The 71,867-nt window shown below is 46.6% G+C and overlaps 1 protein-coding gene across 1 annotated transcript; it reads right to left on the bottom strand.

Moving 5' to 3' along the window:
- Positions 1-6,922: 6,922 nt before the first annotated feature.
- On the bottom strand, positions 6,923-36,765 carry TMEM260 (transmembrane protein 260). Its single transcript, XM_018083017.1, has 14 exons — positions 36,635-36,765; positions 22,656-22,833; positions 20,126-20,239; positions 17,356-17,535; positions 15,083-15,123; positions 14,639-14,722; positions 14,148-14,265; positions 13,641-13,813; positions 12,160-12,331; positions 11,068-11,216; positions 9,590-9,766; positions 8,799-8,852; positions 8,285-8,375; positions 6,923-7,195 (listed from the first exon to the last, which is right to left on the bottom strand). Exons 1-14 carry the CDS (start codon positions 36,733-36,735, stop codon positions 6,923-6,925), a joined length of 1,905 nt encoding a protein of 634 aa, XP_017938506.1. The 5' UTR covers positions 36,736-36,765.
- Positions 36,766-71,867: the final 35,102 nt, after the last annotated feature.

The raw sequence follows: 71,867 nt of genomic DNA on the forward strand, positions 1-71,867 counted from the left end.
TTAGCATAATGCCACTTAAGCTGCATTTCTAGCTGCAAACATTAAGGAAATGGTAAAAAGCTAGATGCCGGTTGGGAGAGAGAAAAAAAAAGAGGGTATTTAGGGGTCCCCGGGGTTTCTCAAAACTAGTGGCTTTCAACACCATGGACAACGAGAAGAATTAAAATGTTATAAATGATGCAACTGAATTGAAAAGCACAATAAACCCCAATATTTTCAATGATATTCGAGGTCACCTATTTGCTGGGGACCTCCGTAGGACACTGCCTTCAGAAATCAAGGACAAAACACCTGTCCCATACTGCCCACATTTGTTGTGTTTTCTGTAATTATTTGAAGGTGACAGCTGCCCAAATGGTCCTAAATAAAACAGCCAGTGAAGAAGCTGAGTCCTCCCCATGTCATGTCATGGATTCCGATTTTCACGTGACAAAAAATGGGTCTCTGTAGGTCTCCTCTCTGGAGGAGAGTTGATGTGATATGTGATGGGGTGTATTGATCAAATATCAGCATAAGTTGTGCAAAATATACATTAGCACTTCGGAGCAGTGGGATACAACGTGCCAAAGGAGGCTCCGACCTCCCTCCTGGGCCCCCACAAGAGAGAAAAATCCTCTTTCATATCTAGTCAGAATTATTCATGGTTCTCTCTTCCCTTCCAGCAAAACCAAACTGCAGTCTTCAATCAAATGCAAGACTGGCATGGTCTAATTGAATTAGTTCAATTAAGTTTAAAGATCAAAATTATGATTGTGGATTTCTAAAAAAAAAAAATCCCATTTTCTCGATGCCAAGCCACAGCTTGTAATCGAGTGGTAAATTCTCACATTTTCTTTCCCAAATGCAGGCAGGAAATCATCACTTACAGAGAACTTTTCTTACTCCAGCAACGACAACCCTCAGGCACACCAAGTATCCAGGCTGACCTTCATCTTCCTCAAGGCCACTGTGGCTATTCCTCACTCACCATCAAACCCTGGATTTGCTGTAGTTTGACCATCAAGGATTTACTGATAAAATTCACTCATAACAAGTACGTTTGTATTGGGTTTGTTCAAATCTCCAGTTTGTTTAAAGCAGGCTGTGAAGGGCGGCTGGATAGATGGATGGAGGGATGGATGGATGGATGGATGGATGGATGGATGGATGGACAGAGGTTGTCAATCACAGCACCACCTCCAACCAGCTCTCCACCGGCACAAATTCCCCCAGCTCCACTCATCTGAATAAAGTTATTCCAATTTACACTCATTCCTTGTTTTCACCCTATTTCGAAAAAGCTTTTATTGAAATGTCAGCTTTGAATATAACAGGAAGTGTCAAGAGGCAGCAAGGGAGAAATAATAAATTTTAGGAAAAAGATTGGCAGCAATTTGGGCCGGCAAGTCCTTCTGGCCTGAAAGAGGCAGCAGATCCTCCCTGGGGAGGCTTCATAAGCAGCAGAGTTCTTCAGATGCCATTTTTTAAAGTGGCTGTACTGCTAAACCAAAGGACATGACAAAAAAAAAAAAGACCCCCAAACCCATCCAAACCCATGCTTTTCTCACGTTTTTTCCCCGAAGTTCAGCAAGCTGCTGCTGTGCCTGACCAGCAGCGATGTGTTACAACTCGAGACTGTCCAAGAGCACTTAAATGCTCCCAAAGAAGGGACAACATGGTGCCACCAGCACCCCTCCACCCTCGCTGTGTGGCCCTTGGTGGCCGTGGAGCCAGGCAGGGTGTCCCAGACACCTGGCAGAGGCAACACCACATGTGCTCGCTGTGGCTTTGTCAGGAAGATCCAAACCAAACAGCCTTTCCGAGGGTGCTGACAATGATGTCTCCATTCCCTACTGCACCGTGCAGGAGCTTTAGCTGCCTGTTTGCTCACGTCAAGCTCCCAGTCCCGGAAGCCCCTGGAAAGGTGGTGAGGGCTCTGGAATGGGTGGGCTTTGCCAGGGTACATAGATTGGCATCCCAGTGGCAGATGTTGTCCTTAATGTGGGCACCTTGTTTCATGAGTGCCCCGAATGCAGAGGTTGGGGAGCACATCAATGGGATTTTGTGCTCTAAAATCCCCAACTCGATGTCTTCCAGGTGGAGGTGGCCCGTGGCATTGTCACTTATCAAGTATAAGATGCTTTCATGACCTGGTAAAAGTTTTATTCTTTATTTAAAATACACAATGGAGGACATGGGGAGAGAGGGCAACAAGGACCTTCAAATTAATGCAGCATTTACCAAAAAACAATTCACATGAGATCATCCAAGTGCCTCCACACTGAAACACTTCTCATCCATAAATCCCATCACCAAAACCAGGAAGGACTCTAAGGCAGACAGAATTGTGCCTGGCACACGGAAACATCAGCATTGCTCTACTTGACCCTTGAGCAGTTGCAAACAGTCAAGAACGATGGTGACCCCTCCCAGACCATCTCCCAGACTCCTTTTGGGAAGCCTGTTCCATGAGCAGGTCTCAGTTAACACACACATAAGACACGTGGATTTCAACTGCGTTTGGGGGTGGATCATCCTGTGCCATGCTTGGCTCTGTGACTCTCTTTTAAAGTGCAAATACAAGTTGCCAACATCCTCATGAAGGACAAGCCCAATAATTCAGCAGTTTCCTCTTTTCTTTTTTTTTGGTTTTTTTTTTTGTTTGTTTTTTCTAATTTTTTTTTTAAACACCACATTGTATCCCAACGAGGTTTGGGGGTTTTGTTTTAAACGGCGAGGCGAAAATTTGCTGATCCTCCCCGTGGCGAAGTTACTTTCAAGTCAGCGAAAGTTCTTGGCCCGCGATGAAAAGTCTTTGCCAATTAGCGCTCAACAACTTCAATTCATCCCTCCTGGTTCAAGATGAGTAGGAACCTAATAAGGCTGCGATAAAAGGGCAAAAGGCACCGAGTACCCAAAGGGGATTAATGGGCTCTTCCATTTATTTGTCTCCCTAACAGCTGAACTGTTACAAGTATTGACGGTCTTCAAACGGCCCGGGCGCCGGGGTCTCCAATGGCCATCCCCAGCTCCCCGGCCCCGAGGGGCGAGGGCTTCCCCCTGGGCGATGCCAAAACCAACAAAGCCCCGGGGATCAGGTAATGAAACTTCAGCTTTGCACCCCCCCACCCTCCCTCCTTCTTCTTCTTCTTTGAGATTTATTTACTGGCAGCTGACAAGGGGCAAATTCAGCTGGAATTGTGTAGTCAAGGCCCTGTCAAGCCTTCAGAGGCACCCTTATGTCGAATCACCTTCCTGACTGGCATGTCGCTGAAAAGCCCTCGGCGCTGGTCCTTAACAGCTCCCGACAGCACAAAGGACACTCCAGACAGATGCCTACATGGCATCCTGCAGCATTTTAAAAGAGAATTAGTGGTTTTAATTATGGTCGTCGTATGAAAGGAAACCATGCAAGCTCGGCAGGAGACCTTTGATCAAACCCTTTTGCCAGCACAATGCCGCGGAACTGTGACTATTCCTAGCAAGGGGCCTTTTCTCGCTGAATGACTCACCAGTGATCTTTGAATGCAGACAAGTTCCTCGCCCTCCCTCTTCATTAGCGAGCATTTCTATACAGGCCCTATATAGTGTTCGGAGTCTTGGAGCTATACAATGGGGGGGAAAAAAGAATCCCTACAGATTCTGGCCTCTACTTAGGAAGTGCTGAAGGACTCTGAGTGACTTTATTCATTAAAACAGGTTGCTATTAATTAACTGTCATAATAAAATAAAGAACTATTATTTGCATTTCTTAGTGCGCTCCCTTTAGTAATATGTATAAAAGATGCTTGTAACAAAAATGAATTTATAAGGGAGAAAAAACCCTTCAGAAGTCTTTTTTTTCCCCTCTCCCCCCACCCCTTTATTTTTTATTTTTTTTTTTAAGGTCTAGGCAGCAGGAGACTGACTAATTATTAGGACCGGTTTTGCAAGAGAACAAATAGAGGTAAAACACAAATATGAAAGTAATTAGGAAAATGCAAAATCCTGTTTACTTGGCAACCGATTCATGCAACTGAGACTAACGAAGAGCAAATCAGCTTTGCTTGTTTGATAAACTTCAGGGTGCCACCTAAGAGGAGCTGATAAAAATTAAACTCTGCCAGCATCCCTCTGCCTTTTAGCCAACAGGCTCAGCAACATCCACGCAACGGCTTCGTCTGCAAGCACCAGCAAATCTCATTTGAACAGGTTCAGGGGGGAGGAATTTCGGAAGTTCCATCACTGTTAAACATTTTCCCCTTTGTGGGATGTCTCTGAGCTGAACACCCAGCACAGACACCTCCATCACGTGTGCACAGGATTCACAGGGACACAGCACAGGTCAACACCACGGTTGTGCTTTGCTCCCTAAAAAGGCATCCCCTTTCCACTGCTCTTCACACCTGGGAAGGCTTTTGCCACTGGGAAAGTTCTTGTTGTAGTTTCCACCCCTGTTTATTGCAGTATAGGATGATACACTAGTCAGTGCAGGCTGCAGGCTGGGATACAGCCCCTCTTTTCTCCAGAGCAGATAGTGGAATCCACAAAAGCTTCCAATTATTTCAAGACTGTGCGGCTAAGGAGGGGCATCTAATCAAGATAAAGAAAACCCTCGGCTCAGTATATTTGCTTGAATGGATTTTCAATAATGCAGGTAACAAAAGCATTCAAAAATTGGATTCCTAATGCTTTTCTGCCAGGCTGAAGGACTGGTTTGGAGAAGGGAGAAGAAAGCCAGCCCTGAGAAAGCTGCACAGAGGAATGTATGATATTCCCCTGCTCTGTACAAACACTTCTGCAGGGATTGAGAAGAAGGAAGAGATTTAAGTGAGGCACGGCCGACCTGAAATGTAGTAAATTACAACACAAAGAGTTAAAATGACACCCCTGAACTGCTCCTCTTCTTTCTCACCCCTCTGCTTTGTGGCTTTGCAACCCAGCAGCTGCAGTTTTCCTCCTTTTCACTGCTCATTTCTCATCTGCTGTTTGTACAGGAATGGTTTATAGTAGTGACAGGGGGAATAGCTATGGAAGTCACACTACAAAAAATAAATCAGACTGAGAGGGTGAAAAATAAAGGACGTTGTTGTGCAACTGGAGTTAAGAGATTCTTAGATATCAGCTTGATTTTTACACAGGAAGCATCCAATGAAGAGTTGGGAAAATCAGCACTTGGAGAGAAAAAGAGAAGTAGTCCACTTTTAAAAAGATCTGTTAGGAAGAGGGGCCACATGTCCCTACACACACCTCAAAACTACAGACCAACAGAGCATCCACCTGCAACACCCCTCACTCCTGCCCACATCCCAGTCTGCTCCTCCAAGCCTCAGGGAAGCTTCCAGAGGTGCCATCTGATAACATGAACTTTACAGACTTACTTCTTTCTCCTCTGAAAATTTTACTAGTCCAAATGAAACCTGGCCTGGCAGCAATTTCTCTCCTGCAAAACACTGGGCTGAGACCTCTCAGAACCACAGAACAAAGCATGACAATTCAGATGAATTTCTCAGTGACACCACCAGACTTTTGGGTCTGCCTTAAGCATTTGAAATACAGATTAACTGAAAACATTTTGAAAAACATGCTATTTTATATATTTTTTTTTTTTAAACAAGTAGCTGAACTCTTGTTAACCAAGCCGCTTGGTTTTTGGGGTAGACTGATAAGCAGGATGGATTCGCACCTGTTCTTTTGGTTAAAGCCCCTGATATCTCTAAAACTGCAGCTCTGGAATCCCCAGTACCCATGAGGATGTGGCAGAGTAGATGAGCATTATGGGCTCACACAGAAATAGAGGCCACAGGACAGATGCCATGAACCACAGGGAGAGCAGTGTCCCATGGGAGCTGCTCTTGTGTTCCCTTGTGAGGCCTCAGGACCACAGACCCTCCACCCCAGGTGGAGGCAGTGCAGGAGGTGCCAAACTGCTGCCTGCAGAGTCACAGTGCTCTGCAAGAGAAAGTACACAAGTTGCTTGCTCGCTGTTGGAAAACTAGAGCAATAAGGTCTATCCCAAAAAACGTGATGTAATGAAAAAAACATCCCTGCAAAGCAAGGGGTACCTAAAAGGGGGTACCAGTACCTAAAGGGGCTCCAAGAGAGCTGGAGAGGGACTGTTTACACAGGCATGGAGTGACAGGACAAGGGGGTTTGGCGTCAAACTGACAGAGGGCAGGGTTAGGTGGGATATTGGGAAGAAATTCTTGGCTGTGAGGGTGGTGAGGCCCTGGCACAGGTTGCCCAGAGAAGCTGTGGTTGCCCCATCCCTAGAAGTGTTCCAGGCCAGGTTGGACAGGGCTTGGAGCAACCTTGCATAGTGGAAGGCATCCCTGGCCATGGCAGGGGGGTGGAACAAAATAGTATTTAAGTTCCCTTCCAACCCAAAATATTCTCTGATTCTTTGATTATGATTCTGAAGCGCCCATGAGCACAGACACAGACAGGGCACAGAGCACATTCAAAATAGGCTCCTGTGAGGGCACCATCCCATATCCTTGTCCTGAGGGAAACCCACCTAACCACGCTGTCTCGTGACCATAAAAACACATAGACACAGAACAGCAAATGAAAAATGGCTGTAGAAAACCTCTTGGCTCAGTAACAGAGGAAACAATTAAATGCTAAATACATTTTTACATCTATAAAGGATGCTGCACATATTAAAAAAAAGATAAATGTTCATAGTACAACAGAATCACAGGTTCCTTTAAGAAGAAAAATTTTCTTTTTTGAAACCCAGTATTTTTTTTTAGTGATGAATCTCCCTCCCTGAACCCCCAAAGTTCATTTGGCAACAGCAATCAAAGACCAAACATCAGCATGTTCCTGCACACTTGATTTCCTCTCTGCTGCCAGTTCTGTCACCTTTTAAAACCATTCTCACGTTGTCAAGGACTAACTCAGATGTTAAGCCTTGACTTCAAACTTCCAGCCCTCCAGCAGGCGGGTGGGGGACCGGGCGCTACCCAGCTCCCCGCCTCAGGTCTGCTTTCCTTTTCCTCAGCCCCTGCAGCTCTTTCTCCAGGTGCTTCACAGCCTGCAGGATGTCCTGGCGCTGGGGATCATCCTCTGCTTTCTCGGTGTACAGCAGGAAATGTTTCACAGTTTCAGAGAGCAACGTTTCGGGATCCACGTCCCCCCGACGGAGACGCAACATCCTCTCGCAGGCGATGGCGTAGTTTTTGTGCCAGTTCACCGGGTGATTGGGATGAGAGTTGACAATTTCTTTGTATGACTGTTACAGGAACAAAAAAAAAAAAAAAAAAAAAAAAAAAAAAAGAAGGGGGGGAGGCAAATTAATTGAACTAAGGGGACCAACAGCTCTTAACAGTGTTTCAAAACTGCCCGTGAAGGAACAGATGCTATTTAGAATCGTCCAAGTCCAGAGTCGGAGTATTTCTGTAATTCACTCTGTGTTTGCCTTTCAACAGCATGAATCAGAAACCCAAGGGGGGCTGAAACGTTTCCCTTCCGACAGCAGCTGTTTGTTTAGAAACATTACAGATGATGGTGATAACCCCACGGCACATTATGTGCTTCCCCCAGAGAGGTGTTACACCAAGCTGGGGAAAAAAAAGAGGTTTAACCGCCGCGCCTGGAAGACATTTATCCAATATTTCAGGAGATCAGGATGTCTTCCACAGGACTTAAGGAGTCTGTTGACTTGAGAGGGAATATTCATAATCTTAACAGCAGGCACGTGCCTGAGAACTTTGCAGAACAGCAAAAAAATCACAGCAAAACGGGTAAGAATTAAGGAAACTATTTGTTGACTCTCTGCTGGGGTGTGAAATGCTGCTCCTCTCTGCTGACACACACTGATCACTTCGTGCATCTGTTGGCATCTCAGGCAGTCCAGTATTTCCAGAGATACCTACACCAGCTTATGGGTGTTATTCTTTGGTGTGAAATGCAGCAGAATTAATTTGCACTGAGAAGACTGTCGGATTTTATACTTGCTGGCTCAGACGCACGACTGTGTAATGACAGAGGGGACAAGTGCATAGGGGGAACTTCAGGACAAGCAATCTCTTGGCATGGGTTTGGAGCCCAGCACAGACAACATAATTATAGCAAAAGCAGGGTGTTGACTGGTTAGCTTTTGGCATCCTCTGTGACCGAGGGGGCAAGTAGGAATGGATAAAATCCCCGAGCAAATCTCTTTGAATCGGCTGTGCTCCCAGTTTGGATAAACAAGGGGAATGCAGATTACAGGGCCTGTATGGAAACACGTTTCTGTGGAGTCAAGAAACGAAAAAGAAAAGGGAAAAAAATAAATGATGGAGGCTGCAGGGAGCGTTCCTAACCCAAACAGATGACTTACGTTGTATGCAAATGTGTAAAGTTGTGATTTCATTTCTGCAGTCACACTGGCACTCTCCGCAAGGTCGAATATAAAGAAAGCTGTTTTCATCCTGGGAAAACAAGAAAAACTTCCATGTAGTAACTGCTTAATGCAACCAGCTCACATCACGTGGTTATACACATTTTCAGCACAGCTATCCACGTATGGGACAGAACCAGCACCTCCATTTGAGTCATCAGTGACACAAATTTCTATCCATGATGTATTTTCTCACCCCAAGCCCCAACTGCTTTCTGCTCCTTTGAAACACTTTGAGCAGAACCTTCAGGGGAACAAATTGAGCACTCTCCTGAAGGCTTTGCTGGAGTCCTTGCACGCTTCACCTCATCCTGCCAGCCTTTTCCTTCCAAAGCTTGGCACACGTGGATCCAATAAGGCCATGCCCCATCAAGCTGCCCGCTTTGGTGTGTGTTTCCACACCAGTGAGCTGGCATTGCCCACTGGCTGTTGGAAGGGAGCAATGGAGAATTACCTGGCTTGCCACATCTCCTCGTTGGCAACAGCTTCCCAGGAAGAGGGACTGAAACTAAATGGGAATGAGAATAAAATTCAGCCGTCAGATCCATGTCACTTTGCTTCACCCACCACAGCCCTTCTAACCCAGGCAGCTACAGACCTCCCAAGCAGAAGAAAACCCATCATGAAGCCTATGGCTCTGACAGCAGGGAGTTCAGTTGACCCTCTGTCATTCATAAACCTTATTCCACTCTCTCCACAAAAGGAGCCTCTGGCATATCAGGTGCTTCACAGCATCCCAGTTCTCGAAGTGATTTTTTTTTTTTACCATGGCAGATCAGTCTATGACATTTAAACCTTTGGATGTCTCAAGTCAATGATTTTAGCTCCTGTTCAAGTTTTAAGGCCAGAACTGAAGCTGATACTTGACTAGAAATGTCCTCGCTATATTTCACACTAATAAAAGTCATAGATCATAGAATGGTTTGGGTTGGGAGGGACCTTAAAGATCATCCAGTTCCAACCCCCTGCCATGGGCAGGGACACCTTCCACTATCCCAGGTTGCTCCAAGCCCCATCCAAGCCCCTGGCCTTGGCCACTTCCAGGAATGAGGCAGCCACAGCTTCTCTGGGCAACCTGTGCCAGGGCCTCACCACCCTCACAGGGAAGAATTTCTTCCTTATATCTACTAAAACACAAACCATCATGATCCTGGCTCATGTTAATTCCTGCAACGCTGCAGAGGATGTGACAGTGCTGCTGGCAGAAGAATGATGAGAGGAAGGAGCAAGATCTCTGTCTCGTACCTGCCATAGTCTTCAGTCCAGTTATAGAGATTCCTGGTGAGACGAATCCACTCTCCTGGGTCAAACACAACACTGGAAGGAACCAACTTCTCACACGTCCCCCAGGGCCAGAGTGAATGGCTCCTTCTCCAGGTCGAGTCACCTTCATGAAGACCTATGCAGACAAACACCTCCTTACTGCCAAAAAAACCCAAGAGAGAGCAATTGTGAAGCTGTGCCAGACCTTGGGCCACCCCATGTCCCTGAGCAAACCACACACACAGTGTTTCTTAAGTTAACAACTAAAATATCCGAAATTGTTGTTGAATTTGAGTATGAAAAATTTCCATCCAGTGAAATCCTCTTTGGGAATGTTTCTGTTCCAGTAGTCAAGACCTCAAAGAGAGACTAAGGCAATGTACAAACCTACCCTTGACACACATGGGGAAACTTTCCTGTCACAAGAAGTGGTGGTTAACCTCTTGTAAGAAACAAAAAAGCTTTTGAAAGATGTCACAGGGTGAGTTTGCTTCCCATGATCTCTGTTAGTGATATAATTTTGTGCATGAAATCAAATCTTGAGGTTAAATTTTTGGTTGAGGTGTGGTAGGAAGAAGAAAAGACACTGTTAAACAAATTCTCTTTTGTGTTTTTTACTGAAGCAGGGTCATACTGGAGATTGAGGGTTGGCTTTTACATGTGGATCTAAGTTGTGCAGCACAACTCTTCCTGTGGCACCGACACCTGTCCAGACCATCTCACATCAGAAAGTGCACATTTTGGACCAGTTTGCAAAACAGCTCTTCTGCTGCAAGCGAATACCCCATCTGGCATTGCCCATCTTGTGCAGCCAGCACAGGTGGCACATCCTCTCCCCTCTCCTGGACCTCACGAACATGCCAGAAGCCGTAGGAGAAGCCCATTTCTTCCTGACAGCACCTGGCTCTGCTCTTCTGCCTCCCCACCCTCGCCAGGCTCACCCCGGCTACTCTAAATGCAGATGCTATTCTTATTCATGTGAGTATCTAATCCTTTCTCCACTCTTACCAAGCTATTTTTATATGATGATTATTCCTGGAATACATTCATTCTATGCTAATCAGTTGGCCACAATGTTCACAAAGGAGAAGCAGCAGCAATTTGCTCTCCAGCCATCGTCGTTTTGAGTGCAGGGGAACTGTTCCTTTTTCTGTGATGAATTGTATCAACAACAACAAAAGAAATGATCAGTAAACACTCTGATCATCACCTTCTTATTTTTCCCTCCTAAAAACCAAACCAGGCTCAAAACAACAGGCAACATTATATCCGGATGGAGTTACTCCTGCACAGATATTTGCTTTAATTGCAAGAATAATCTCGCCACCAGGGAAGAAGTCAGTGGAGAAAATTGGTCTTTTGGATGCAGTACCAAGCTGTTCCATAAACAATTTGTAGGGGGGGAAAAAAAAAAGGTCGAAGATTTTAGGAAAGCTGTTACATATGAAAGAAATGCTTACTGTTTATTTACTTTGAGGAAACGATGGAGATTAAAAGCAAGTGTCCCGTCGGGTAATACTCCTTCCACAGGATTCCACCGGTGCCCAGGAAAATAAACACCAGGTAAATGCTTTGCCAGCTTGGGTAAATACCATTCATAAGTCATCATCTGTCAATAAAAAAATATTGCCATACTTAAAACAAGAATTCAAAGTTTTCATCCCTTTTACATCCAGAAGAAATGGGTTTTGAGGGAGTAATGACTGTTTGCCAGCAGTGGTTGTGACCACACCACCACACTGGGTCACCAGTTTGGTTTCTGATCAGAGGCACGTGGTCCTCACTCTAACACAAAACAGCTGGTAAGAGACACAACAGGGATTTGGTTTGGTTAAACACGAGGTTTTGGGTTTGGGGTTTGCCAGCAAGTCACAAACTCCTGTTGCAAAGCCAAGCGCGAGCATGACGCGGTGGCAGAAATGTAGGTGTTCTGTTCTGTAAGAGGTTTTTGTTTTTTTTTTATTTTTCCATTGCTCAGTGAAAAAGGAAAGAGTGCAAACATCACCCAGGGACACACAGCACCTCAATCTTAGTGTAAAAAACGGGGACAGAAGTCTGCAAAAGCACCAAGGTAACAGAGGGGATGCAGGGGATGCATGGTAAAGCCCTCAGGAGAAACCCAAAAGCTGCATCATCCATGGGGTAACTGCTGCCCTGCTGCCCTCCAGGCTGATCCCAGAAGTCTTCTTCTGCCCCAACATCTGCATTTTGCGGCAATTGCAGAAAACAGCTGGGACAAACTTCCTCAGCAAGGCAAACACCAGCCCTGTGGCACATCTGGATATCTGCAGTGATGAAGGAATTTGGCTTTCCCATCTCTCTAGCCACTATTGCCTCAGTGGGGGCTTTTTGGGCTTGAATGGGCCTTGCACACCATGCTCCATCCTAGGGCTACCCACAACCCTTTAAAAAAATATCAGTTTTATTTATTTCCACATCATGAGTTTTATCTGAACAATGAGACCCTCTCAAGGAGACAAAGGAACAATCGAACTTTTGCTTCCTGTTTCAATCTGCCTGATGACTCTTTAAGCAGCACTTTCTGAACCTACCTCCTGGTCCACTAAGGTGATATCTGGCCTCATCCCTTCGCAGTAATGAAGGTAACGAAGAGCATTCCCAGGTAAGTCTCCTCTCAGCAGGATCACTGCACCCATGGGCATAGAGGACAGCAGATTCCTTGCAAACTTGTCAACAACATAGTTGTTGCTCTGATCACAAGCACTAAAGAGAACAGATAAAAAACAGTATCTCGAAACCAGGTATTTGCATGGCTTTGCACATCTTCAGAACAATTTTATGCAAGAGGCAACCACAGAAATCCACCCTAGTCAGATCTTGTTGGAAGCATCACAGAATCACAGAATGGGAAGGGAGGGAAGGGACCTCAAAGCTCATCTTGTTCCACCACCCCTGCCATGGGCAGGGACACCTTCCACCAGACCAGGTCACTCTAAGCCCTGCCCAGCCTGGCCTTGAACACTTCCAGGGATGGAGCATCATCAACAACTTAATCATTCCAACTCAATCATCTCCATTTCCAGAGAAACTGAGATATAGAAATGAAACATTTAGACAACAGTCCCCCAGAAACCAGAACCACAGACATGAGCCACTACAGTTTAGCCAAAATACACACTCACTGCACACCTTCACCTTAAGTCTGATTCTTTTTATTGGGCTAAACCAAAAGTCTTACTTGTTGGTGCTGGAAGTGCCAGTACAACGATGGTTCTGTAAAGTACCTGAAATCTTCCTCATCCTATAATGTTTTAATTAAGCATTAAAAGTGCTTTTAATTAAGCATTGAAAAGCCAAGTTTTTGTAGCATCAGGCAGAAGCAGATTTACATCACCTGAGATTATATCCTTTTTGTTACACATCTGTGTGTGCACACAGTGGACTCAAGAAGAGGACACTCCATGACTTGGCTCAGGACATGAGCTATGACTGGCCCACCTACGGACAAGCCTTTGGAAAAGATGTGTGCAAAGGAAGAATTCCTGAGGATGAAGTCTATGCTTCATTGGTCAACCTCCACCTGAGCACCCCTACTAGGACACTGATTCCTATCCAAGTGACTGCAGGTGCTTGTGGGATAAGGAAGCCCCACACTTCAAAAGGGAAAAAAAAAATAGAAAAAAACACAGGGCACAAGGAAACCTGAAGGAAAGCAAGAGAAGTTCAGGTCAAATGAATTCTGCCAACCTGCTTAGGAAATAAAGCACAGATTTACAAGCAGGTTTTTTTAGAAGTTTAAGTATCTACAGAGTTTTCTTCCTTCAACCTACATGACACCCTTATTTACAGCCTGGAGTTGGTGCTTGGTGACCCTGAGGGAGAACAAACAAGGGAGTCCTGCAGGTTGTGACCATGCAATCTTAGGTGGGATGTAAGAAGTGCCTTTTCCACTTCCTGACACGGATAGAAACCCCAGGAGCAGGAGTGGGGGGTTCACAGGAGCACCCCAACTGCACAGCACCCCACAGCCCTGCGGGGCTGCACCAAGACACGTGCCCAGGGGACTTCTTACCTGTAATTTGTCCAAACTTGAGAAGCAACAAGAGCAAGGGCAGAGAGCCACTCCAGCCAGGGCAGCACCCGGCTGCCCTCCAGCACAGTGTTCCTGAGGGAGGTGAGGGTTGCCAAGCCCAGCCCTGCCAGCACAGCCACCACAGCACTGCTCTGCAGCCAGAACCTCTCCACCTGGGACACAACACCACAGAATCCCAGAATTGGGATTGGAAGGCACCTTAAAGTTCATCTCATTCCACCCCCCTGTCATGGGCAGGGACACCTTCCACTAGCCCAGGTTGCTCCAAGCCCCATCCAACCTGGCCTTGGACATTTCCAGGGATGGGGCAGCCACAGCTTCTCACAGGCCCTATTTCTGTGTCCCCAGAAACAGAATAAGTAGATATATTTTTGTACCTTATGCAGCTTCAAAACAACTATCTGCCCCCTGGTTAGGTGGTTTTAAGGTTTTTAATGTTTCTGCCAAAAATTAACATGCCAGACCAGTTTTTAGAGTGCAACTCACCACGCCTAGAAACAGAGGCTTTGTAACATCCAAGTTTGCTCTCCAAGCGAAGAAAAGGGAATAAAGACAAAGCATTCCAGTGAAGAGCCAGATCACAGCTGATTTCTGCTGCCTTGTCCTATAAAAAAAGTAATGTATCACTCCTGAGGCACGATGAAAAACAAAACAGAAGCTACATGTGCTTGAAAACCACCAACTCTTTGCACACCTAAATGCATTTAATACAAGGAGCTGATGAGCCTTTCTTTACCTTTGCCATTTATAAAACTTCTGTTTTCAAAGCACAAAAACAACGAAGATTTCAGGATATTTAAGCTTGCCACCCACAAAGCCACAGGGTTAACCAGGAGTGTAGGGATATTTTGCTCTCACAAACAGATGACCACAGCCAACTGCTGCAATTTTTGCCCCAGCAAGGAGAAGGTAAAACAAGCTGCCCACGAAGCCAGTGAGAAAGTGAATATCAAAGCAAATATTCTCCTCCTACTTACAGCAGTGCTGTGCTCACACAGGCCACAAGTGCCAGGGCAAGGACGGGAAGGGAGAGCTCCGACTTCATCTGCGCCAGCTGGAAACTGTGGAGAAATTAGTGCATGGATGTGCCACCCCCTAATCACCCCTTGCACTCAGGTAAAGTGTCAGGAGAAACTGGGAATAAGCACAACATAACATATTCCCAGTCTTCTGTGATTAAGTTTACCAGAAACCAGGGAACAAGGCTGGTTTACGTGGCAGGATTTTGAAGGAAAAATCACTGGGGAGGGGGATCCAGCATTTCAATGGGAAAACAAACAGGCATGCATGCTGTCCCTGTGACACACACCAGGTCTAGCTCTGGATCAAGACTAGGAAAAGGACAGGAGCCACTTTGGCCAAAATACCAGCAGCAGCAACAGGTTCCTCTCCACTAAAAGGCATATCAAGATGTTACTCACAGCAGCATCTCTCTCATACTGGATCCTGTCTCGGACTTGGCCTGTATTGAAAAGAAAGAAGCACATGAGAAACCTACACACTGACTGACTATCACTGGGACAAGGAAAGTCTTTCAATTTTCTCTTTGCAAAAAGGCAGCAAGCTCTACTCAAACCTTCATTGCAAGATATTCTCCCACATTCCTGTTTTATGTGACGGGTTTACTTCCTGGATAAGCATTTTTTCAAAGTGCTGACAACAGATTACCCTGGTGATTTGAGCCTGATCTCTGCTATATCATAGAATCATAGAATCATTTAAGTTAGAAAAGTCCTCTGAGATCATCAACCATTAACCCAGCACTGCCAGGTCCACCACTAACCCATGTCCCCAACTGCTACATCCACACGGCTTTTAAATCCCTCTAGGGATGGTGATTCCACCACTACCTTGGGCATCCTGTCCCAATGCCTGACACCCTTTCTGTGAAGAAATTTTTCCTCATATCCAATCTAAACCTCTCCTGGCACAACTTGAGGCCACGTCCTGTATCTGCACAGTGCAATTATTTTCTGGGACATCTCCCCACAGCCTGAGAGAAGCTGCAGGCCTCAATTCCTCCTTGCTTAGCAGACTTGCCCCCATCTCCTCTGCCCTGACAGAGCTGTACGAGATCTATATGAGATACATGGGAATTTTTATTGCAGGGACCTGCAATCTATGGCACAAGTCTGGGAAAGAAGACATGCTCGGTGGAGGTGAGGAATTAACCTTCACAGCTGCTTGTTGGAAAAGCGGTGGCTACCAGAAAAAAGATAAGGTAAACAGATTCAGGAGGACTGGAAGGAATACTTAATCTCAATAAAAATGGAATAGTTAATTGCATTCAGGTTTTAATTAAAAAATAAGTGTTAGAGGATGGAGAGCCAGCTCACAGCTCTTGAAGCTCCACTTTGCTGGCGGCTGACAGCTTCTGGTCCCAGACACATCCCTCGCAAGGAGATGACATTTCTGATCCTTGGCTTACAGGTGGAACCTTCTCCTGAGCATTTTCTGAGGTGATTTAAGACCCTGTCTGCCCTTAAAACAGAGCTACGGGATGCAAGGGCTGGCTGTCCATCCAGGCAGTGCTCTGGAATTAGCCCAGCTGGCACCGGGACCAAACGCTTGGATTTTGCTGTATTTATTGCTCCTGCTTCAGACAAGTTCAAATGTGATTTGTGGTGTAGGATTACACGCAGTCCATCCCTAAGCCTCCTGAACATCAACTTGAATTCATCATATTTGATGGAGAGAGGAGTTAGGGGATTTGCATGCCTTGGTATTGCTCTGCCCAATGGAGTCTTATCCTCGGGAGGCGGCTGGGAATAGGGCAACAGGGGAAATCTCAGAAGTCCTTCAGAGGGTGGATCTTATCTCTGTAGGAGTTTTGGAAAGATTTAGTGGCAGCAGCAGGAATTATCGTGTCTTTTGACACACATCCTACAGCCACACAGCTGTAATAGGACAGTGATGGTGCTCGCTGCATCACGTTGGCTGCATGCAGGGGTTTAAACTTCTGAGGATGTGGGGCTTCAAGGAGTGACATAACAAGTAGACCACACCTTTTTATCTTTTTCTTCCCAGTGGTGTCACTTCCCAGCCCTCTGCACCCAAATCTCTGAAGCAGGAGGACAGAAACTGGGGCGATGGGCAAGTGCTTTCCTTGGGTGGCCACAGCCAAACATCCTAGTCAGGGTTGGAGGAGGCAGATGCAAACCTTACACTCTGCAAGCAACCATGCAATGCTTCCCTTCCTTGGCAAGAGCACAGACCTCAGTAACTCAAATCAGAGGTTCCTGAAACCCCCTCAAACCAACCATTCATTTAAATTCAGTATTAGCAAGTTAAGAGGAACAATTTTGAAACGAAAGCTGCTTGTGACCTCTTTAAATGTCCGAGTTAAAAATAGAGAAATAAGAAAATATTTGTCTTAAAACAAGAAAACCATCAAATTGATGTCACCATCTCCCTCTAGCACAGTTTGCTCTTTGGGCTCTACATACACAAGACACCAGACAGCTCCCAGGAAATAATATGGCTCACCCCATGAAGGCAAACAGAATTATCTTTCTGCTTTCCCAGCCACGTGATCCATTTCCCAGAAAACCTGAGAGGTCAGAAGGTCGAAATCAGAAACAAACCCTTAAAAAATGAAACATTTTCAATTTCTTTCCCCGCGAGCCCTTAATCGTCACAGAGAACAGTTGCGTAAGTCAGAAAGAAAGTAATTTAGAAAACGACCCTTATTTACCAGATTGAATGTCCCATATTCTTCCCTGAGAAAGTGGGTCAAAAATCCTTGAAGAGTCGTCTGGTCTCCCCATGTCCAACGGGCTCGACTGAGGTAGGACGAAGCCGGCAGATAGAGATAAGGCAGCAAACCAGCCAAGAAGCATAAACCCAACTTCAGCAAATGGCCTGGGGACAATTCCTGCACCAAAATATGTCATATTGCATAACAATGTTTATTTTAGTTTAATCACGCTGGAACTTCAAGAACAGATAAAGAAAAAACATCAAATATATTTACACAGGGCTGATCTCTCAATTTATAGTAAGTCCCTACAAAATGCTATGTTAAACCTTACGATTTTGTGGATTACTAGGAAACTGCATCAAACTGATCTCCTTTGCATGGCAGGGTGAAATTTAAGTGAAGCAAATAATATTAGCTAGGACTCATGAGTATCATACTCATTGCATCTTTCACATTTAAATCATGGCATGACATGCATAGATGGCTGAAGCACTGCAAGGCTGAGATAACCCACTTTGCAGCGATTAAGAGTTGGCTGGTATTCCATCTGGCAAAAAAAAAACCCCACATAAATGCTGCTCTAGTACAACTACACACATCACCACCATCATCAGGAGTCAGTTTTGCCATTTACTTTATCGTGATTACAGTGGCTAAATTGGATAGGCCAACTTTTGGGGTGGGATTTTCAAGACTGCCTAAGGGGTCAGGAAGACAAGACTTTCAAAGGGACTTCTGTGCCTAACTCCTTTAAGTGCTTTGGAAAATCCCACCCTAGAATATTGCACGCTGGCTTTATCTTTTAGCCACTGCCCTGTCAATCAAAGCACTTCCTCGGCATTTGGGGTTACAGGGAAGAGGCACCAATTCAGAGGGATGATCTACAGGCAGAAAAAGGAGCTTGATAAGGGTGATGGCCAGATTCTTCAGAAGAAAGATGGCTCATTTTTACTTAAAAAAGGCACTTTTTCCATCAATTATCCTTCTTATTAGGTGGTTTTCTGCAGCAGGCACTACTGGGCTGTCTAAAGCATTTTCCAGGATTATTATATTGGCACAGTATTGTCCTTGTTGGAAATCACAGAGGCCTCTCTGGACCTCCCTGGTTAAAAAAAAAACACTAAAAATTCTGTTTGAAGAACACAAATATATTGCAGAAGTGAGTCTTCATCGTGTTAAGGGAATTATGTAGCCAGAAAGAGGTTTGTTGGAGATGCTGAACAGATTTTGGATCAGGCTACCCTGAGTTGCACTGCACCTCTTGCAGCTCAAATGCTTCACCCTGTGCTATTACTGAGAACCACACAGGATTTTTCTGGTTAAGGGTGCCCAACTGTCACCTTCAGAGGGACAAAAGAGAGAGGAGGAAGTAGGTGGAGGCTTCCCAGAGCCACTTCCAAAATGGTCAGAGCACCTGCATGGCTGAGACGTGCCGCTGTTTCACGGGCAAAGTAGAGTTCCTACAACACATCTGCATCCAGCCTGGTGCACTGACTCACAGAAAACCAGCTACAGCAGAAAAGAGCAGGGCAGGGTCCCTGAATGGCACCCAGGAGCCTCATCCAAATGGATGCATATCACCTCCAAACACCAGGAATGCAAAAATGTGTTTTCAGCTTATTACACAACAATCAAATTTAATAAAAAGAGGTGTAAAATAAGGGACATCTTGAGAAGGGGATAGATTTGAGGGGATCAAAAGCTTGCTGTTGCAATGAAGGTCAGCCTTTCTTTGGTCCTCTCCAGCTCTTCACCTGAGAGTTGATCTCTTCTAGGACTCTCAAGTCCTGAACACATCAGAGCTGGAGGCCACCAAGCCTGGGACATCCCAAGGGAAGACAAACCTCCATGCCTTTCATGCCATGCTGCTTGTTCTGGCTGCACCATCAACTATCAACAGCAGTCAGAAGATGCTCTACCATGAGTGGACAGGGCTTTTGTTTGTTATCACCAGGGAGCCAACATACAGAAACTCATCTCCAGGTGAGCTCATGGCAGGAGCAAGCCAGTGTCACCGGCCAGGAGAAGCAGCACACACAGACTGCATATGGCTGTGACTCTCCCCAACAGATATTTATCTGCTCTCCTATTTGGTAGGTCATTGAACTTGCTCTTATTTCCTACAGGCTGAGCAGTTTTTAGCTCCCAGTATTATTTTAGCTTACAGGGTATTTGGAAACAGCTGGGGCAGAGTGTTCCTGTGCCAGGAGACACAAGTGGGTCACGGACTGCTGGCACAAGTAAAGCTCCTAAATTGTGATCACAGAATCACAGTCATTGATAATTTGGGTTGGAAGGGACCTTAAAGATCATCTAGTTCCAACCCCTCTGCACCTTCCACTATCTCAAGTTGCTCCAAGCCCCATCCCACCTGGCCTTGAACACCTCCAGGGATGGGGCAGCCACAGCTTCTCTGGGCAGCCTTCGCCAGTGCCCCACCACTCTCACAGCCAACAATTTCTTCCTAATATCTAAATCTAAACTTGCCCTCCTTCAGTTTAAAGCCATTTCCCCTTGTCCTGTCACTCCATGCCCTTGTCGAAAGTCCCTCTCCAGCCTTTTTGGAGGCCCCCCCTTAAACCAGGCCCCATTTAGATCAGCGGCTCTGGTGTCAGACAGATGAACTGTAACTTCAGTGGTTTATGACCAACAAGTTCAGACAGACCATTGACTCTCCCTGTTTGTAGATCAACACAGAGGTGGCAAGAGTGCTTGGAAAGAATTACCCACTGATTCAGAAAAACAGGGTCAGCAAAACACGTACCGACTTTCTGAAGAGCCGGGCGAGAACCCAAGGCACGATACAAGCGATGTAAAGCACTATGGTGTGCTGATTGCACAGACTGAGCCCACAGCAAAAGGCACCAAGCTTAGAGATCTGAGAGGGGAGAAAAAAACATCCACAATCACTGCTTATGGTTTGCAAAAACACGCAGAGATCAAAAAAGCTTCAGCGCAGCCCACAGCACCCTTAGAAGAGAAAGGCAAATACATCAGCGAGCACTGGTCAATTATAACATGGATAACAGGTTATTTTTGGCTATTTACGGAGAGATTTCATTTGTTTAACAGAAAATATTCTTTAAGAAGTGTCCAGTTTAACTGCTGTGTGTCCATGCACACAGAGATCCCACATAGCATCATCCCATCCTAACGATGAGTCCAATCCAATCCCCAAACCCCAGATGCACAGGGGAGGTTGCACAGGGTGCAGTTAACTCCAAATGGTGCAATTTTTTTCAGAAGTCATACCCTGAAATAATACCTCTATATACAGAGACCTCATTTTTCATAACAGGAATGATTTTTAACTCTTCTTCAGGCACAGAGGGATGAAGTCAGGGCTACACAAACTTTGGGAATTAAGGCTGATATCCCTCATTCATCTAAAAGATCAATTTCAAGCATCTTCAAAAGAGTTTTATGATAAAACAGGTAACACATCCAGACTACAGAGCACAGTGCAGGGGATTTTTGATATTCATTTAGGAAGGCTACAAGGACAACTCCATACAGAATCCTTGGGTCAATGCCACCTACACCACTGCTCCTCCTCTGAATTTGCCTCCTCCTCCACCATCACTGCCCAGTTGGTCCATGTTACATCCTGAAGCCATGCCAAGGGCAGCTCCTCAGTGGGCAAAAAGCCACCAAAGTCCCACGGACAGGAGCAGACAACCCATCCTCACCTTCCCAGCCAGCCCCAAGGAGGACAGCACTTCCACAGAACCACAGAATATCCTGAGTTGGAAGGAATCCATTAGGATCATCGAGTCCCAACTCCTGGACCTGCACAGGACATCCTCAAAAATCCCACAATGTGCCTGAGAGCACTGTCCAAATACTTCTTGAACTCTGTCAGGGTTGGTGCTGTGAACACTTCCCTGGGGAGCCTGTTCCAGTGCCTGACCACCCTCTGGATGAAGAACCTTTTCCTAATATCCAACTTAAATGTCCCCTGCTTATTTCAGCCACTGGTGAGGGTGGTGTGTGAGATGCAAACACTTGCCTTGGTGTAGTGATGGGATCACCCTGTAATTATAAATCAGTTGCTCAGCATTCCGCATTGGATGCTCCCTTGTCACGGAAACACCTGCCATAACTTCAGAAAAACCTTTTCAGAGCTGCCTGGCAGGTCTCTGAACCACCTCAGTGATTTTATAAGTATACTGATGAACCCCAAGCACACCCCTGGAGATGTTTGTATGCCCATCTGATTTATGAAAAGCACCACGAGCTTGCTGTTGGCAGCCTGGCTTCTTTGAGGTGTGGGATGCCAGACACCCAAAAAACCACTGAAACAAGTTCCTTAACTGCTTCTGAAAATCTCATTTGAAAATCACGTTGGAAATTGGGCACAGGAAACATGGGAGCAGGTTGGAAAATGCCCAACTCCATGTCCGTGGAGTTCAGGTTGTGGGGATCTTGGGGCATTGCTCATTAGAAAATAAAAAAAAAATAAAAAATTCCAGTGGTGAAACAAGGTCTCTGTAACCATTGATAAAACATGTTATTTGAGAACTCACGAAGCTGAGTAAACTACCACTGCAGGCTCCTGAAATTCTAGCCTAGCCTGACAAAAATCCTTTTATTCACACAATTTACAGGAGTCACAGCAGGCAAGTCTGTCGGAGGAAAAGAGATCAGATGTTCAGGCAAACCAAAGTAGAAAGAACAAGACTGCTGAGCAAAAATATCATTTGGCTGCCTAGTCTGTTTAGAAAGTAGAGAATAAAGCATGAAATTTAAAGTCTCTGTGTTTAACAATGGCATTATTTTAGGGGTACATTTAATTTCAAAAGAAATACTGACTGAAAATTTGGTTGTTTCTGTTTTTGAGTAGAAACTTGGGTTTCTGATTAGATGAAGTTTTCTGTAAAATACATCTATTTACCCCAAAGAAAAATATCAGTTCTTAAAACAAAACCTTGAGCACCCACAGCCTAGTTTGTGTCTTTGATGCAGGAAGAACTAAAACATTTATATGAAAATGATTTTGCTTCTCATATTTCCACGCCGTGGTATTAAACAAACCAGCCCCAAATGCATCCAACAGGTCCCATCTCAATCTTTAAACAAAATGTACAGGTTTCTTTCAATGTCTGGCATTCTTGAACATCCAGGTAGGTCAGGAATGGACATCTCCCAGCACAGGTGCTGAACCAGGTCCCAAAATTTGGCCTTTTTACTTAAACAAAACTAAACCAGCAATAAACAAATAGGAAATTAAACAGACAGGTGACAATTAAATAACAGAAGATAAAGAACTATTCGCTTTGCTTGAGATGTTTTACCTTTGATCTCTCTTTTGCAGTGGATGCCTCCTCAAAATGAGCAGTGAGAGCCATCAGCAGCCCCACAAACAGATTGTTTAAGCTGAAAACCTCCGCCGTGATGGACCACTGCCATGTTAGACGAGAAAATGAAAACACCCCCGCAGCAAGGATTCCTCCAGCATATGAGCCAGAAAGCCTGCAAACACAGATAACATGAAATCTTCTTTTCCAACAAAAAAAAAAAAAAGCCTACTTTATTGTCCTTCTTTTTTTTTTAAGTTGTTTTTTGTTTTGTTTTTTTAAAACATACTGTAGCAGTAGCGACGGTTGCCACCCCGCCAAAACATTATATGGTTAATATCTTCCTAATAATTTCTCTGCCAAAGGATTGCGGTCAGGAAGAGCCAGCCCGTTTGCCAGCCACCCCAACACCAAAGAATTTGCTCCTTGCAAAAGCCACGAAAACTTCCAGAGTGGAATTTGGCCCAGAGTCCCTGACGAGTGATGGCCCGGCGGGTCGGGAGTCACGCCGCTAACGGGATACTCTCCACCGGAGGAGATGCCAGCAAGGGTGCAGCCCTAAATAAAGACTGGATTAGAGTTATTCATGATGGACAGCATGAGCAGAGCTTTCCTGGGGAGGGGGGGAAGGTGTTCAGTGGGTTTGGTGAGGATTGTGGCACCCGTGCTGCCAGAAGGGAGAGGTGTCCACCAGGGTCGGGAGCATGGAAAATGGGTGTTGGCTCCAGTAAGTCTGAGGGAGTGGGTGAAGCACCCACAGTTGGGATGGCTGTGAGCCCAAAAGCCAGTCATCTCTGCGACTCCCAGATGGGATTATGGCACACATTCCCCACAGAGCTGTTCGGCCAACTCAGTTTGAGGCTGCAGCCGGCATGCAGGGAGCCCACAAGATGGAATTCAGCCCAGGAAACCTATTAGGCCCATTCCGCAACAGTGGCTCTTCCCACCCAGTCCCACTGGGAGCAGCTCCAACTCTGCCTGTCTGAAAGGTCTCCCCTCCGCGAAGTCACCCTGAAAAGATGCCACATAGGGCACAACCAGCTCAATTAAGCCTTATCCAAATCCAGAAATAGCTGTGGACAAAGCTTCTCTCCAGAAATTCACCATCCCTCTGTAAGACTAAGCCAGTCTCTGCCACAAATTGGGCATTTTCCGGTTCCATCCCAGAGACGCACAATTCCATTCATTTCTAACATTTCCAGCAGGTTTAAAACAAAACTTATAAGCTACCAAACTTCTTTAATCAAGCTACCTGTGTAATTTGGTCCTAAATAGTGGCCATATCCTCTAGGACAGCCAATGTCCCCAGGTGACTTGTTCTACCCAGCGTTGATGGGAGGGGAGATGTCCACAGGAGACTTACCCTGACATAGCTCTGACACAAAAGGCAACCAAAGGACACAAAACCTACAGCCCCTAAGAGCAGAAGTGCCCTGCTGGCAGAGTACTCTTTAGCAAGGGCTCCTCTCCTTGGGTAAGTTTTTCTTCCACCTTCCTGAAATGAGCTCAGTTCAGACAACCTATTTCAGTAGATGTCAAAGAAGGACAGTCTGAATAGGAATTTTTAATCCATTAAAAATGAGAAGCAGGGTTCGTGAGACCAGGTGTCTTGTCCTCCTCCTGCCATCGACACTGGACATCCTGGGTAGCCTGGGACAAGCCACTCTGCTGCTTCTGATGAAGTATCTGCAGTTATCTGCAAAATAGAACTAATGATTTTTATTTCCTTTGCAAAGCACTTTGAGATCTGCAGCTGCAGGAGGCAGCTGGAGGGTGAGAAGTAAGGAGTTAACAGTGGGGAAAAAGAAAGCAACTCAGGTGTTCAAGGCCAGAGCAGGACAAGCTAAAGGTGGTAGAGAGTTCAACACCAAGACTGTGGGAAGAAGTCTCAAAAAATCAATGGAAGTGGAAAAAAAAAACAGCCTGAAAACTCCCAACTGACAGCAAGTAGGACTGTTTCAGATCAAATGTCAAATCAAGGGCAAATATTCAAGGTCAGGTTGGACAGGCCTTGGAGCAACCTGGTTTAGTGGAAGGTGTCCCTGTCCATGGCAGGGGGTTGGAACGAGATCATCTTTAAAGTCCCTTCCAACCCAAACCATTCTGTGATTCTATGACTCTAAACCTGTGTCTGCAAAGTACAGATTTAAACATTAAACTTTTGAAGAAAGGTGACTTGGAACCTCTTCAGTAGCAAATCGGGTATCTGCTGTTGTGCTCACCAACACATGTCACTGTGGTGGACTCTTCCAACGTCTAAACTTCCCCGTTGTTCAACACAGGTCCAAATATTTGGTATGAAATTCTCCAAGGCAAGACCCGTCACTCACTGCACTAATATACTGTTTCAAAATCACACAACTGCAAACAGAAAAGGCATTCAGGGGCATGAACACGGCTGTGTTAGTTTTGCTACCAAACCACCCCAGCAGCCCCAAGTCCACCTCCTCTAAGGGAGAAGTGAGACAAACACAACCTGTCTGGCAGAGTTTTCAGCCTCGAGAGCTCTGGCTGTGCTCTCCTCCTCCCTGTCACCAGAAAGATGTGGCACCCAAACAGAAAAGGGAAAGATGCAATGGAGTTTGCAGGAATTGAGTCAGGAGTGGCTTCTGTTCCTAAAGAAAAACACCAGGAAAGGGCAACCTGGCCATGTATAATTAAAACCCGAGAGATTCCCAATACACAAACCCACTACATAACATCCCTACGTTTGCACTAAACTTTTGAAACAATTCAAACTTTCAGTTATAAAGAAACAACTTTGCAAATCCCTTTGAAATTCTTGCAGGGAAAAAAAGGTAAAAAAAAAGGTAAAACAACCTTCCCAAAAATCTTAGGATGAAAAGCACCATTTTAGGCAAACGGTCCAACCATTCACCAATTTTCCTTGTCTTTCCCAGAAAATACTTAAGCATATCATGAGAGTTTCAAATGAGATGAAAGAAATCCCATCCTCTTGATAAAAAGTCTCAAACCTGCAAGTCGAGTTTTATGAAATAAGGCTTAAGCAAAAGCTACTCAACCCAAGCTTAAAGACTTATCCCAGCTATGTGGGACAGAGGACACCTCTGCTCACCGAGCACTGGAGGGTCAGGATCCAAAACTAGGCAGAGTTCACAGACCTGTTTGTCAACAGAGCTGGTGCTGCCTTTAGTTTCATAGAATAATAGAAAGAATCATGGAATGGTTTGGGTTGAAAGGGACATAAAAGATCATCCAGTTCCAATCCCCTGCCATGGGCAGGGACACCTTCCACTAGACCAGGTTGCTTCAAGTCCCATCCAAACTGGCCTTGAACCCTTACAGGGATGGGGCAGGCACAGCTTCTCTGGGCAACCTGTGTCAGGGCCTCACCACCCTCATAGCCAACAATTTCTTCCCAATATCCCACCTAAACTTGCCCTCTGGCAGTAGGAAGCCATTCCCTTTGTCCTGTCTGTCCAAAGTCCCTCTCCAGCTCTCCTGGAGCCCCTTTAAGTACTGGAAGCTGCACTAAGGTCTCCCTGGAGCCTTCTCTTCTCCAGGCTGAACAAGTTTCCTATGAAACTCATGGGAAAGCCAGGCTGTTAACCTCACTTTGTGATAGTCCATTGCATGCACGGAGCACTAAGCTCCTGTAAGAACACTGGATGTTAAAAAAAACAAATGGAAATGTGTTGCATTCCTGAAGAACATCAAGATAACAGCTTTGGGAAGTGGAAGCTGGAGACCAAGAGGTTTTCTGCAGGTTCTGTCAGCAGAAAAGCAAATTATGCATTTGTGAGTTTGCTGATTCAGAAAAAAATCTCTCACAAGTGGAAGCAACCAGAGCAGGTATCTCCCAAGGTGGATGAAGACCACATGGCAGAAAAAAATGCCATGTCCATCAGGTCCACCCAAGGCAACAGCTCACAGTACCAAGTGACACCAGAAGGACAAGTAGAAATGAATCCCATGCAACTGTCAGCATGATGGTGGGGCCAAATTAAATCAACCCTGCCTCGAGAATGGGGTAACATGGTCATACAGCTCATGTTGCTCGACCTCCATGCACCACTGCCTCTGCCATCTGGCAGCCTCTTGGATGTCTCCAGCATGAAGTGACACTGTGATGACCTCAAATGCACACACTGCCCAAGGAGGTGACAAAAAATCTCAGGCATGGACAACACAGGTCAGCCACCTACACCACTGTGAAACAAAGAACAGCTTCAAGGTGGGAAAGACACTGATGGGTGTATAGTGAAGGAGGGCAGAGTGAGATGCAAAAACTCGTTGGAAAAGGCATAAAAATGTGAGTAAAATAGAGATGGGAAGAACTGAAAGTGCAAAGGGATGGGGCAGAGTTCTGGAACTGAGGTCAAGAAGCTTCAAGCCAAGAATTTTTTTCCTCATCCCTGGCAGTGTTCCAGATCAGGTTGGATGGGGCTTGGAGCAACCTGGCCTAGTGGAAGGTGTCCCTGTCCATGGCAGGGGGGTTGGAACAAGATGATCTTTAAGGTTCCTTCTAACTCAAGCCATTCTGTGACTCTGTGATTCTACAAAAAGGATGAAAAGCTTTGCAAAGCAGGACAGTGCAATCTACAACCGCAGATGCTGGTGGTGACATGTTGCACATGGAAGCAGGACATTCGGGAGCCAGAAGATGGTGGCTGCTTCAATTACAGGCACAGGCAGCACTTCTGTGGTTAAGACACAGTATGTTGTAGAAGATTAACACAAGAGGTAAAGGAGACTTCCCATAACTCCAGCAAGACTTCAACAACCCAACTACCAGTGTCGAGATGGAGAGGGAACAAGACCAGCACACCATTTGTTGTGTGGAAGGCAGGAAGGGGTTTTCTCATGGCACGTGGTCACATTCTTACCGAAATCAAACACCACAACTCACAATGACAATGCAAATATTTCTTGCAGTGAAGCCTTGCTGGACAAGAAGGAATCACAGAGCCTTCAGGCTCTGCCACCCAGCCTGGAGACCCACACTCTTCCATCTACATTGGCTGGAGGCTTGCAGGTGCACCGTGGTCAGAAGAAGGAAATAGTTGGGTTTTTTCCTGAAAATACCTTTTATTTGCTTAACACTGTCTGTCCTTTTGATAGCACATCAGGGTTCTGGAGCAGAGAGCAGCAGAGACTTATCCTCACTCAACTTCTACTCATGCTTTTGTCTTTGAACACATTTTTCAAACTGAGTTGAGGTGCCACAAAAAACATGGCGAAGGCCCAAGATCCTCGACTGGCCTCATGTAAAAGGAACATCTAGGAGGGCTTTATCCCACTGATTCTAGGGAGCAGAGAGGGTAACTATCTGCTCCCCCAAAGCCAGCTTGTTTCCCCCAGTCTTTGGAGCCAGTTTGAGAAAGAACAGATGACTGGAACAAGAGGATGAAGGGGTTGCCAACAACAAAGCCATGGCAGTGGAAATAACCATCCAGTGTTCACTTGTCAGCACATTGTAGGCATAAGGCTGCCTGGCAGCTACTCCTTCAAGAAGAGAGACTTTATAAGAAGGAGCAAAAATGGGCAAAACCCCACTGTAAGGCTCAGTGCAGTGGAGGGGGGATCCTAGGCTTGGGCTTGGCAAGGACCATCTCCTGGAGAAGAAGGCTGAGTCACCTGCGAGAAAGCATTCAGAGTAACACTACCTTGCTGTTGGAACAGCCCCAGCACACACAAGTCAGGTCATGAAAGAAGAAAAGATCTGAAGTCAAGTCAGAAGTGGGAAAGTCTTCAAAGCTTCTCCCAGGGGTACTACAGCTACCACCTCCTGCCCCATTTCAAGGATTGAAACACCTTCCAGGTCTCTTTATCATATGTGGAGGAAAAGTCAAGGGAACAGCTTGTATTTCTGATTTTGCAAAATAACTAGTTTGGAGCAAGACCTGCTCAAAGCACGTGGAGCACTTTATCAAGACAGGACAGGTCGGAAGAAGGTCCCTTCCTATCAGTCGACCAACTTCTGAACGTGGGTAGAAATTCCCATCAGCTGAAAACGCACTCAGAAGGGACAGAAACAGTCAGCAAAGGAGAGGGCACATGGTCCTTTGTGAGAAATATTTTCCCATGGCACCCCTAAACATAAAAGGAAAAGACTAAAACCAAAAAATAATTGTTTTGTTTTCCTTTTCAGGCACGCAACTGAAAGAATGTGTGGTTGGGTCTCAGCTCCAAGGACGCAGGAAGCCCAGATTTGCCTTAATCAGGACTATTTTACCTGCAGGTTTTTATTAAAGAGTTTGCAGGAACATTTAGGGAAAATGAAATTCAAAATTTTAATGTGGGTTTTTTTTTTTACCATTATAGTTTTTAGCTTCTCATTTGTTGCCAACCACTAAAAAGTCAGTTTGTGATTTAAAATTTAGCCTTTCCTCTAAGTTCGGTAAAACTTTCTGTTAGCCAAGAGCACAGGTTACATCTACGTGGATTTAACAAAAAACTCCAGCAGTGTTTTTACTTTTTATTTAGAAAATAATGGCAGACATTTTATATTTCATAATTTGCAAAAAACGTATTAGATGAGTGGTATAAAGCCATACATGGATGGGGGAATTGGAATTTAATTAAAATGTTTTCCTCCAATGCAATCTTCGGTGCACTGGATTCATTAAGAAAAGTAAGATAATTGGAATGGTTTGTATTTGAAGCTGATGTATTTAACACTGCAAACACCTATCTGTACCTAGTGAAATAAGCTGATTATTTCTGCCTTCTGTTCCCTCCAAAACTTTACAGGCAGCAGATCTCAGCCTTCCATCTTTTTTTTTTTTTTCTTAGGCAGTGGAATAAGAAAAAACTCTCCTTATATTTTAAAATCCACACTAATTAACTAATTAATGGGGTTTTTTTATAATTTCAGTCTCTCCCTGCATCTGCAGATGATGACCCTGATGTCAGTGGTTCCCTGTACACGTCCACAGGCTCCAGGTACATCATCAGCAACTTCTGCCTCTGCAATGCTGTGACTTCACTTTGCAGTAGCAAAGACATATCCCTTGAATGTATTTTTATTTCAAGTGCATTAAAGATTTAACATTTTGAATCTAATAAGTTCCACTTGTTAATAAATTAATTTAAAAACCAATTTTATTTTAACGTAGGTTAAAAAGAATGGGACGTAGAAGACTCAACAACCAAGCTTCCCACGGACAAATTTTAAATGTATATTTTCATTGGTGCTGAAATAGAAGAATTACTTAAAAATAAAACGCAAACAAAAATCCAAACATGAGTTTAGGACCGAAATAATAATAATAATTATCCCAAAAAACCCAATCCCTCTGGGTTTTCCTGCCTCTTAGTCACAAACACTCAACGACAAAAGGCAGTTTCTCTTGCTCTCAGCACTGAAGAGCCAGTGCAGGTACTACAGGGAATAGCAAACCAGATTTTATTCTTCCTCAAGGACCTGCAGCTGAATAGCCACTTAAGCCCTGCCTGCAGCCTCCGCTCCCAGCGCTGGAGGAGGAGGAGGAAGGAGAGCAGGGCTTGGCTTATCTGTCCTGGTCGAGTCTTCATGGTCACGAGGAGAGAAGAGAAACCAAGTAAAGAGGCAAAAAAAAACCATAAAAAAAACCCCAAACAAACAAAAAAAAATAAACAGGTACTTTGGCTATAACTGACTGATGTCCTTCGTGCCAAATGGGACTTCAGCACCCAACTTCAGCATCCCCACAGATTCCTGGGATTTATGGGGTGGGGATGAGCAGGCAGCACCCAGCCAGGGACTGCCACCACTTCCTGACTTTTCTTTCTTTTAGTTATTTCACCCAAACACCACAAGCTGAAGAGATGGTTAAGTAGTGCTGAGCTGGTGAGGATTTTGGCAAAGGGGAGCTGGTCCTTGCACCCTCTTGTGTATGTCCTCCTGGACTGGAGGTGTCCAGTAAGGACACCACCTCTGTAGGATAACACTGTATCTGCTGGTACCCTTAGCAAATATGGTACTGTGAATGTCACCAGCACATGCAAGAGGCATCTTGCACCCCAGCCCTCGTGCCCTGGGGCCACGTCACCTTGGATCCTCTCACTGGGAGGATCAAACTGGCCCTGCAGTGAGGTGCCCTGGATGGCAGTGAGGACCTTGGTGGGTCCACAGTGGGTCCGGACACCAGGGATGGGAAGAGCTCCCTGTGAGAACTCGTCAGGGGAGCAAGGAACGAGACATCCCAAACCTCAAACCTTGCACGCCCCTGGATGCCCACCACCATGCTGGAGCAGAGCCTGCCTCTAGCAACGCCTTCCCAAGAAAGTTTGGTAATTAAATTCGATGCCTCCATGCCAAGCTATTCCAGAGCAGTTCAGCGAGTGGAACAGCTCATGACAGACCGATAAAATGCACACACGGCTGCGCCGCTTTAATAAACATCCCCCTGCACTCACACTTGAGTTGTAAAAACTGTGCTTCCAGCCATCACAAATGAGAACTTCTCTCCTGGTGTCTTTGCAAGCGGAAAGGGTATATTAGTTCAACCCATTATTTGACTCACAATCCTTAGAAAATAGGTACACCTTTATCCCGGGTGCCTGTAATAACCAGCAGCCAAAAAACCCCAACCCGCAGTAGGAACCGGCTCGAGCTATTTAAATGTTTTATAAGTTTTTTTCCCTTTTTTTTGGTAATTGCAGAAACTTTTCCTAATCTGACATTTTGTTAAAACCCCTTATTAGAAATTATGCAGCCGCAGAAGAAGAGGGAAAAAAAAAAAAAAAAAAAGAAGAGAGAGAGAGAGAGAGAGAGAGGGGGGAAAAAAAATAGAATAAAATATAAAATAAAATAAAAATGAGCTGGCTTCACAATTACCAAGTCAGCCCATGCAGCCCTTCGCTATTGTACGAGTGGCATAAACCCCCCGGCGGCCTATCAGCTCCCTGGCAGGCAGGGGGCTGCGCTATTCAAAGCGAGAGATACAAGCTGCAGGGCAAAAACCTGGCAGCTCCCATCTGACCCCCCAATCCCCGGCTGGTGACAGCTCCAAGCTCCATGGCAAATTAGCCCTTCTCACATTACAATTGCAGGAGACAGATTCCATTAGCGGTATCTGAAATTGAGTGGAGAGCTGCTCCGTTATCAGACTTGACTCATAAGCGCCGCTATTAATCAGAGCTATGATAGCATTTATATATTTCAAGCTATCTGCCGCCGCTGTGATATTCTGCTACAAAGGGTTGATGGGACTTAGGGAAGGGAACAATGGAGCTTTCTGGGAAAAGCAGAGTAAATCAAGAAAGTCTGTGACTTCCGCACATTCTGAAGGGATTGCGGTTTACATAAATTTTCTCCCAATTGGAGATTGAGCTCTTCCTCATCTTACACATGGGATTTAGTTGTCACTCAATGGTAACAGCTGTGAAAAGGTGAAGCGGCCCACCGCTCAGAATATTGCCTCCGCTTTTAAAGCAATTAACCCATGAACAGGAGGATACCTGGTGATATCAAAGGGATTAAGCCAGGCAGTGCATTATTAACATTTCCTTGAACTAATTCTAACTCTGACTAGCTGTCAGAAAAGACTCTTCAGTCTTTAAAAAAAAAAAAAAAAAAAAAGAGTTTTTTTTTTTGCCCTGCTTTTTCCTCCCCCCCTCCCCTCACTTCAAAACGAAGCAGAGTTACTGCAGCCTCGTGTGCCTACTTTAGAGCCAAATGCAAATGAACAGATTTGGTAATGTCTTCAAACAGACTAAACTCAGCGCCGGTTTATTATGGCGACAAGTGGGAAAGAAAATAAAAATATACATAAGATCAATTAGCCAGAGGCCAGGGGAGATATTTTAAAAGCTAATTAGTACACGAGTACCTTCCTTTCTTCTCTCCCTCCTAAAAGTTTGTAACTACTTATTATTAAGCACATCTGTTTTCCAAATGCCCAAGATCCTCCTGCTGTGCTACAACAGCGGTAATCTATGATAATCTGTAATCTGGAAAAATCCAAATATGCCCTGCAAAGAGATTCCTCCTTCCTCAAAGCCCAATTTTTTAATTTCCCACTCCAGCTGAGCGGGCACTGGCTCCTCTCTCAAGCCTCCATCTTCCCCTAACCATGGCAACAAAAAAAGGGGTCAAACTGTTCAGGGATGACTTCTGCTCTGGTAAACCCATGAACCCCAGGGATATGGAGTATTTCTTCACTCAGCATAGGCAGAAGACAACTTTTCCCAGCACCAGTTAGTTTTAAGGGAGCATCAGCCATGAGGTTCCTCTGGGATGGCCATGAAGGTCACCCATCCTCCTGGTCCTTCCTAGGGACCTTCCCACGAGAGCTCCAGGACACACAGCCCAGGAGCCAGAAAGCTCAGTGCCATCAGGATGGTCAAGTGCCATTTCCAAAGCGTTAAGATGATAACAAAATGATAAAATAATTTTGATTATTTCACTATGCAACACAACTAACGCTGCTTTTTGTTGGCAGTGAGAGAAGAGCTGGCTCTGGTTTTTAAATACATCCAGAGCGTGTTGTTTGGAAGGTTTAGGGGGCAGAGAATATATATATATACACACATATATATATAAAAAAAATAAATATAAAAAAATATATGTATAATGTATTAGTCCAAAAGTTAATACAATACCCAGAACAGCATAATGAAGAAACGTGACTGGCTTAATTTAATGCGACATTTTCCCCCTTTTCCAAACCCCGTGTCCAACTCGGACAGAATAAAGCTGGCAAAAACTTACTAGAAGCACCTGTGCAATGACACCACCTACTCTGCTACTGCCCCTGCAATAAAACAGCTTTGTATATTTAAATACCTCAAAACAGCCAAACTATGAAAGGTGTACACTGGAAAAGAAAAAGCACTTAGAGGAAAGCATCCTATTTCTCTTTGCAAGAGAATGCAAAGAATGCATCCCCTGTGCAGAAAATGACACTCTGGCAATCATATTATAAGAAGATAATTGGTTTACTTTGTAAACTTGCTATGCTTTGCCTCCCACAGTAAAAAAAAAATAAATAGTTGTTTAAAGAAACAATCCTACAGCCGCGCTCGCTGCGTCCTAAAAACATAAAGCAGCTCCCCCCTCCTTCAAAGCAAAGATGAATTATTTGCCTCACTTACAAGCAGTCCGAGAAAACTCTTTGTAAATGCCATTTTACGATAATTACAGGCGGTTTATTACGACTGTGAAGTGGGGGGGGGGAAAGAAAAATCCGTATTGGAGAACTAACTCAAAGGAGCGAACGGCTCGCTCCGAAATAGTCTGGATTACTGACAAAGGGGCTTTTTGCATCAACGTGGTTCGACATAATTTTGCTTTAAGAGGAACAATCCAGGCTTAAAAAAATGTAATTAAATGAGTAACATAATATACTATAATATAATGAAATTAATAAGCAAACATGCGGAGCATCCCGCCAGCCATCACCTGGCAGAGGAGGAATCTGTTTAAGGAAAAAATTCGATCCTAATCCCGCACGTGCCGTAACATCCCAAACGCCACCCGGCCACGGAGGGAACCACGACTCTCTCCTTAAGCAGCAAAATTATCCCGACCCGCCGAGGAATAAACTCGGGAAACGACTCGAACAAAAAGAATCGATGGGGAAATAAAACAAAAAAAAAAAAAAGGGGAGAGATTTACTGTCCGGGGACGCTGGAAAAACCCGGCGAGGGTAAACAGCAACCCTGCCCGGCTGGTGGGGAGAAAAGAAAGGTTTTAGAGGTTAAGTTCAGGTCAGACGACAAATGAAATTGTAACAACCCAACTGACATTGTATAATGTCTTCTTCACTCGATCAATAGGGCAGCGTCGGCCCCATTTCCATAGAGATGGCTTCCTCCCCGCTGAAGGGTGGCTATTGTTTGAGGAGGGAGATTTGCCACTTGAACCGTGTTGCTCCCGAAGGATGTGTACTTCATCAATTATTTGTGCTCCTAACATCTACATATTTTCATATTAACGTCCACGTTTTGTGCAGCACGAGGAGCAGGTGCTGATTTTTCCCACCGGTGCCTCGTAGGGGTCACCCCGTCAGCTGATTTTATTTAGAGGCAAAAATGAGGGGGGATTTGATAGACCCATTTGGATTCGTGAGGATGAACAAGCCCAGTTAAAAACACACCACATCACCTTCAGATAGTTATGGCTTCATGCAGTGAACACTTGCTAGTTGTTTTTTTTTTCTTTTTAAAGTAGATAAAAAGGCAACAAAAGTAATTTTATTTTTTTTTTTGGCCAAGCGAATGTTGTAAAAAATAAAGCAGCTTTAAGTTGCTTAAAAGGAAAAATGTAATGCTGTAATTTGGAAATAAAATTGACCTTACAATTATTTTCAAAAAAACAATCAATCCTTGCCAGGTTGAATAATTCATCCTGTCACTATCTATAAATAATTTCTAGAAGTCCTAATAGTTTTTATCATCTCTTGGTTCCAGGTTTCCCATTCCTTCGTGCAAATTTTAAATTTGACAGAAGCGCCGTCTTCCAAATCCAATTAAACAACAACAACAGCAAAAAAAAATTAAACCTTTAGAAGTGCAAAAGTAATTCCCAAAATAATTCCCAAATTTAGCCTGTCATTGGTCTCCCGTACCCTCATTTCTGCAAAGCGACGATCGCATCATTTCACGTGCAACAAACTGGGCAGGAAAGGAACTGTCTCGCTGCAGTTCAAACTAAAAACTGGGGCAGAGCTTCACAGTAACTGCAATAATGGGAATAACCATCATTAAAAAAGAAATCAGAAACCAAATATTAAAAACCCTCAGCAACTCCTCGCAGGAGTTTTTAACACAATCGGGTTGTGCTCCGACGCTGCGCCGGGCACTGTGCACGGGAGGGCAGCGCCACTTCCAGCTCCCCAAATACGCTGCAAAATACAGGATATTAAATTAAATAATGCTGACTTAATTACATGTATTACCCACCAGTAAAAGCAATCACTTTAAATGCCTACGGAAATATTTAGGAATTACTTAAGCAACTCCGGTAGGTGCACTTTGGAGCTGATGCTGCGTGAAAGGTGAGGCACAAAAAGCAACTCCTCTGCAGCAGATTTTGGGGATTTTGGACCCCGTGGACCAAAGTTTAAGCGAGCTCAGGGCTCTCAGGCTGTGCAGGATCTGGCCCCTCACCCCCCATTTATTCCTGCTTTTATTTCTGGGTTGCTCTCGCTCTCTGGGAAGGTTTCCCTGAGGGGCGACGCAGCTCTGGGGACGGGTGGGAGAAAAGGGCTTTTGTCAAAATAATCTGGGTGAGGAAGCGCCCCCGTCTCATCCCGGAGCGCCCCGATATCACTTGCAGCCTCCAAACGTGCCCTATTTTCCCTGCAAAAGAACATCAGAAATTGTTTATACGGGTTGTGATAATCCTCTCAAATATGGGTCAGGCTGAGGTTAAGAGCAGCCAGAACTTGCACATCAAAGACGAGCGGGGTTAACAAACCCACCTCCCCCCCAGCCCCGACCACGTGCGCATCCCGATTGTTCCCTTTCCTCCCAAGGTTAGAGGTCCGGGGAGAAGGGATGGACTCGGGCATCTCCCGAGCCTGCAGCCAGCAGGGAAAGGCAGGGATGCTCTCCCTGGTGCTTGGGTACCACCGGCAGGCAACTGCCCATCCGCCTCCGCCGGGAGCTGCAATTAAACCAAGTTCACGGTTTCCCGATAGGTGAAGCTCATCCTGTTAATTTAAACAGACCATCTGCATCTTTCGAGAACGACAAACTTCATTAGTTCTGGTTAGTTAAACCGAGCGGTGATTTGTGATAATGAGCCTGAACAACCTGTCACGTCTGTGGAAGGGAAAGGGCGCACTTTTTATTATTGCTATTATTATTATTTAACAGAAAAGAAAGGGGGAAAAAAATAAAGGGGGGACCTTTTGTGTGAGAAAGAAGGTCAAATTCAGATTAAATCGCTGTTAGGTTAATCAGAGGAACTAATTAGGGACGGGGGGGGTGGGGGGAAACACTAGTCCGAAGGCCAGAGGGGAACAGAGGGAGCCTTCGGAAACGTCCCGAGCCGACAAACAACAAAACCCCCCGGATGACTTTACCTGAAAACCGTGTAAAAAAGCAAAGAGGCGGCAGCTGCTCCCAAGAAGCCGCAGAGGAGGTTGACTCGGGAGGCGGGGGAGCCGCCGGGCAGGAGCCCCATCGCCACTTTGGCCAGCAGGGTGAACAGGGGGTAGCCGGGAGGGTGGGCGACCTACGGACAGACCGACACCGGGGGGGGGTTGGAAAAGGGCTGGAATTCGACCAGATCAAAAGCAGAGCAGCACGGGATCCAGGGGGATCTCCCCCCGGGGATCCAGGGGGGTCTCCGAGCGGCACCTCTCCCCCGACCCACCCTTTGGGTACCAGTTTCAAGTCCGCAAATATTTTTTTTCTTTCCCTCGGTGGATTTGGCTCCACGCCTCGCCCATAATAACGAGGCGGCGAGAAAAAGGAGGTGCCACGTTTCATTAGCGTGCCTTAAAGGGCTCCTTGTTTGGGTTCACAGTATATTAGGGTCATTCAAAAGGCTGTTGTTTTTTTTTTGGAGGCGTTTTTTTTTGTTGTGTTTGTTTTTTGGTTTTTGTTTTGTTTTGTTTTTTGTTTTTTGTTGTTTTTTTTTTTTAAAAAGCAGCTCCTCAACTATTTTATTGGTTAGCAAGTTGAAAGACCACACTGCTATCGGATTACCACCGCGCTGACAGTCCTAAGGTCTTGCCTAAAGGGATCATGCACCATAATAAAGTTTATTAAATAATAAAACTTATTAAAATTGTTAACCCGATTTATTTTATTCTCCCCAGCTTATACAAAATTTGGGTTGATAATAAGCCAGCTACTGTATATACAGTAAAGCCTTTGCTTTATAATTTAGTTTAATTGGATTTAAAACTTGAAGTAAATTGTCGCGTGCTGTACTTATAAGTTAGTAAAAACTGTGGTTTGAAAATAAATTAATCTACTTTACTCCATGCTTAATTAAACTTCCTTAATTCCTAAAACTGTTAATGAGAGCATTGATTAAACAATAAAACTAATACTTACTCCAAGCTCATATGCGGCTGTGATCAGCTCCCCTGTGAAAAAATAATGTAAAACCAATAATTACTATTAGGAAATGACACTCCTCCAAAGTTTTCAAAATCCAAATGCTTGCATTGGGGTTTTGCATTAATTTGACTGGATAAAACTGTAAATCTGTGGAGATTTAACAGCATGAAATTTTCTAAGAATATTTTCTCCCTCTGATGTCATTGCACAAAATATCTTTTGTGTGTTTTCGCGAGACTTTTATGAACAGATAAGTGAAAATATAGGTAGGCTCGGGCAAAGAATGGCCTGAGACACTCAAAATGCAGACATTTGTGTGTGTGTGTGTGTGTGTGTGTATTTTTAATTTAAAACCAACTGACTCAATAACTTTCAAGCACTACAGTTTACAACGCTCAAGCTGCATTGTCTCTTTGACAACCCAGTCGTTTCTCATTAAAAAAAACCAGCAAAACAAACAGCTTTATAGTTTTAAAGAGGGAAAATACAATCACCAATCGTGCAAATCTACATCCCCATATTTGGGAATGCTGCTCTCCCCTGATGCTAAAGCAATTCTGCTTTGCAAGTAACTCTTTTACCTGTCAGTGGATGCTGCATCCCATTAGAAACCCCATTCAGATTTTGCATTTCATTTGTATTTTACACCAGGACAAATAACTGCCACAAAAAGACCCACGTTAGCATAATAATTAATAATAACTGGCATTTTTAGAGTGCTTGATACAGAGAACACTCTCTTTGCAGAGAACACTCCCTAATGATGTATAATAAACACATTCAATAGGCACAACACATCCAGGGATGAACCAAGGGAGGACAAAATTTAAAAATTACCGCTGGTTTTCCTCCTTTCCCTCAAATTTCATAATCCAATTTTGCAGAGCCTGGTTTTACTGGTCCTGCTAATTTTGCAAGTGCCAAGGTCGCAGCAGCTTTGTCCCATCGTTAGATGGGAAAGACACAAAGCAAGGGCACTGATGGCTTTAAATCCTAAATTAAGAATATTTTAAATTTCTGCACAATTATGTCTTTAACACGCAATGCAAAGGGGGACATTTCTACAAATGGCACCTTTAAATGCTGACAATTCAGTAAATGGTGCATTTTAAAAGGAAGATGCTGTTGGCATTACTGCTGTTGGTTGGGACACTGTTCCCAAGCCAGGCATGGCTTCACCTTCATTGAAGTCCTCCTGGGATACAGCAATAGGTCCATCTAAAAGGACTAAAGATTAAGATTAAATCCATGCACATCACTGTGATATTGGTTCATATCACAGGCAAGAATAACCCCAAAGCAATACAGCCACAAACCAACCACAAAGCTGAAAAAAAATAATATAAATAAAATATTAGTGGCTGCCACTGCCAAGCTTTGAAAGACAACAGCACAACTTTGCCTTGTAAGAATTAAGGAAATAAAAGTAATAAGACCTGCAAAAAAATGCTCCTGGGCTGTAGGCCTGTTGGATTCCACTGGGAAAACCAGAAGGAAAACTGACTACTTTGGATCAGGTTAATTCTCCATCTCCCACCCACATACCTGGGCATCACTTACAGCCTCCATGGACTAGAGGAGTAAAGAATACTAATATTAAAAAACAAAACACACAAAGGGAGAGTGCAGCACCCACAAACTTGATTTCAATGTATTTCTCGTGAGAGAGAACGACCTCAGGCATCTTCAGAGGCCAGCTCGAACTGAAGGGTTTATTCCCTCCAACTCCACGGGGCCAGGAGTTGGACTCCATGATCCTTGTGGGTTCCTTCCAACTCAGGATACTCTATGATTCCTGATGTAAATACACTTCTGACTGTCCAGACTGATTCCCTAATAAAGGTGTTCGGGCAACAGGCCTAATGCTGCCTGAAAACTGATTTATCCCCAGCAAGGTTGGAGCTGATGTTTGAAACACCACAGGGAATGTTTGGGGTTCTTTTCCTTTTAACTTTATTTGAACCCTTTTTAAGCTGTTTTAACATCTGTGCATGTTTCTGAACTATAATTCATTCCCTCATTTCTCTATTGTAACAGTAAGTAACACGAGAGAGCTGCCAGTGGAAATACCGATTGCCTTTGACACTTTTGGATTACTGCAAACTTTGGGAACAATTAAAAAATACACAGATAGCTTAAAAAATAAAAGAAAATACCAGGCTCCCTGCCTGAAAGCAGATCCAGCAAATCCTTAAGCTGGTCTTTACTCACACAAGTAGCTTCAGTGCTTCTGGTGGCACAAGTTTGAGCTCCGTGCTCAGGCACGGGCAACTTAATCCCCTTGTGCAGAGACTTTCCAGGGGACTCCAGCTGAAGCATCCCATGGGCTGCTCAAGCCATGAGAAACATGGGAATAACCCCCAAAAAACACCTAAGTGATGGGGAGGCTGCTGGTTGGGACAGGCATGAGGGTACAGCAGGGACAAGCAGCAGATTTAGGAGAAAAGGCCAAAAAAATAAATATAAATAAGGACAGACAGGGAGCGAGGAGACCATCCCAAGAGATTTCTTTTAATATAATTCCCTCTAATGTGGGTTCTGGAAGCCTGTTAAAGCAGCCAGTGACCCCAGGCCACTCCTGGAGCATCTCTCTGTGATACACACCTAGTTGGTGTCCTTGATACCTCTGACTCCTCCTGGCAGGGGAGTGATGCACACACATATACACACAGGTGCTGTGCTAGGAAGAGCCTTTGGAAACTAGGGAAAGAGCAACCCCCCTCCTGCCTCCAAAATGGGATAAAATAACCACAATAACCCAGGGAAAGTGGGGTCAACCCATGTGCTGTTTGGTTGCTCGCTCTATTTACCAGGATAATTCACATCAAGCAAAAAACAAATCCCAGCATCGATCCATCACCTCACTGGGAGAACCTGCATCCCTCTTTGTAATGGTTATTTGCACCCTGGAGGGAAAACCCAAGCTGAAGGACAATTAAAAACCAGGTTCCAAGGCTTTGCTCAGCACAGAGAACAGGGACCCTGCACATCCACAGACATGTATTTTCCATCAGGAAGAGCTTTAACGGACAAAATGAGAATAACTGCAAATATATCAACCATCACATATTAACTGATACACCCAGAAAGAGCAAAACCAGCCCTGTCAGTAACGTGGGAGCAGAAGCAAAAGCTACTGGCCAGCCTTGCCAGCATCTCTCTCTCTCTCCACACATATTGAGGCTGTAAAATCCATGCATCCATTAAAAGCCCATTTATTTATAAGGAATTTCATGCACAGCTTGGATTCGAAGCCAGTGATGGCCAAGAGGCACAGAGTCAAACAGACCCACCCAACACTCTTCTGGCATGTGAAAGAAAGAAAGTATCCTGGACAAAAAATTACCAACACATTCCCTAAAAAGATCCAAGCCCTCCTATCCCCAAATCCCAGCTGTTCAACGTTGCAAAGCAAGGTATTTTTTTAAGCAAGGCCAGACTAAACCAGTAAAACCACAGAAGGACCAGACAGGAGAATTCTGTCCCACCTGGGTGGGACTGGCAGCACCAAACACAAAACACCACATGGTGGAAGCTGCAATTCCAGACAGGCAGATCCAGAGGTTTCACTGCTGCACTGGCTGTGGCTGCACAGGACAGAGAAAGGGACAGCCTGGGCAGTGGCAGCACATCTGGCAGGGCGGCACATCTGGCTCCTGATGTCACCAGCCAGGGGACCCGATCAAATCCTCTGCTGGAAAGCTCAAATACAGGCAAACTGCTTGGAGAGGGTCAGGGCAGCACGGGGTGGCCCCAGGGCACAGCCCCAGAGGGACATGGAGCACTGACCCCACGGGGGGAGCCCTGGGCAGTGCCCCAGCCCCGGGGGGTGAACACCCCAATACAGGGTGTCGGTGGTGCTGTGGGGCAAGTGCCCCCATGGGGAGGTTCAAATGCACCAACCCCAGTGGGGTGAGCACCCAAAGAGTGCCTGCACTGCACCAGTGACTGTGGGGGGTGTGAACTTATGGGATGGGCAACCCTATGGAGTGAGGAACCCTATGGGGTGACAATGACCCAGCAGCTGCTATGGGGGAGCAGCCCTATGGGATGACAGCAACACTATGGAGTTAGAAACCCTATAGAATGACAGGAATCCAAAGAGGGTGACAGCAATGCTCCAGCCCCTATGGGGGAGAAACCCCTTTTGAGATGACAGGAACCCTGCAGGTGTGACAAGAACACACCAGCCCCTCTGGAGCAAGGAACCCTATGGGGTGACAACAATCCTATAGGGTGACAGCAATGCACCAGTCACCATGGGGGAGAAACCCTATGGGGTGATAGCAACCCTATGGAGGTGACAGCAATGCACCAGCCCCTCTGGAGCGCGCAACTCTATGGGGTGACAGCAACCCTATGGAATGCCAGCCACCCCATGGGGTGACACCAATGCAACAGTCCCTATGGGATAACAGCAACTCTGTGGCATGACAATGATCCCAGCCCCAACAGGATGAGCACCCCTATGGGATGACAGTAACCCGATGGGGTGACAGCAGTGCACCAGCCCCTGGAGTGAGCAACCTATGGGGTGAGAACAAACTTATGGGGTGACAACAACCCTACAGGGTAGCAGAAATTGGTGACAGCAACCCTACAGGGGTGACAGCAGTTGCACCAACCCCTCTGGAGTTTGCAACCCTACGGGGTGACAGCAACCCTGTGGAGTGGCAGTGATGCACCAGTCCCTATAGAATGAGCATCCCTATGGGGTGACACTGATGTTCCACACCCTATGGGGGAGTAACCCTATTGAGGTGACAGTGACCCTACAGGGGTGACAGCAATGCACCAGTCCCTATAGGATGAGCAACTCTATGGGGTGATAGCAACCCTCTGAGGGTGACAACAACTCACCAGTCCCCCTGGAGTGAAGAACCCCATGGGGTGACAACAATGCACGAGCACCAAGGGAGTGAGAGCAACCCTACGGGGTGACAAGGATGCACCAGCCCTTATAGGATGAGCATCCCTGTGGAGTGACACCAACCTGATGGGGTGACAACGATGCACCACCCCTCATAGGATGAGCATCCCTATGGGGTGACAGCTACCCCATTGGGTGACAACAGTGTACCAGCGCCTGTAGGATGAGCATCGCTATGGGGCGACAGCAAGCCTCTGGGGTGACAGCAACCCCACGGGGTGACATTGATGCACCAGTCTCTGTGGGGTGACAGAAATCCTATGGGGTGACAAGGACGCACCCGTCCCTATGGGGTGACAGCGATGCTCCAGCCGTAATGGCTCAACCCCTAAAGGCTCAACCCCCCCACCTCGCCCCCCGAAGGCTGACCGCGATGCAGCCCCTACGTGGCCAGGGTCCCCAGGGCGCCACCTCCCCGTGGGGTGACCCCCCGCCCCGGCCCCAGGGGCTGTCCCGCCGCCCTGGGTACGTTACCCGCATCCCCGCCGGAGCAGGCGCGGGGGCGCAAGTGTGCCGCGTTACAGAGCGCCCGGCCAGCGCCAGTGCCCCGGCGCTCCTCCCGCCCCCGTCCCGTCCGCATCCGGTCCCGGTTCCCGGTCCCCGCTTCCCATGGTGCGCCCCGCCACCTTCCGGGTTCGGCCGGACCGCCTGCCACTCCACCGCCCGGCGCCGAGGCGGGGAGACATCCCCCCTCGCCGCTCCCGGCTCCCTCTCCTCCGGGCCCTCTCTGCCCGGAAGCTCCCTGTTATCCGCAAAAGCCTCTGAAGAACCGAGGGAGAGCCGTCAGTGCGCTGAAGCGACTCCAGTGCGGGCACTCGTTCCTCTCATCTACCCCCCCACGCATGGAGGAGTTGGACAGGCCCAGGAGAGCGGCGTGTGGGCCGCGGCGGCTCGGGCGGACACCGCGCTGGGAGCGGCGGGGAGAGGCGGGCGAAATCACCGCGGAGAGGCGGGGAGGGGGGGAGGCCCCGCGTTCCTGCCCCTCCAGCCCTCCCGCGGTTCGTCCCATCAGCGAAAATACATATTTGAGGATCAGCCACCTTTTGCCCTCTCTCAGGTTCACAATCAATACCCTCTTGTGCTGCTGCGGCTTGGTGCAGTGGGTGCTGGGTGCAAGCACCCAGCCCGTGGGGGCACAGGCTGCAGCCCCCACCCCCACCCCCCTAGCCCCAATGTACCAGTTCACTGATAATAAAGATTTTAACCCCTAAATGGGGGGGTCCTTCACAGGCACGAGATGCTGGTGAGGGAAAAGATTGGAGGTGTCAGTGTATGGAATATTAAAAGCGGCGTTTCCCACTGCGGGAGTAGTTAAGGAAGGCAAATAGCATCCCAAGACCTATCGATAGAGGACTAAAACACATCCTTGGAAATCATTATGGGATTGTACAAAAGAGCGGCGAGGCCATACCTGGAGAATTGAGGCAGATTAAAGAGAGGCTTTTGAATACAAATGAAAAAAAGGTGTAGGAGAGGGTAACGAGGATAATAAACAGCCTCGTGGATTAGATCTAAGTGGAGACGTTAGAAAATTAGGTTTGCATTTATTAAGGAAAAAAAAGAGCAGGATTAAGGGTTGACACGACTGAGAAAATACACCTGTCGTGTTCTGGGGACTGGAGAAGCTGCTGCTGAAGGGCTCTTCTGAAACAGCAGCACAAAACCCCCAAAAATGCACAATCTGAAACCAAAAAAGGCATTGAGAGAGTTCTGGAGTCCCCAGCACAGGAAGGACATCGACCTGTTGGAGTGAGTCTGGAAGAGATGATCAGAGGGGTGGAGCACCTTTTCTACATGGAAAGGCTGAGAGGACTGGGATTGTTCAACCTGGAAAGGAGGAGGCTCTGGGGTGACCTAATTGTGGCCTTCCAGTGCCTAAAGGGAGTCAAACAGAAAGAGGGAGAGGGGCTGTTTTAAAAAGGATGGAGTGACAGGACCAGGGGGAATGGGTTCCCACTGACAGAGGGCAGGGTTAGATTGGGTACTGTAAAGAAATCCTTCCCTGTGAGGGTGGTGAGGCCCTGGCACAGGTTGCCCAGAGAAGCTGTGGCTGCCCCATCCCTGGGAGTGTCCAAGGCCAGGTTGGATGGCGCTTGCAGCAACCTGGGATAGTGGAAGGTGTCCCTGCCCATGGCAGGAGAGTGGAACTGGATGGTCTTTAAGGTCCCTTCGAACCCAAATCATCTAGGATTCTATGAATTTAGGGAAGGTCTTCTCACGCAGTCCAGAGATGGCCAAAGAAGCTGAAGTTTGACCCGCTCAGAAGTTAACGGGGTTGCTGGGAGGAACTGGTATAAACACAGGCTCCAAACAGCTGGGCCCACGTGGCTGCCTTCCTTCCACCCAGAAGGCTCTGTGGTGGCCGAGTAAGCCTCAATGTACTCAACTTGTTGGCAGGTTTCTGCCAGTTGTTGGCTGAGGTTCATCGGGGAGAAGAAAAAGATATGTTGCAATCCTCCACTGCCAGCCATTGTCACTATGGAAATGAGCGGGGTCATTGTTCCCGCACCCGTTGGGGCTCCTAAAATGTAATTTTAGCAGCAAAGTGCGCAGCCTGTGTGTGAAAGCAGGCTGGTGGCGAGGCTCTTTATCCGGAGCGTGGCTTTTTTCTTTGCAGTATTTTTCTTTCTTTGTGTTCCCCTCGGAAAAGGCATCCAAAGACAAATGTTCGCCGGGGCTGATTACAATTATATTGATGGGGGAGGCAGCAATTTGCAGGCGAATATCGAATGGCTGGTAATAATATGGTGAGGACAAACTGTTCTTTAATTGTCCTGCAAGTTGTTTTATATCTTTGTCATGCAGAAGCTGGAACTTTTAGGGTGCCAGTGACAAAGTACTTTGCTGTAGTGTGGTAGGGCAGGCTCACAGCAGCCTTTATCTTATTGAATAACCACCACCATTTCAAAGGCTGGGATTACAGACACACTTTATGTTGAAAAGGGCATTTACATTTTTCTTCTGTAAACAGAAATCTATTAATTCGTGAGATTTTACTCCCCTTTCTTCACCAGCCATGACCCAGGGGTCCAACCAAGACAAGAAGGACATGCAACCCCATTTTTTTTTGTTTTGTTAGAGACAGGTAAGGTATTTTTTGGCTCATTTTCATCCCTGCTCTGGAAGTTGGGAGTTGTCCAAATCCAAGTTAGATTCACCTCGCTGCAGAGCAACCCTCCAGGATGTCCCAAAGTTTTGAGGATGGGCTCAACAGCAATAAAAAAAAAGAAAAAAAAGGCATTGCTTAAAAAAAAAACAACACAGGGGCAAGTGGAAAGCATGTGAAAGATGGCCTTGTGCTGCACATAGTGATTTATTTAAAAAAAAAAAAATCCCTGGAACTTGTAGCACGAGAGCATACTCTAGTGGCAACTGAGCAAAGAAAGTGCTTGTGGTTTGTGCGGTGTCTTGATGAAGAGCCACCTCCCACTTTTTCTCCGGAGGCTTTTTCTCTCCTATCTCCTCCAGCTCCACGCTCCATGCTCATCCCGACAGGAAATACCCAAGGCAGGCAGAGAAAATAAACAGGAACCGCTAAAGTAATTTTAAAAACACAGCTTGGGAACATATCTCCCCAAAATGACTGTGTACTTAGAGAGTTGTCTTTTTACCAGGCTCTGTTGCAGATTTTCTCCTGAGAGACACAGTTTAGAGGAGGCAGGAGATAGGCAAAGGGAGAATAATACTTAAAGCAAATTCTATTCACCCATGGCAGTGTCATTACAAACTTGAATGAGCACAGTTATTGCAAATAAATAAAAACAATAGACCAGAACCAGTTTTACATAAGAAAATACTGAAATACTGTTCAATTAGTCCTAAGCTTTAGTTAAACCTTTTCTTTTGCCCATCAGGTGATAAGGTTAATACAGAAAGCACTCAACTGCTGTACTTGTGTAACAACAGTCAGCACCCATTTAATGAACTTTCACGTACACACGTTTAGCAAAGCTTCAATATTGTCAGCGCTGGGCTGGCACGGAATTTTAATGGCAAAGTAGCCAGCCTAGTCTTCATTCTAAACAATATCCCTGTGTAAGGAAAGCAGGTCCTCGTGGGGACCACTAACAATACAAATAAGCACTGCTTCTATATTTAAACAAGGAGTTTGGCAGCGTTTCCACTCACGATATCTGGCCGCCTGCAAAGCACCAAAAGGAAGGTTAGGCTGCTTTTATTTGTTCTTAAGTGGCTTGAATAAGCTGCTTTTTATGACTTCTTAGGGGTTTTGTTGAGGGGGGACAAGGCCAGGCTGCTATCCCACATTTATGGCAGCATGGCTGCAGTGGACATGGTGCAGAGGGAGCTTCCAAGTGGGATAAAGCAGAATAAAAGCACACCTGGTCCAGTGGGCATCCCACTGTCCTTGGCCATGGGGGTCTCCCTGCCCAATCCTGCAAAAGCATGTGTTCAGATCAGTCCAGGAAGGGCCACCAAGGACATGCTGGAATGTGGCTGGTCACCCAAAGCACGTGGGGACCTCTGTGCCTGGATACACTACACACTCCTTGTGTTCTCCCTGGACATCTAAGGGACTTGGGATTCATGCAGCTGTGATACCCCCAGTGCCTTGTGAGCCCCTCAAAGTTCAAAAGGAAGGTAAAGGTCTCCCAGATGTGAAGAGGACCCAGCAGTGGATGTGGTCAGAGTTCTGGGAGAATGTGGGGGCTCAGTTCCGTGGGAAAACAGGCTTGGTTCCAGCGCTGTCAGCAGAGCTGGTTCATTGTCTCAAAAATCAGTTTCATTTTATTCCCCAAACAGGAAAATAGATTGGACTCATTTCCCCACGGAGATCTTGTTTCCCACAGTTTTGCACTTTTGTCAGAGAGGCTTTATTGTCTTGTAGAAGACCCCCAGTCTCTGCCTCCACTGATCTCAGTGGCCTCCCAGCTGATTTTCTGGCACATTGAGCACTCACAGATCCCATTTGTCTCAGCTGGTTTTCCCAGAACTCTGACAATCATCTCTATGTTTTCACACCTGACTTCCTTAAACTAATATTATTTATTTGTCCACATGCCTTATTGGCAGACTCAGGTCTGGTGTCTGATTTGCACAGTGACTCCAACATCATCTCAAAGACCATCTTCTCCCAAGTGCAGCTGCTGCACCACGTGAGGGCCCTGTTCCCTTCATCCCTGGACTGCTCAGTTACTCCGTGATTAGTTTTTGCAAAAAGGGAACACTTTTCCCTAATTTGTACATTTAAATGCTTTTCATCCTTCTTCTAATTACAGGTGTAAGACATCAACTGCCATCTCATGCCTTGGTGACCAAACTCGCAGCCTGGCCCAAGAAATGCCCACACACAGGATGTGGTTGAAGATCTGCAACAGCAGTTTGGGGGTCTCCAGGGTTTCAAACTCTCATTTCTTCACCTAGGTTCACAAGTCCAGTAAAACTCATCAAATAACTCATTTAGGTAAGAGTTTTTTCACATTCCATCAGTCCTCTCTGTTCCATTCCCATTTATTAAGCTGCCATCAGATTGTATCAGCTGAGGGTCGTGCTCAGGGAATTTGCAGAAAGGATGTCAAGCAAGACAAGAACTGCACCCTCCAAAATCACTCTCTTTACCTGGTTTAACCTGTGTTTTCCTACCTGGCCCTGCCACATCTTCATTGTGTTCTTCCACTGAAAAAATCCCTGGTGCTGCTGTTGGTGGCTAGGATACCACAGGTTGTCTTTTATTCTGGTTGGAAACCGATGGAGCTCCAGGGTCAGTCCAAACATCTGTGTTCTCCCATGAGGTTTTTGTTAGATCTGCTGCAGCTTTGAACTCTGGGGACACCAGGCTGCTAAATCTTCAAGAGAAGGGACTCACAAGATACTTGCCCCATCCCTGGGAGTGTTCAAGGCCAGGTTGGACAGAGCTTGGAGCAACCTGGGATAGTGGAAGGTGTCCCTGCCCATGGCAGAGGGTTGCAATGAGATGGTCTTTAAAGTCCCTTCCAAACAAACTATTCTATGATTCTATGACTCCCGTTTTCCCCATATCCAAGCAGCCCTGCTGATGTAAGATCTGTTAGAGGATTCTCCATAGCTGCAAAAAACAAGCCTTTGACAAAGTTCACCCACATTTCCTTCAACATGTTGGTGGCTGAGAGTGTCTGAGCTCAGCAGCACTCCTGGAGCTCAGAAGGACTTTTGTCTTCCAGGCAAATCTCCTGAATGTGCTAATGTGCTCCATCCACTTGTTTCAAGGTCTGTACAGGTCCTGCAGTTGTTCTCCTTAGAGGTCAGGAAGCACAAAAATAGAACCAAGTTACTTTGGCTCCATATGCATTTTCTGTAGAAGGCCGGGCTAGGGAACAGATTAAATGGATTCTATTAAATCCAGATTAAAATCTGGCATATTCCCAGACCTGACTTGCCCATTCACATCATCTGTGTCCAGACCACTGCATGAGCAGTCCATGTCCAAGCCAGCTGCCTTGTGGAAGATGATGCAGGAAGGACCCCAAATTCATCATCATGGAATGGTTTGGTTTGGAAGGGACATTAAAGACCATCTCATTCCATCCCCCTTCTAGTGGAAGGGCAGGGACACCTTCCCATAGACCAGGTTGCCCTAAGCCCCGTCCCATTAAAACAGAAAACTTCCAATCTGGTACTGCCTGATCATGGATTTGAGGTAGAATGAACTTCCCCTGAGCATCTTTTGAACACCAAATGTTGACAATCACGGGAAAACAACATTTAACATAAAGCAAGAGGCCAAGGGCTTTGCAGTGTAATGATGTTACCTGGAATTATTGTTTCAGGGCTGGATAAAAAGAAATAATATCTAGGTAGGGCAGTTTTTGAGACCTTCAGAATGCTCCTGTTTCATTAACTGAAGGGGAGCAGGTTCTGCAAGGTCCTGCTCAAAGGACAGCCCCTCATGTTGCCACCGCTTACAATTTAGAAGCCTCAGACTTTCCCTCCTCTACTTTCTGTCACCTGATATTTTCAGGCTCCTCACAAGTCAGAATGAGAAAAATGCATCTAATTTTTCAAAGGGCAGAACTGCTGGTGCAGAAAATAGCCAAGTGCAAGGGACTGAGCTCTGTTTCTGCCTTCACTGGGATAAATCCAGCATCCCTCACTGCCTCTAGTTTATTTACTCCCCATTTGGTGCAACAGAAAGCAGAATCTGCCTCTTGCTGTTTTTCCATGGCATTAAGGCCTTTCAAGAAAATCCTACAAAAAGATTTAGGCACAAACAAAATCTCCTGCTTTCCACAAATCTCTCTGAACTTACACTGCGAAAAGGAAACGCAGAGGAACTGGAGGCTCTTGCAGGGGATGGGGGACTCTCCTGACAGGGTCAGCTGTGCATATATTTACACATGATATTAGCAGGAAAAAAGGCAAAATGGGTGCATGGTGACCCAAGGTGGTCCAAATGTTCTGTGCTATCATTTCTGCTGGGGTCAGAGGCATTTGTGGGTTGGTGACTTGATAAGCATGGTGAGCTAACAAACAACAGCCTAATCAGCAAAGATAATTCTCCTGCAATATAGGAGATAATTACAGCCTTTTTCCCCCTGATTTTTAGGAACCTTGTGGATTTTTTCACTCATAAATATGAGATAATGCCTTACAACCTGACCTTCCCAAACAAAGCTTTTGCAGAAAGCAGTGTAATATCCACTGGAGTTCATGAATATCACTGTCAGCTTATCTAGGCTGGGGTTTTTTTGTCCACTGCACTGGAAAGAACACCGGGAAAACTAAGAAAAACCTTTAAAATTCACATAATTTTTGTACACATGGGTAAAATCCATCAGGCTCCGAGTTCAAGGGGTCACTCCTGTTACTTCCTGGGGGACAGCAAGTGCAGGATGGAGGCATTCGAGGGGTCTCATCTTTTATCTACCCAGAAAGGACTCGGCTCCGCAGCATTTCTGAGGAGGGAAGCTTTCTGCTAAATGTCATAAGCTTTGCATAACCCATCCCTTCACCTGGCACTTCCTTCCCCTGCCCTGGCCAAAATCACACCCCTGAGAGGCTCCCCCTGAAACAGCTGTTCTGTCTAGGAGGTGGAGACAAAGACAGCCCCTCGGTGTGCTAGAAAAGGCCGTAGCAGAGCGGGAGGAAGGCAGGACAGTCTGCGGACTCCAGGGTGGCCTCCTCGAACCCACCACGTTACTCCTGCACTCCAGACAAGACGTGTCAGAAGTCCAGATTGGAGGGTGGGGGATATCCTGTCTCCCACCGCCTTTGGCTGGCTGGAATTTCTCCCATCGTGGGCTGGCTGGAGTTAAAATAAAGAGTCGGGACCGTGCGTTGCCAAATTCCCTCGGCTGTGGTCAAGCAGGAGCTGCTGCCCATCCCCGCCCCTCGCTCATTTGTTTGTGCCTGTAAGCACTGGATTTCCCAGCTGGCCTCCCAGCCCAGGACCTGCTTAACTCCGGTGAGCAAACACGAGGAGGGGAATTCTGTCCAAGCAGGCAGGTGCAGTGGCTGGATAGCTTGTGGATTTCCCTTCTGCCACGAGACAACAGTTACCGCACATATGTTGCGAAGGATAAGCGTTGTTTGCCCTCGGCGGAGGGAAAGCCAGAGAGGATCGCTGTGAACTGGGAGCCTTCCTGCCAAAGAGAGCGTGGAAGGTGTGCATGAAAATAAGTGAGGATGCTCTGTCAGCAGCTGGGCAATAAAAGATGAAGCGTTTTGATCTTGGCTTCTCGCAAACAGGAAGCACAACTTCCACGGAGACAGCGGGTGTGGAGTTACATCTGCGTCCAGCACTGACAGGAACGCTCCTGGAGTGTTAGGCTCAGGTCAGGCTTCCCAAGGAGGCTTCTTAAAATGTAGGAGAGGTCTAAAAATTGCCGTAAACACCGGTAGGGGTGCAAAAAAACCCCCTTTGTGCTTCCATTTAGCAATCTACAGCTTAGCAGAGAGGAAGGTGGGCGGTAACATGACTGTAAGTACCCCATGAGGAGGAGATTTCTGACACTGGAAGGCTGATTAATTGAGCAGATGAAGCCAAAGGGAGCCTGAAGTGCTAAAAGCTGCAATTAGATAAACTACACCTAGGTGTAAGGTTCTGAAAGGCATTAAATGCTGGAGATATTTGGCTGGGATGGCAGATCCTGGTTTACTCCTCTGCGTGGTGATGGCCACACACCCCACTTTCTCCTCTTGGTGTTCCCTGTTTCTTTTCTATCTCCCTTTTGTCTTTTGCAGGGGATGCAGGGGACCTCAGGGCTTGAGGTGACTTGAATCACAGAATCACAGAAGGGACCCACAAGGATCATCGAGTCCAACTCCTGGCCCTGCACAGGACCATCCCCAAGAGTCACACCATGTGCCCGAGACTGTCATCCAAACACTTCTTGAACTCTGTGAAGCTTGGTGTTGTGACCATTCCTCTGGGACACTGTTCCAGCACCCAACCATCCTCTAGGTGAAGAACTTCTTTCTAATATCCAATCTGAACCTCCCCTGGCACAACTCCAGGCCACTCCCTTGGGTTCTGTCACACAGACACAATGACAGAGAGCCCAGCAGAATATCCAGGCTAATGGGGTTCAGTGTTTACCTGCCAGGATACCCCAATTCCCACACCAGCTGGGAAGACTTGGCTTTCGCCTAAAGCATTTACTTTAGGGATGAAGATTCCACATTTCTTCTCTTGTCCCATGCAATGTTTTTGTGGGACTAAGACAAGGCAGAGTGATCCAGCCCCACATATAACAGATGATCTGTACATACAACCAGTGCCACCAGTGCCACTGGCCTTATTCCACCCCGCTCCTGAAGTCCGTGGAGCTCCAGGAGGCCAAGGCTGGGAGGAGAGTAAGACCTCCTGTTCCTAACAGCCTCTAATCCCTGCCCTCCATAATCAGTTTTAAAATGGCCATCAAATCTTCCCTCTGCCTCTAATTGAAAAAGTGATGTCAGCAGTAATCTGCTGCCCCAATTTATCCCCATATCTTTGGGCAGTTTTGGGCTAATGCATTGTTTCATAAACATATGTTTTAGCGCAGCCGTGTGGGGGCACACACAAAGGGAAAGCTCTGAACACACTGCACTAGTTATGGAGCCTAATGCCTTAAATATTACTTTTAATACTAATGTCAGATTATTAAAAACATAATCCATTCTCCTGATTGGACCTAATGTAAGCAGGAGGATAAGAGGGCTTCTATCCATGCATTAACACATTTCATGGAGTGTAAAGCCACTTTCTTCCTCTTAAAACATAAGGTCAGGAACTAATAGAATCTGTACTTGAAGTGGGTTTTTAAAACATATTACATAGAAAGTTTAGTGAAAGTTAATCTGTTGATAAGTGTCGGCTGGAGCTGTGTGGGTAAACAAGAAATAAATGTAATTCACAAGCAATTTTTTCCCCTGTTAAAAACCTATCTGTGCACTTTAAAACATTTATGTTTAAATAGAGCAGAGACCAGCACTAAGAAGCACTCAGCCCAAAGCAGCTTTATATAAATGTGTCGTAAGGGACTAAAATAAAGTAAGCTACCCAAATCTCCCAAAGATAAAGGGAGAAGGGCTCTGACCCCATGTGAATTCTCCCCTCATCCCATCCATGTGCTGTTCCTGGGCTTCATTCCCTGTTCTTGTGCACCTCTCTGTGGCAGCATTCCCCATCTCCCTCCAGGTTTCCCCCCACATCTGTTCCATGCCCGGGCAGCGCTGGGGACAGTTTGGCAGTGGTGGGACAGTGTTTTTGGCACCCTGGTCCCCCCCAGCGGGTCTATCACCTCTCCATCGTGCTCAGCCTCTGCCAGCCTCCTCCTTGCCAACCTCAGGGCCTTCCCAGCCACACATTCCCACTGTGGTGAGCTGGGTTGTTTCCCAAACCAGCCCCCTTTGCCCATTTCCTTTGCCCAACCTCTGGAGAGCAGTTTGGGACGCCCGAACGAGGCGCTGAAGCAAAACAGAATCGACAAAAGGCTGATTTTTTTTTTCACAGGACCCAGAGAATCTGGCAAACCCATCATTTTTGAGCAGTCTCTGCTCTCCAAGGCTGGTGGAGGGCAGGCAGCTGACCCCGCTGCAGCTCATTTAATTGCTTATCTGGGGGCTTGTGGGGCTGGCAGGAGATTCAGAAAGCAGACTTTGGAGCACAGAGCTGGGGTGACTGTTCTCCCAGGGGAAGGCACGCGGCCAGCTGCCCAGCTCTGCCTCCTCCTTGGTCCAACAGCACATCTGGGCTGCTCCACCTCCACCCTGTCTGAAAGAGGAACCATTTGGTTCCCTTAAAATGGATCTAAGAGCCGCTGAAGGAGGTACAGGCTGCCAAGGGAGGGAGAGGAGAGGGCAGTGGAAGAAGCAGGAGGTGGAAGCTTGTGCTGGCAGGCACCAGGACTTGGCCCTCGTGCTCCCAGCCACATGCCAGAGATTTAAGCTTCATCAACAGGCTCCAGCCACTGGAAAGAGACTGATGACATATGGATTTCATACATTCAGCAAATGAAGGAAAAGCTCTCTACGGCTGCATGGGATTAGTGGAACCTTATAGCAAAGGTCCTGAACAAGGGCTGCGTGGATGAGATGCCAGAGAGGGTGTGTGGTCAACCCTTTGCACCACCACTACAAATCCTACTTTTCTCAAGGGCATTGGAGAGGGGTGACACCCTCCAAGCGCCAGGCAGGGGGTGTAGGTAGGGCTGGGGCCACCCACAGAAAAGAAACAGAGATGAGAACCTGGGGGAATTCGGGTCCAAGTGGGTCCAGACCCTTCCTGTAATGGAAACAAGCAATTCCTCTCCTTCTCTCTCTTTCCATAGGCACATGTTGCAGCTGGTCTTTCAGGCAGGTGCCCAGAAGTAACTGGTATATGGCACAAGTCCCTGTCTGTGTACATGGGGCTACAGATGTGGCCTCTTCTCTATCACCAAAATGAAGGTGGTGCCTTGTGAGGAAAGGCAAAGTGGGATGAAGGTCCTAAAGGGGATGAAGGACTAACCAGTGTGGCACAGCCAGCTTCATTCAGAGCTTAAACACGCTCTGTAAAGCCTAGAGAAGAAAAAGTGGTGCACAGGATTGGAGGAAGGGGTGGATATATCACAATAAGTGTCAAAAGTCTGGGGTTTGTTCAGTTCCAGGGAAACGTGGAACAAAGTGACTGCCCCATCCCTGGCGGTGTTGAAGGCCAGGTTGGATGGGGCTCTGAGCAACCCAGTCTAGTGGAAGATGTCCCTGCCCATGGCAGGGAGTTGGAAAAAAGTGGTCTTGAAAGTCCCTTCCAATCCAAATCGTTTTGGGATTCTATGACTGTGATTTGGCATTTCCCACCTTGTCATGCAGTTTAGGCAAGGCTTGCCATTTGGACGTAAATTGTTGATGCTGTTTTCAACCCAAAAGCTTTGGGCTGCTACAAGCCCTTTGGCCAACTAGTCCAGTACCACTACAGTCAAACAGCAGGACCTTTCACTCAAGAGGTTCAGTTTTCAGAAAAAAAAAAAAAAACCACAAACATTTATCTTCAAATATCTCTAGGACATGGCTGTTAACCCTGTAAAACATTGTGCACCAGTCCATGAGCAAAGTCACTAAAAAGGGAAGAGAAAAAAGGTAAAAGAAAAATCTAGGATGCTGAGTAGTGAGCCCCAGCCACGGTGGGGCCGTGTTATTTTGGGAAAATAGTAAGACAACACTTTAAAACAAACGAAAATTAGTTTGTGAGCCTGATGGTGGCACAGAGCAGGAGGGAGTTGCTGTCCAAACCCCTTACATGGCTTGTGTCCTTAGCAGAAGCTGAGCACGCCTGGGGGCATCAAAAATCCCTACAAATGGGAAATCCTTGGCCATCCATGAGGCTACGATTTTGTCATGGCAGCCACAGGAGCCATGCATTTGAATTAACTCCATGAAATCTTGCAAATGGATGGAGAAATGCCTCTAATTCAGCAGGTTCTTTCTTTCATTTCCAAAAGACGGCGTTGCGCCGCGCGCCGACGGCAGCTCAGATCCGAGGAGGGATCGCCCAGCAGGGAATTAGCTCTTGTAGCTATGCCTGTGTCCAAGACATGGAGCCGAGCGGGGGTGTGGATGGAGTGAGGGAATGTGACCAAGGTCAGAATGAGATGTGGAAAATCTGATCAAGAGCTCGCCTTGGGCAGAGGGATGTTTCGGCAGTGGCAGATCCGTGACGGCGCTGGCTCTCGGCGCCAATTAAAGAGAAAGCAGAAATCAGGGCTAACGAAGGGACAGCTGGTCTGGCATTGCCAGCTGGGCAGTGTCACTGCTCACGCCGCTGTGTGATCTTCTCTATTTGAAAATTCACCATGTTTGGTCAAATTCAGAGACTTCTTTACTTCGTAGACTTCAATACTTGAAACCCCCTTGATCCTTGGTGCCGCTGAAGTGATGGCATTTCCACCGTGGCCACTGCCCTCTGAGATGTTGGTCAGCAGCCACCAGTGCCCTGGTGAGGTGGTGATGGGTGTGAACTCGCAGATGGCAGCTCCAGCTCAGGGTCACACCTCCACCATCTTCTCTGCAGAGCAAATTAGCACCTCCTATGCTGTTAGTGAAAGATGTAGCTGTGTCTGTGTGTGTACGTGGCTCAGGCAGGTGCTCATGACAGATGTTTTACTATTCAACAGCACCTTTAAGCCAAGTGCCTCATTTGGTGTCGTTCCAGGGAGTTTCCCCCCTCCTCTTATCTCCTCTATGACATAAGTTAAAATTTACTACTCTGAAGCTGAAATCACACCATCTGCTGGAAACCCCCTTCTTCTTTACATGTAAGTGTCCTTTAATTAACTGTGGGTTTCTTACCTCTCACTTGAGAATCTTGGCACCAGAATCAATGTCACAACCTCTATGTCTCCCTGATCCTTCAGCAGGATTTCCGTTATTCCCACACAGTCCAAATGGAATGAAGATTTCCCTTAGGAGCACAGGATAAAGGCAGATAACAGCTTTATGTGTCGTATTTATTTCAGGAAGTGCTTCACAACAAAGGCATGAAGCAGGGCCATGGTGGGACTTGTCATCCTCTGCCCACCCCTAGATGGGCAGAGTGGGGCTAAGCTCGTGGTGAGATGTCCTGAGAGGACATATTGCCCATCTGAAAAGGAAGTTAAATATAATATCTGAAAATATCTGAAAAGGGGTTAAATAATGATAGATAAATCTATTCCTGGGCTCCTGGGCAGCCAAGGCCATAGGAGTGGGTGTGCAGAAGAGAAAACTCAGCACTTAGAAAGACCAGCAACAGCTTGGCCATGTTCAAGCCCTTTAATCCACACCCTTTTAATTTACAAGCCATAGAGAGGAACTGATTAAAGTATTTTTTCTATGCAATACAGGTATATTGAATACTACCCTCTTACTCAAGGACCACTTCTTGAATTCCTCATTTGGTTTGTGTTTAGCCTTTCTTTGCCAGCCTGTGGTTCTGCTGGGCTTCCTGGCTGCTGCATCAATTAATGTATAATCCTGTAAAGACTTGGCCAAAACCTTAATCATAGTTGCCTGATGGAAACCATGACTGATAGATGAATGACCTCCCTAACTCCTCTTTCCTGCTTGGAAAGTCTTCTCCGTCCAACCTTAACACGTTAGGTGTGAAAAGAAGGGAAACAAAGACCTCCCTATGACAGAAATCCATTTTGAGAGGCTGTCAGGTGAGGCAGAAGGTGAGCATTGCACTAAGGAGTGGTCTGTGTGACCATTAAACACCTAAAATTATGGTAACACATTTGCACGTGGCACAGGGGAAGTGGCAGCTGATTTATCAAAGGATGGGAGCATCACGCTGGACAATACAAGGAGAAGAGGCTTAAAATCACCTGGAAACACAGGCAGCTGAAGTTTAAAACATTAACAAATTTGGCAGATCAGTGAGTATTGAAACAAAATGGGGCCAGGAGCTAATTATATGGAAATATTTCTATTTGCACATTTGACTGGAAGGCAAAGCAGAGTATAGCTAATATACTCCACCACTGACAGGAATATTAAGTTTTCTGTCATTTTGCTACCACAGCTACCTTTCTCAGCATGCATTCTGTCCTAGTTCCTATTAAGGTGAGAGCAGAATCAAACTCATTAATTGTCTGCATTTTAGATATGATAAGAATTTAGTGCTTGGTGTTAATTAAACTACAAAACAACTCCTCTTGCTGCGGTGTGCATTCCAAGTTGGAGCAATTAATTCACTCACTTAAACTGATCAAGATTTAATTACCATCACTCTGTGCAATTACTCCATAATTAAAGTAATTTGGTTCATTCCACTCGCTGACAGTGTCATTGAACAGCCATTCATAGTACCAAAAGAAGTGATAATTAACTTAAAGAACAGCTCAAGGCAGTTTTACACAGACTTTTTGTTATTCCTAAATGTACCTATATGGGGAAAAGAAGCCTATCATGTACTACAGGTGCTTCCCTAGTAAAGGGGTTCAGATGTTTTGTGTTCAATTTTTCTCAGCCAAGGTACTGTAACAAACACAATTTTGGGGAAGGCTCTGTAGTTGTCACCAGATAACAGCATTTCGTAGGAGCAAGCACAATAAAACCTGGATCCTTCCAGCAGAACAAACATTCCCTGCCTGTTCCTGGAGACTCCTCATTAGCAAAGAAACAAAAGCCTCAATAAAAAGCTCCCTCCACCCAGATAACTCTTCCAGCTCTTAGATCTTATCAAGTATCAAGTCCGAAGTTGATCCAAGGGAAGGCAGAAGAGTCTCAGGGTTTTTAATGATCAGTGTTCTTAGTCTCCAGGTTTGTTGACAATCACAGAATTATTTGGGTTGGAAGGGACCCTAAAGACCATCCCATTCCAATCTCCTGCCGTGGGCAGGGACACCTTCCACTATTCCAGATTGATCCAAGCCCCATCCAACCTGGCCTTGAACACTTCCAGGGATCTATAGGTAAATATCTGGTCTTGGTGTTCATCTGTCTGGAACTCAATTTTGTGTTTATTTTATTCTGGAAAACAATTTTGCTGGTGGAATTGTTCCTCAAGAATTGGAAGTGAATATTGCTGCCTGTTTTCGGAAAAAGGCTGTTTGTACTCACAGGTACAAAGGTGGTACCAGAAACGTCTGTGCTGAGCCCCCTTCTAAGAGGTCAAACTTATTAGACCAGTCTAATCTTTCCCCACTAATCTTGTAGAACACCCATGCCAAGCTCTCTGCAGGATGGGCAGAGGAAGAGGCAGACACATCCATCTGTCCTCACTTTTGAAGGATGCTGGGGCTGGGGTGGCAGTGAAGACCTTCAACAGATTGTCCACCCATTTCAAAGTTAAGCCTTCTCAGCCCATGCATGGCAATTCAAAATATGATCTGTCACAGCCATTTGGACATGAAGTGTGCAACATTTGTGCTGACTTCTTTTTCCCCCACCATAAAAGTGATGTTAATGTAGAGAATCATCTCAAACAAATGGAAGCAGCACACTTGCTATCCAGGGAGCTGTGCATGAGTTTCAAATCAGTTGCTGGTATCAGCCTTTGCCAGGCTCTCTACTGTCTCCACCCAGGCAGACATACAGGTCAGTATGAGAATTAGGGGTCCAGTTATTTTTAAAAGTACAGACTTCCTCTCCTGGAAAGAGAGAAACACCTCTGGAGAGCATCACCTGCCATTCTGAGTGGGGTTTAAGGTAGCCAGGATGTGTCCTCTCCTCAAAGACCCCATTTTTCTTCATCAGTATCACAGGGAAGCCAGGCCAGCTTGAGATGACCAAGATGAATCCACCTCATGCTTCGACAGGACCATCTGTCCATGCTCAGCCTCATCCTGCTTCAAACACAGTATCCTCAGTTTCTCATATGTGCATCTCATGGGTGCTCTCCAAAGAATCATAAAAGGGAATCCCAGAATGGTTTGGGTTGGAAGGGACCTTAAAGACCATCCCGTTCCACCCCCTGCCATGGGCAGGGACACCTTCCACTAGACCAGGCTGTTCCAAGCACAGTCCAGCCTGGCCTGGAACTGGGTGTTGAGGTGGATGTTGAGGTGACCAGCTGACAGTAGGACTATGGATGTATGATCTTCCCTTGCAGGCTGTGCACATCCTCCTGGAGCACCCCTTCCCTTGCAGGGGACCTCAGATGTGGGCATAACCCACTCCAAGAGCACAGGGCACAGGGAGCAGCGTCAGGTTTGGAGATCTTTCTTGTGGGAAGCAGTGAAAGGAGCTGGGCTTGCACAGAGCAGGAAAAAAACATATCAGGGGTCTCTGATTGCATCTAAACCCATGTAAACATTGGGTGCCCTTGATCTGATGGACAGCATGGACCCCAAACATGCCAGGCTCCACTGATCATCAAACTGATGGGAGAAACGAGGTTTTGTAGCTGTCAGGGCTTGATGATTCTGATCAGAGGAAAACGAAGTGGTTTAAGCAGAAGGTAATGGGTTTGCACTGAAAGAGGGGAAATTTAGGTTAGATAGAAGAAATTCTTCCCTGTGAGGGTGGTGAGGCCCTGGCACAGGTTGCCAGAGAAGCTGTGGCTGTCCCATCCTTGGAAGTGTTCAAGGCCAGGTTGGGCAGGGTTTGGAGCAACCTGGGATGGTGGAAGGTGTCCCTGCTCGTGGCAGGGGGATCAGAACAAGATGATCTTCAAGGTCCCTTTCAACCCAAACCATTCTGGGATTCTAAGCTGAGATGAAAACAAAGTGGTTTAAGCAGAAGGTGAACAGCTACTAAAGGGGACTGTGGTCCCTGGCTCCGTGTGGCAGCAGATCCTGTGTGGCCCCGCAGTCCTGTGACCCACCTTGGAGGTGGCAGGTTCCCTGCAAGTCTTCCCTTGGTGCTCTTCCATCAACCATTAAATCTGCAATCCTCAGCAGTGCGAGACCTCCTCAGAAAGCTGAGCTGTGCCACGAATTATTCCTACACCTGCAGCAAAGCCTTTTGGTTGGGCTCCCAAATGCTTGTTAGCCTTCCGTGACTCAGCAGTGGCTAAGTTAATGTCAGCTCTGCCCAGGGGAAAATCTTCAATATTTCTTTTTACTTAAAAAGAAAGAGGAAAAAAAAACAAAACTCAAACATTATTTTTTAAGCTCCTAAAAGAGCATTACAAAAGAATGAAGAGGAAGAAAAAAGAGCCTGTGTAAAGATTGCTTACCAGAGTCCTTTTACAACAGTCAGCCACACAACAGAAATAGGTGGACATTAATTCATGCTAACCTTGCACACCTAAATACCATTAATTCATCAAAACTAATAACATTAATTCCTTCAAAAATGAGATTAAAGACAGGCACCCCTTGCAGTCATAATCTGTGGCTGATGACACTAAAATGAAACCTCCAGTATACAAAGCTACCAGCAGAGCTTGCAGAATCTCATAAATTGCAGCTGGCAATACCTAAATCCTCGAGACAATATACATTATTTTCTGGGGAGAGGGCGTTTGCACCGCAATCAGCAGGCAAAAAGGAAGCAAAGCCATAAAACTTCTCTCCCAACACAGGAGTTGTTGTCAGAGATGCCAGTTGATGTCAGATCATGCCCCTCGGACCAATGCTTGCCTAAATCTGTCAGGCCAGAGCAGGATTTAGGGCACACGTCCTGGGAACCACTTTTGTTTTCAATTTGCAAGCCCAGCCAGGGGAAACAAAGTGTAACTCAGAGCTGGGGGTGTGTGCTGATCTTCTGGTGCATGGTCCTGGGTACACCACCCACGGCTGATGGGTATTTGGATAGCTGGGAAAGGTCTTTAGCAGGACCTGGTGATGCCTCTGCTGGGTGCTGAGAAGGTTTTAGGGTGAATAAGGGCTGAACTGTGCATTGTTTCCTACCCAGGGCTGCATCCAAAGGCACTTAAAAGCTTTCTTTTTGCTGTCAGTGTGTTTGCACCATGGGAATGGCAGGAAACTGTGTCAGGGGAGGTTTAGGTTGGATATCAGGAAAAGGTTCTTCACCCAGAGGGTGGCTGGGCACTGGAACAGGCTCCCCAGGGCAGTGGTCACAGCACCAAACCTGACAGAGTTCAAGGAATATTTAGACAAGGATCTCAGGCACATGGTGAGATTTTGGGGGCTGTCCTGTGCAGGGCCAGGAATTGGACTTGATGATCCTTGTGGATCCCTTCCAGTTCAGGATATTCTGTGATTCTAAGGACTTTGGCAGTGGGACAGCCTCTCATCTGCTCATGAAACATCCTGCTTCTACTTTTACTCACATTTGAAGAGTGTGTATCTGATCCCAGTGCCTGTCTGAGCACTGCCAGGGTCCCATTTAGGCTGGGTCACCCATGTGACCCTGAGGTCTGTCACACATCCTCTCAATTCCCCCCGTTGTACCCATCTCATTTTTCCTTTCTTCCAGACTCAGGCAGAGCATTCTCACCTGCATCCATCAGGATGGGCTCCCACACCACAGCCTTTGCCCCAGGGTTGCATTTTCCTGTGACTGCTGCCAGCAGGAGGACCCTGACAGCACATGCCATATCCAGCACCCCTCTAGGTGCTGAACCCACAGCTGTGTGCCCCCTACAGCAACATCTGCACTGGTTTAGGAGTCTCACTTTGGTTCACAAACCTGCGAATTCACAAATTTCTATGTATTGCACTCAGAGCTCTCCAGCCTACAGATCATGGATAGCTGAGGGCAAGATCACCTACTAGTGGCCGCAGAGGTGCAGGGATCTTTTTCAGGAGGCAGCAGGATGCTGTTTTCCTGGCCAGCTTCCCTGGCAGCACTACCCAGGGCTTGTGAAGGACAGCGACTGGTACCGCCAACCCTCCGAGGCAGCGCCGATGCATCCAGAACACCGGAGGTATTATTTCAGATTAAGACCAGATTAAGCCCATTTAATTTTAACTCAGATTAAGCCCCTATTTAGAACCTGGCCCTGTTTCCTATGCAGCTGGGCTGACACCCCCCCCTCATCACATCATCACGGATGGGGTGTTGGGTACCACGCAGCCTCTCCCCCATCCTCCCAACACAGACCAGTTAAAACACTGAGTTACTAAAACAAGGCTCTGCTTGTGAAAACTCGTGCAAGGTTAGAGCCACACGTGCCTTTTGGGAAGGGGTTTAATATTTTGTGGCTTCAGGAGGGACCCCAATGCCTGCTGCAGTCCACGGGGGCTTTGGGCAGACGTGAGTACTAAGGAGCTGCACTGGTTTAATCTCTAAATAACGATGGAAGTGCAAGTGTGTGAATTACTCCAAATGAATGTATCACCCACACACGCTACGCTCTCTGCATATCTAATTACACAGCATTTGCTCCTGCCTTACTTTTTAAGAAATACTCCACAATCCATCAGTGCCTTTCAAAGAACTAATTACAACGAAATTTAGGGAAAGAAGAGTTTTGGACCCTTTCAGACTAGCTGGAAAACAGCGGTGGGGAGAACATAATCGACCTCGCTCATTTTTCACTCCTGTTTTTGTTATCGGGGCATCCCAAGGGTCCAAATCTAGACCAGACCCGTCTGTGTGAGACATACACAGCCCCCAAGACAAGAAAAATCTCTGTTTCTGAGATGTAAGGGTGAAGTGCAGCACATGAGGGACGCACATGAGTGTTCCCAGCGAAAGAACAAGATGCTTTTTCTTTGGCAGAGAGCTACGGGACTTCAAGGTTTCTTAAAAAACAGCAAAGGCAGGTTTGGCAGCACTTATTTTTTTATTTGATAGATTTCTGGAGCAGCTGTTATTCTGACTTGCCCAGCACAGCCTCCATCCTAACCCAGAGATGGGCTGTGATTTCAGGCGACTGTGCGGTGCGTTTTCACTTCCTACTGACTGGTTGTGTACTTCCCTCCTGCTAATCCCCTGTTAATGGACACTTTCTTTGAGCCAGCTGAGATCTGAGTTATGTTGTCTTTGTGCTTCTCGCAGATTTTATTACTTGGATATCTTTGTTTTCATTATTTTGAGATTTGGGGATTTTGTCCCTTTCCCTCGGATTGATTCACGCCATTACAGCCGGGCTGGCCTCCCACAGCTCCTGTTTGCATTTGATCCAGGAGCGGTGGGAGAGCAGCTTCTGGGATGGAAACGGCACAGTCCTGCACTTCAGCCCTCAAAGCCAGGAGAAAACCCGCTTTTGGCTTTTTGCTGGAAAGCACTTCTTGCTTCCAAAGCAAAAAATAAAGCAATTCTGCAGCTCCCTTGCTGGACTGGACTGCACTGGTTTTAACTGGACTCTGCTTGCAGGTGCACACCCAGCAAGCTGGAAACCACCCACAGCAGCAGGAATGTGGCAGGTTGAGTGGGTAGGAGGGGGAACCCCCCAACTCTGGTCCTGGGATTCCAAGACTTCCAAAATGTGGAGCCTCAGGCTGATGGAGCATATCCAGGTGCAAGCTGTCATGGAATCACAGAATCCCACAATGGCTTGGGTTGGAAGGGGCCTTCAAAGATCACCTAGTCCAAGCCCCCTGCCATGAGCAGGGACACCTTTAGCTACATCAGGTTGCCCACAGTCATGATTTGAGGAAGCCACTGGTGACATCCCTGAACAATCCCTGAACACAGTGCCCACGGCATGAAATGTTCAAGGACACCACTTTGACCTCCAGAGGAGGGAAAAAGCACAGCCCATGGTGCAGCAAAGAAAAATGGAGAGCCCAGACAGCAGGGTCCCTCCTCCAGGAGGGACATGAGATCCACTAGGCAAATCCAGGGTTGTAGTGTAGGGCAAGGGCAGGCTTGGTGGGGAAGTAGAGAGGTGGAGGTCCAGCAAAGCCACTGGCAGAAGGGAGACACACAATTAAAGACTTATTCTTCCCAATCAACTTTTCTCCTTCTTCCACAGCTCCAGGCAAAGAGCTATAGGACCATTTTTTTTTCATTTACATGTGTATATTTAGCCCCATCATCTTTAGAATGGGCACTAAACCAGCCCAGGGAGGAAAGGCAGAGAAGTCAGTTTTGGCAAAACTCGAGCAGTCCCTGGAGAGCTGAGGCTGTTCACAGGGACCAGACAGGTCACCAAAGGCAGGTGAAAACTGAAATTATGCTCTATCAGGTTTTCAGGACAAGCAGGAAGGTGTTTTCTGGTGCAGAAATCAGAAATCTGCCCACAGCTTCAGGAGATGAGGGAAGAATAAAACCCCCAAGAGTTCACCCAAAGGACTATGGTTTGTGGTTTCTCAGCCAGGGCACAGAACCTGCTGCTGTTCATGGCAGAGCTGTGGCCGCAACATCCCTGGAGCTGAGAACCTGCTGCTTGCAGACTGGGAGCTTCTTCCAGCCGAATGCCAGAGCCCTGAAAAGTCCTGGCATGTTCAACATCCCCACTTTGTCATCTTAATGCCCTCTCCTCAAAAAAATCAAAAACTAATCTGATATTTTGATGCTTCCTGAGAGAAGTTACATCTGTCAAAGTGACCTTTTGGTTAAACAGCACTAGCTGGCATTAATCCTATTATTTCATCACGATTATTATATTTTTTTTATCAACCCAAGGCAGCTGCCATTTCATCTTGCACTGAGTGAATTGAAGTTCTCAGCTGGGGCGCACCACGCTCTCAGAAGTGTGAAACACTGATAGCCACAGCATGGATCACCCCTCCTTTTCCCTCCTGGGGCCTCACACTTGACTCCAAGTCTGCACTGAGGTGGTCAGAAAAGTCAGCCCAGCATCAAGAAAAATAATCTCTTTCCAGTTCGAGGATGCATCAGATGAAATCCCAGTTGTTCCTTGTGGTGCCCTCAGCCCCTCACAGCTGGGTGATGCCACAACACTCCTTAACTTCTGCAAAAAAGGAAGAAATGCTGTAGGGCTGCTGATGTCTTAAAAGAAACAACAAACACGAGACAGCCCCGCTCCAAGATTGATTTTAAGGCAGATAAAGATGAGGGCTAAAGCATTTCAAATCCAATCCAACAAAGTCCTTAAGCACATGCTTTAAGGCAAGCAGAGGAATAATGCCATGGACTCAAGGGGGGTGTTTATCTGGTTTATATTTATGAGGGCTCTTAAGTGCTTTGCTGGATCAGGGTGTCAGGTGTGAGAGGGGAAACACCCGCCTGTGATGACCTCAGCACATGAGTCAGTCAGACAAAGACAAACATCTCCCTGGTTTAGAGATCACTGATCCCACCTGAGGGCCAGGCATGGCTTAAGTGGCTGTTTGAGGTCCCTGCTAGCCTCAGTTTTGGTTTCTGGGTGAGAGTTGGATGTACAGGAGGTTGTCCTGCTGAGCCCTCCCTGTATGCTGCACAGAACATGGACGGACGTGAGAATGGGCATGGATTAATCATGGGCATGGACATGGACAAGGACATGGACAAGAACAGGGAGAGTGACTTTTTACAGAGGCAGATAGTGATAGGACAAGGGGGAATGGTTTTAAATTGTTGGAGGACAGGGTTAGATGGGATACTGGGAAGAAATTCTTGGTTATGATGGTGGTGAGGCCCTGGCACAGGTTGCCCAGAGAAACTGTGGCTGCCCCATCCCTGGAAGTGTTCAAGACCAGGTGGGACGGGGCTTGGAACAACCTGGGATAGCGGAAGGTGTCGCTGCCCATGGCAGGGGGTTGAAACAAGATGATTTTTAAGGTCCCTTCCAACCCAAACCATTCTGTAATTCTTTGGTGGACATGTGCAACGAAGTTAGGTCTGAATCAACACGAGATCCCACCTGACAGCAGATGCCTGAAGGCAACAGGAGTCTGTGTTGGGACTGGGAATGTCCCAGCCCAGGCAGAGAGGAAGTGACAGCTATTTACCAGGGCAGTTCCCTTCCACAGGGCTTCCCAAGGACCTCATCTCCAGAGTTCAGCCAACACAGCAAACCCCTTCTCCTCTTGCAAACCTCCAGATGAACCGAGGCTGAACCCCTCTCCTGGGACCACGGCGACAATCCCAGAGGAGAACAAGCCTTAGAAGATCCCTCTTTATTCAGGAGACACCGTCGGACGGTGCCTGGTTCTCCTGCAACTCTTCGTTTGTCCTTTACAAGGTTCTGTGATTTAAGAATGTGTGTTAAATCTTCTGCAACAATCAATTCAAATATACAAGTTTGGCTATTCAAATTACTTTTCCAAAAGTACTTTAAAATGCATTAAGTTATTAATTGCCTGCTGGCACTTTAATCAAACGGGAAAATTGACATAGCCAGAGGCATGTAGTTTTGTGGAAAGGAAATTTATTTAAGAAGAAACAGCGGCTCTTACTGCTTAATTTAAACTGAGAAAACTGTGGAAAATCAACTGCTATGGAAAATTAATAAAACATTTCCAGCTGCAAACAGTGACTAATTGTACAAGATGAAGACTGCCTGGAATTAATAACTTGCAATCTTCTGTGTGAAGAACCCCCTACCAGTTCAATTTACTGGGAGATTAAATTACTTCTAAGTTTGCCATATTAAAACAGAACATGAATAAAATGTTAGTGAAAGCACATCTATTATTTACTGTCTGTGATATGGATATAATTATTTCCAAACAACCACAATGTGACGTGACTGGCAATATTTAAATTATTTGCTAGCGAATGTAGTTTTGCCACCTCGGTTCCTACAAAAAACCCCAGCCCAAATGGGTTTTCACAGATGGCATATTCCTGCCACAGGGAATTATCTCCTCATCCTGTGCCCCGTGGTGCCCAGCATCCCTGTCTTTTAGCTGCTCTTTTAGCACCAGCACCAGGTTTCCCCCACTGCCCAATGTCATACGAACTCGGCGCCTCCTTCGCTTTGCTCGATTTTTATGTTTTTTCCCCCTTTTTCAAGTCGACTGCACTGAATGCCTGGTGCCAACAGGAGCCTTTGGCTGTGGTGGAGCATAATCAGGTGCATGTTTTCCCTGTGTGCAAGGGCTCCTTGCTGAACCCAACGCAGAAAGCTCACCTGCGGAGACGGAAAACTCGCGTTTATCTTTTTCAAAGCGTGCCAAGTCCGCGGGGCGCCCGAGCCCGTTCCAAGGGAGTGGAAAATGGGAAGGTGAAAAAGAAAACCGAGGCAAGAGGGTGTTTGCTAAAGCCCAAACAAAACCCAGCGTGATTTTGAAGCAACCCAAGAAGAAGCAGGAGGTGGGAGAGCCACAGAGGATGGAGGAGTTGCCCTCGGGAACCCCCACTGGGGAGTTGTGTGGTGGCCCCACTGTGTTGGTGGGTGCCGAGATAATGCAAAGAAAAGAGGTTGTGCAATGAGTGGTTTAGGCAGAGGAGATTTTCAAAGCACCAAATGGGCTGGGAATGAGGAGAGACCACCTGGGATGTGTTTGGGGCTGATGTGGTCAACCATTGCCCTGCCATGAGATGCAAAATAGAGAGTAAGTCCTACAAGGAGCATCTGAGGCACCTGGGGTTGTTTATTCTGGGGGAAAGGAGGCCCAGGGGAGATCTTGTCACTCTCTACAACCACCTGAAAGGAGGTTGCAGCCAGGTGGAGGTTGGGCTCTTCTCCCAGGCAACAGAACAAGAGGACATGGCCTCAAGCTGTACCAGGGGAGGTTCAGGTTGGACATCAAGAAGAATTTCTTCATGAAAAGGGTTGGAAGGGGCTACCCAGGGAGGTGGTGGAGTCCCCATCCCTGGAGGTGTTCAAGGAACGACTGGAAGTGGCACTCAGTGCTCTGGGCTGGGGGATAAGGTGGGGATCAGTCAAAGGTTGGCCTCGGTGGTCTTGGAGGTCTTTTCCAACTGAAATGATTCTGTGATTTTGTGTGAAAACACTTCCAGGACCTTAATATAAAATTGAGACCCTTAAGAAGACCCCGAAACATAAAGTGTTGCAAAGAGACAGCATGGGAGGATGTTAATGGGCTGTAGGGTGTCAGTCCTTGCCCCTCTGCTTGGAGAATACAGGAAGAAGGACAGCATTCCCATTTTAGAGAGGGAAAACTGAGGCATGGAGTGACCTGGAACAGCCCATTTCTGGACATCAGGCTGGGCCATTGTGTTGGGCATCTTGCAGCCACAGACCTGGCAGAGAGACCACTCCATGTCCCTCTCTATCCATCCAGCCACTGAAGGGTGCTGACCCCCCCAGCAAAGCCTCCTGCCTGCTCAGGTATGTAAGGACATGGAGGAGTGCTCTCAGGAAGTGATAAAAAGGGATGAGAGTGACAGAGCTGGATGAACTGCAGCAGGAATCCACTCAACAACTCCTTCAAATAGAAATAAATTATTTACCATTAAATGGGACTGTCATTAAGACTTGGCACAGACATGATTAACTCCAAGTGCAGTAAGCCAAAGCTGTCCAGGCAGCAGTGCCAGTAAGGGACAGGACCAGCCACCTCTTTCCAGCTGCTGTTGACACTTGGTGAGAAGCAGCTCAGGTTCATAGAATCCCAGAGTGCTTTGGGTTGGAAGGGACCTTAAAGATCATTGAATTCCAACCCCCCTGCAATGGGCAGGGACACCTTCCACCACACCAGGTTGCTCCAAGCCCCGTCCAACCTGGACTTGAACATTTCCAGCTTCTCTGGGCAACCTGTGCCAGGGCCTCACCACCCTCACAGCCAAGAATTTCTTCCTAAAATCCCATCTAATCCTGCCCTCTGCCAGTGTGAAGCCATTCCCCCTTGTCCTGTCACTCTAGACCCTTGTAAAATCCTTCTCCTCTGTCCACAAAGAAATGAGTTGTAGCTCAGATCTGTAGGTTGTTACAGAGAATGTGCCTGGATGGAGATGGAGTTTCCCAAAGACGATTTCACGTTCCAATAATTGAGTGTGGCACATTTAATCACCGTAGGCCTGTTGCTGTGCAAACCTGGGGACCTCTCCTCTTGATGTCAGCTTAGACCCGATTGCCTAATTGCATTACCTGGGGAATTAGGTAGAAATATAGTAGCCCTGTGCTGCACAATGGTGAGGATCCACTTCCTAACGGAATTAACCAGGCTTTAATATGGAAAACTTGTACACACACACACAGGCACACAGAGAGACACAACTTAACCCGGCTGTGATCACAGATATTAGCCCATGGGGCTGGTTCCCTTAAAGAAATACTTCAAAATGACACAGGTTTGGTTCCAAAGGGCCTGCAGTTCGGATCCCAGCAATTAGAGGTACCAGACACATGGAAGCCACCACGCTCCCACCATCCCTCACCTTTGCAGGATCGCCCAACAGCCCAGTCCAGCCCAGCTTGAGATGCTCTAGATTTGGATGCACCAGACACAAAGGTGCATTTTAGGCTTTAATGCTGGGAAAGGTTTTGGGTGTTACAGGCTTCCTTGCTGAGCCATGCAGGTGCTGGGTGTCAGAGCCACAGCGTGCCCCCTGTGGTGGTGGCAGGACCCGGAGAAGATGGAGGGAACGGTATTCCAGGCGTCAGGACTCGCTGCAACCATGCCTGGTTGCCACCATGCCCTGCTGTCACCATGCCTACTGCCACTGTGCCTTTTCTCAGCCAGGGAGGAGAATTAGCTTCGCCCTGGAGTGGGTTCAAGAACAAGGAAGAAAAGAATAATCCCCCTCCCCGGTGGAGTGCAAGTCTCACAAAATTGAGCGGCTGTAACGCTCACCTGGAGACCTGGTGAGGTTTGTTGGCCTGAAGGTCCCCTTCCCTCCCAGTGGGCACAGAATGGATGTGGATGTACCCACAAGCTGCAATTCCACTGGCCAGGGACAATCTGCACCCACCCCGGGGTGTGAGCAGTGAGGAACAGGAGGGAAAAGGCGTCTCCACGCAGTGGGTGGCTGGTGTTTAAGACAGGAGCAGGCCCTTTTTCCAGCACTCCACTCCTGTCTGGGGCAACCTGGTCTTGTCTGCTTTGACACCATGCCATCCCATTCCCCATCTCTGCCTGCACTCGTCCCACCTGTCCCCACCAAGCACCCTCAACCACCACATTTCCCCCTGATGTGCCACCAACCCTCCCTTCCTCCCTCCCTCCTTTTATTGCTTCCCCCCAAACCACCCCCCCACAACAACCCCTCCTCGCCCTTTCTTTTTTTTTTTTTCCTTCTCTCTTTTTTTTTTTTTCTCTCCCCCTAAAGAGCGAACAAAACAAAACAAAAAAAAAAAAAAGCGATCCGGAGCCGATCCTCTTATCCCAACGTTCTTACCCCGGGGAGGGCCCCGGCAGCGTCGGGAGCGCGGGGCGAAAAAAAAAAAAACAAAACACAAAAAACCAAAAAAACCCACGCATTTTGTCCTGCTCCTTCAGAGCAACTCGAGCAAATTGAAAGCCGCGGAGGGGTGTGTGCCCCCAAGGCACTTGGTAAATCCACTTCCTTTGTCACAACAAGAACAAATCCCACCTTTGAAGTTTTTCCTTCTTGTTACAAGGGGGAATGTCTTTTGTTTAATCCATTTTAGCCTTTAATGCCTGACCTGGATCAATCCTGTTGGGTAGATTACACACTACTCACGCCGACTTTAAACTACCCTACAGGGATTTTTATTCTCCCCCCCCCCCCCCCCCCCCCCTCCCCACCGCATTCGTGTGAGAATCTCAGCAATAATCGGCATTACGACTTTAGACCATCACTCACTTTGAAGGAGGAGACTGTCCTGTAACAAAGGGGAGGGAGGGGGAGGAAACCCTCAAATATCAAACAGATTTAATCAGCTTTGAGGTCTTTCAAACTCATATTTAGACCAGATCTTTATTAGTTATAAAAATCAGTGCAGAACGTGGCCGGGCTCTCTGTCTCCATGTTCTCCTCCCCTGTTTCACGCTGCACTCAGGGCTGAACTTGCTTGCTCTCACAGCCTTCTCAGCTCTGGTCTGGGGGAAAGCCTAGGAAATATTCTCCCAGGACTGCTGCAAACAACTTACCAGGGTGTTCATCACCCACACCACGTCTGAACTGCACTGTCCTCCTCCATCCCACTGCTCATGCGAGTGGAAGAGGCTGAAAACTGCAGCCAGGAGGACCCAGGTGACGTCCTTGGTGACCCAGCCATCCATGGTGGATGGGCAACTGCACAGAGGAAAAATCTATATGTGAGCCCAAAACCTCCACCTTGTTAAATCTTTACTTGCAGTGGAAAGTGGTGACCCTCAGCTCTTGTCATCTCCTAATTTTGCAAGAGAACCTGTAGCACGAGCTTCCTTTGCCCTCTAATGACTACCTACAGCAGGTGTGTCCTGTCCCAGAGCCTTCTGCTGCTGGCAGCTTCTCTCTTCTTCCCCAGCTCTGAGGCACTGGCTGTGCTGTAGGTCTTGTTGGCAGATTAACTTCAGCTTCATCGCTTTTTCTTGTGGTTTAAGGCTAATCACCAGCCTTGGGCACAGCTACAGGGCTCAGGCACTTGCAGAGCTGCAGGAGAACTCCAGAGGTGACTGCAAGCAGTATTTCCCAGTCCTCCCCAGATCTGGCACCAGGATGGAGATAATAACATTCCTATCAGTCTTGCTTTGCAAGTGGTGGCCGTGAAGTGGGGAAGCTCTGAATGACCCAGTCCCTCCTCAGGAGCTCCCTGCCTTGGAAAGCTCCAAGATAGAGGCTGC

This window comes from Manacus vitellinus, unplaced genomic scaffold, assembly GCF_001715985.3.
Source record: "Manacus vitellinus isolate BGI_N305 unplaced genomic scaffold, ASM171598v3 scaffold_6_pilon, whole genome shotgun sequence".
Lineage (NCBI taxonomy): Eukaryota > Metazoa > Chordata > Aves > Passeriformes > Pipridae > Manacus > Manacus vitellinus.

What these genes read in the sequence shown, in the direction of transcription:
- TMEM260 (XM_018083017.1), bottom strand. Translation starts at nt 36,735, where the DNA reads ATGGGGCTCCTGCCCGGCGGCTCCCCCGCCTCCCGAGTCAACCTCCTC. An exon ending in AGTATGAGAGAGATGCTGCT is followed by an intron (nt 14,723 to 15,082) that starts GTGAGTAACATC and finishes ATTTCTCCACAG; the next exon opens with TTTCCAGCTGGCGCAGATGA. An exon ending in GAGGAGATGTGGCAAGCCAG is followed by an intron (nt 8,376 to 8,798) that starts GTAATTCTCCAT and finishes TTGTTTTCCCAG; the next exon opens with GATGAAAACAGCTTTCTTTA.